The sequence below is a fragment of the Phalacrocorax carbo genome, chromosome 4 (assembly GCF_963921805.1).
Source record: "Phalacrocorax carbo chromosome 4, bPhaCar2.1, whole genome shotgun sequence".
Lineage (NCBI taxonomy): Eukaryota > Metazoa > Chordata > Aves > Suliformes > Phalacrocoracidae > Phalacrocorax > Phalacrocorax carbo.
In genome coordinates, this window is record NC_087516.1 from 42,574,137 (window position 1) to 42,635,084 (window position 60,948).

The window sequence follows — 60,948 nt, forward strand, 5'->3', positions numbered from 1 at the left end:
CCTGAGATAGAATACAACCAGAGCAGAACTCAGAGAAATCATTGGTTCTGCATGTGCAGGTGTTAGAAAACCCTCCAGTTCAGCCGGGCTGTAACCATTCCTCAATTTCCCTAGTGACAGTATGGTGAGAGGAATAAAACAGGTCCAAGAGCAACAGAATTTAATTCCACTGGCTCTTGTTGCACTGTCACGGATCACGCTACTGTGATCTGTCAGTATGCTTCAGTGATTTGAAGAAAATGTAGAATATAGCTCCTTTTTAAATACAGTTTCCTTTTTGCTTGCAAGGTTTGGATTTCCTTACAACAGAAGATGACCCATATTGTATTCTTCAGTAGGAATAGGTAAGTACTTTCTTTTGGTTTTTAGTATTCCTGTCACGAATAATTTTTATTTCACTGGAAGCAAAGTATTTTCATCTGCCCCAGTTAAAACATGCCAACAGTCACACATATTTAAAGAATCCTTTGTTTTAAATGTATTTTGGCGGTTAGAGGCCACCCAAGTGGACAAATTTGGGCCCACAAAACCCACTTATACTATTGCAAGAGCGAAACATATGCAATTGTACATATGCAAACTCAAGAGCTGCTTAAACTCACTGGTGCTTATATTTGGAAAGTACAACTGCTGCATGGACCTGTGCAGACAAAAGTAGGTGGTGGGTGTTGATCCTGTCAGTCCACCTTGACAACTCTGCTGGTTAACACAATATTCAGCTTGAGGGCTCCCTGAAGCCCCAGCAGTGCACTTGACAATGGTGGGGGGGGGTGGGGGTGGTAACACACACTGTAAGGTATGCTGAATGCACCACTCCCTTCTTCAAAGTCCCCAGCAGGTGAACTTGGCCAAGCTAGCTGGAGAAGGAGAATTTCCATAGACTTGTCACTGAACTTGCCCTAAAATTCAGCTTCCCTGGAGCTCTGCTCCCATAGACATTAGCTCAGCACAGTAAGGTTCTTCTAAGCTTCACCTGACCCTCCACAGAGATGCAAAGCCAAAGAGGTTACCTCCTTACACTATCCCAGAAAAGCCATCCAGGCTACTTTTGTGCCATCTAGGCTATTTTTAAATTAATTTTAAAAGTCTTTTCTTTCCATGAACATTGATGGTAAAGTGGTCAGGTTTAATTTTTTTCCAAAATCATCTCTACTGGCCAAGTCCAACTTCAAAATGTTTTCTCATATTACCAACTTCCAGAACATGTTCATGATTTCTGGGCTATTCAAATGAACAAAGAGCCTCAAGTCTTCAATAGTCTTTGCTGAAAAAATCTTTTAAAGCTGGCATGTCATGCGCTGTATAAAGCAAACCTCTAGTTACATAGTTGAGATCAGTGGGGAAGCAGTGCTTCATTACGCAGGTCTAAGAATGTCTTCCTTCTCTCTCTGACACCACGCTCCTGAGCAGTATGCCGTCTGTGGTGCTTCAAAGTAGCGTGACTGATTTTGATAGTCCTTCCCCCTGACAAGTCCTTGAGGAATCAAGTACCGTTCTTTCTTGACTCAACTATGAGTGACCACAGAGCGGTCTCTTACTGATTATACTTTAAAAAGCCAAATCTGTAGATTTATGATTCCTTTGGGGCTCATCCTTGGCAAGCAGGCTTTATATTACTTAGCAAAGGCAAACACTAAATAGGCATCACCCCCTCAGTCTATTAATAGATATATCTTCTATATTTAATTGTTACTTGTAATAACTGATGATAAAGCAAATTAAGGCAGAGCTACTTCACATAATAAGCAATGGGCTTATGACATAATAGAGGACAATAATTTAACGCGCAGATATCCACTCATCTCAAGTGCAGTGACTCATCAGCTTCCCAAAACATGATGACATCTACTGAACAGATTCTAATGAAGCAAAGCCAGAGTCTAATATAAACTGCTGCAGATTATATGCATTTGTTTTAATACTTTTTCTTTTTCTCCATGCACAATATCAGAGCAAAAGTAGGGAAAAAATACCTGTTTTCAGGTAACAAAGTGAACCATCTCATGCCAGGGCTCCCAAGCCCAGATGGGTATAGGCATGCAACATGTTGGCAGACCCAGAAAAAGCATTTTATTTCTAAGGTGCTCTTTACAAAAAATAGTACGTTTACCTCATACTTTAAATACTTTTATTCTGCAGTTTGGAACATTGAGACACAAAAATAACCACTTGTCCAAAGTTCCTGGGGAAGCCTGTGCTAAAGATGGAAACGTAGACCTTTTGACTTTCAGTTCTCTGATTCAGCCACAAGACCTTCCTCACCATGTAATCAGAGTGGTGCAGTATAAACCGAAGTCTACTACAGCTTACACTTACAGAACATGTGTAATGTACAACAGAATTTGACATTGCCTTTTATTTTAGTTTTAGATAATACTATGAGAAACAGCTATTCCCCACTCTCCATTGCCAGATGCCGCCAGGTTGGACAGTTTCACCAGTGATCAGGCAATAGTTAGCTGCATTTTTTTGCCTGGTTGCTTCCTCCCAAAGCCAGGCATTCAATTAACTCATCAGTTGCCACTGGTCAGCCACCAACTTTGTTCTTTTTTTTAAAGCTTGCATGAAGAAAAAAATCAAAGGACTTGGGAAAAATATAGTCAGAAGCAGCTCCATCTAGGATAGCACTTAAAATTGATTTCCGATGAAATGGCTGAACACGACAGGGAGGGTAGTAAGGGATGACATCTCTGTGACTGACTCATGTCTTTGCTGTTCTTTGAAATCAAGAGCATTGATTTTTTTATACTTTTACTTGGGTTTGCTTCCAGCATCCTGGGATTCCCCAGGGCCCAGAAGGATACAATGCTTGACACACAGGCAAACTGCTGAAAGGTCAATGTGCTCAGTGCTCATCGGTAGCATTTGTGCTGCTGCTGTATTTGCCAAGATCCAAGGAAATTCAAAGAAGAAAATTATATTTGAAGAGTGTTTACCTGCAGTTCTAGCTCAGCCTCCTGAAAAATACCCATCATTGCTAACTTTTATTTATACATTTACGTAGGACAGTCCACATCAGTTTAAACAGGCTTGCATCTGAGTTTTTCCATCCTTTCTTTTGCATACTCTAAGTACAAGCCTAGTGTTTCCCCTAACATAGTGGCACCATCCAGTCCCACATGTACAAACATCATGGTGACACAAACCGGCACTGACACCCAACGCAGTTTGGCCACCTCTGTGTAACCAACTTGTCAGCAACACTTACTAGCACTAGCAGAAGCAAACCCCAGCTTGTACCCCAACCCTGATACTAATATTTTACCCGACCTTGCATTTAAGCCCCAGAGCAAAAGGTGACTCAGAAACCAAATTTGGCATAATTCCTTAAGTCAGTCTGAAACAAGACATCACTTTAGCCTTGACTCAACATATATCCCAATCTCACCTCCATCCTTTTGCAGTGGAATTTCCTAGCCTGCCACTGACCCGCCACCCGAAACACAGAACAGCAGCTCTGTTTCCCCTTGCAGACACTCTCCTTTACCCTGGAGCTCTGTGAACTTCAGCCCCAACTCTAGCTCCAGCCTTTGCACCCCACTTCTTTTCCCCAGATATGGTTTTGCCCCATACCTCTTTTAGGCCAGCTAGAAACTACAACTAGGATTATGGTGGTTCTTAGGATTACTTTTTAGGTTTGCATAAATCATGGTTTTACTCAGTCTGACTCCTCACCTTCATCCCAGCCAAAACTAACCATAGCCAAAAAACTCCTTTAGGATCCCAACATAAACACAGCTCAGTGCTTTCTGCCTGAACTCCAAAAAGCTTCCCTGGTAACCTGCTATGAACTCAAGCTTTTCCTTTTTTCTTTTATCTCTGGAGGTCAAAGCCTCCTTTACCCCACCACGTCACCCAGGGACCCAACCTCCCATCTCAGAGCTCATTTCACAATGACACTGGATCACACCACCTCTCAGTTTAGTTTAGCAGGCCCTGTTAATTACTGCTAATTATTACATGACTTTATAAATTTACATAAACAACCTCTAATTCTATGCAAAATCTGTTTACTCTCACCAGGATATGTAACCTTAATTTGGAAGGAAATATACAGCCAGGAGTACCGGCCTTTTAGATCTGCCTATTTTGCAGAAAACTTTTATTAAGGCAGAAGCCGTGCCAAGAGAACTTCAAACATATTAAAACGCTCAAAGCTTGACAAGAATCAGAGAGTTTCTTTGAGTTTGTGTTAAAATTAATTTTTCTTGCAGTAAGGATACAGTGATGTTTCAGAGATGAGACAATGTCTGCTGTGCATGTGTACTGTCTCATATTACTCTGGATGCCACATTTCCACTTACATTATAGCATCAGAACACATTATTGACTAACTTAAAGGTAATAATCGGAAAGGTTTTATGAGCCAAGAGTATTATGATCTGATAACAAATTGCCTTTTTTTGTTTTGTTTTCCACCTACATCATGGCAAGCATCTAACAAAACTAAATTATAACTAAGACCAGCTGGTAATAGCTGCAAATGTAATCCGTTACCAGCAGTGGTGAGCCACATAATCAAATGAAGGAAAGAGGTGATGCAGCCTCAGCCTGTCTGTGGAAGTGAGCCTGCATATGTGCTGTTACGTGTACAGCCAAACTGCGTAGAAAAGGTTTAAATTAGCATAATCATCTCTGACTTTGAACTTACAGGTCACACTCACTGTAACAGCTCGCTGGGCTACCAGAGATGACCCTGGCAGAGAAGCCCCTCTTCACCTGGAGCACAAAGCCACTTCCACACAGAAGTGCAGGCAGACACTAAGGAACAGGCAGACACTAAGGACTACATGCAGATGAACTCCAAGACCATTTTCACAGCTTTCTGAACATGAAAGTTAGGGAGATTTCAGCTGGGAGCCCATCCTGAAAGGGACACCCTTCCACGCATCTTCAGTGAGCTCCTTGCACAAAAAAAGTGGGATAGACAGAGGCAAAGAACAGAGAGCCTAAATCACCCAGGTCATCACAGATTAAAAGTGATACCTGCAGTTTTACCAGAAACTATCAGAGAGCAGTGTGCAGGCAGGAGCTAGGCATGTAAGCCCGTCAGACTGCAGCACTTGCAAAGCAGGCAACTCATCTGCTGCAGGAACGTCAAGGGGATCCAAAGGCAAATCACCCTCTGCCAAGGGTTGTCCTGCTGTCTGTCAAAGGCCAGCACCTAGAGGCAGTTCCAGTGAAATCTTCTGCCTAGTGAGGATATAAAAGATATTCTGAGCACTGCCAAGAGCAGGAGCCTTGCAGAGAAAGAAGCACCTGGAGAGACCTACTTTGGAGTCACTCTGGTGATCGAAGTGGCTGCACTGTGCTACATTCATCTCTCCCTAGGTAAGTCATGACTTCCAGGCAAAGCATAAAACATAAACTAATTAGATTTTTTTTTTAATCCAAACTACTGCTTTTGGCAGAGGAAATGGTCAGTAACTCACAAACGCCTGCAGCTTGTGCTCAGAACAGGAAAGGAAAGTTTTGTGCCTGTCCTGCTGCCTTGGGGCCACGAGCTGTTTGCCTCGGAGTTGATCTGTGTGATGAGCAGTGTCTGAAATTCACTGCTAAGGCAACTGAATGCTGGTTTGCAGACTGTGAGCTTGTATACAAGCTGCATAGTACAGAGTACCATGGGTTCATTTCCTTCAGGGAAATATTTTTTTCATCTGATAAACTGTAACGGTGGTCACGGTCTGTGGGGTAAATAAGCTATACAAGGCACGTCTAGCTAAAACTGCTGGACTTTACTTTTTAAGAATTGCTATAAATATTAAAACTATTTAGAAAGATTTCTAACTGCATCAAACAACCCTGCAGTTCAGATTTACATTCAGAGTGTAAGTTTTCTCAGAGGTAATTATTACTCAGAGCAAATAATTATTATTCAAACAGCTGCATATGCTGATAATCAGAAGGCATTGCCTATATAAACTTGCTAGGAAAAAAAAACTTGGAGCCTAAAATTCTCCCTAAAATTGACACTGTCACTGAGCCTACAGCCCACCACTTGTGTAAAAGCACATAGGAGCAAAAGAAGTTAGCATGCCTCTCACTGAAAGGTGCCAGCTGCAAACAGGCTGTCTGGAAGGAGTATTTTTCAGGAGGGTGCAGAATTTTAAAGGTACAGCTTTCACAGTGAATTGCAAGGCCAACTGGTAGCATGATGCGCTGCAAGTATAATGATGTAGCAGCAGGCACAGATCATGTAATGAAATGGTGGAAAGAAGTGATGAACCAAGCTGCCAGGCTCTGAATACATGTCCAGAGGGTCTGCACCTTTGCATACACACACATATGCTGCACAGGAAAGGATCAAATGAGCGTGACCATTACCAGTGCAAAGGAAGACAGCATTCCTGCATTTCTTTACCTTTTGTGCCAGTACACATCCAGTAGTAATGGAGGATAATTATGCTTTTTAAATTATTTCTGAAAAATACTTAATTTAAAATAAGCATTAATTAAGTTATGCTGAACTGCGTACATCACTGCTTTGGAATGATCCTTGATTGACAAAGGGGAACGTAGCCCTGGCTCCACAAAGAGAGAGAATTGCTTGGTTATAGCATAAAACAAGGCTGTAAAAAAAATGTGTAGTAAATTACCCACAGTATTGTAGATGAACTCTTGCCCATCTTGAAGCTACTTTCAGTATGACAGTGTTGGAGAGCTGCAGGATCAATAACACATTTATTTTACATCTTGTCTTTTGCCAGGCTTGGCAGAATAGAACTGTCCTTCTGCTGGAATGGTTTTCTGGATTACAGTTAAGGAAACCTCCAAAACACACCACCTGATCATGGAAGAAGCCACGGCAAGAGGGGTAAGTAAACACTATCCACTCGGGGGGGCGGAAATATTCCAGAAGTAGTTTTGCCTGTATTTTGAAATTTTGTTGTTCTGAATATGCTGTGAGCCAAGTGATGTTTTCTTTCAGAAGACAATAAAACTTCAAGCAGTGGGAAGGGGGAATCACATGGTTAGTATAATGATTTGGATCTGATCCATTATTTGCATGTTGTTTCCTCTGGGAATGTAATATAATAAAATTCCATTAAATGAGATGGTCACAGAGAATGTCCACGAAGAAGAATGCTTGCCTCCCCAGGCATGTATAAAAGCCAGGGTGGGTGAACCTTTGTAGCAATCTCCCTCACGTACTGACGAAAACAGTTCTACCAATTATTTTCACAGATTCTTTGCAGAGGTAACACAATTAGCAAGTAGCAAGAAGTATCACCACAGAGATAACTAGAATAGCGAGACTAGGGTGTGAACTTTTAGCAGTTTTACAGGTTTTGCACTAAAAAAATGCAAAACAACAGAAGAAGTATGAATATAATATTATAAGGACACCATCAGCCTGGAAGGTCTTCTGAGTGACCACACTCACGTATTCAAAAATGCTGTCTCCAATAAGAGCATTTCCACTGGCTTCTTTCAGCCCCAGGGAAACCTGGCCTGCATCTTAGATATAAGTATGGAAAATGTGTTTACACAAACTAAAGAGAATTTTAAATGGTGTGAGCTTGTTGGTTCTTGGAAGACCCAAAATTAATTTATGGATTACTTTTTCTATATAAATACTTATGAACATCGTACAATTTACAAAAATTATGCCAGAACCAAAAGGAAACTAGAAAAAAAGCCCTTTAGAGTGGAGGGAAAAAATCCCAACTGTTCTGAAGTCTAAGAAATATCCTGGCAATAGTCTTAGCTTTCTTTCCATCTTCAATTTTTTTGTTCTAACATCAATTATACTTGTAACCAAGCCACTGACTTACTTTCTTCCAGGACAAAACTAGACACACATTCCTAATCCTACAGTCAATGTGGATCACTTTTCAATTAGTGGAAAGGACTTCTCACGAGTTTTCTAGGTCTGCAATACATCGTCCTTCACTATTATATTGGGAAGAGACATTCATACAATAACCAAAGCAGCACCTAACTCTTCCTCCACTATGGAACAGGAACGATACTTCCACAAAATAGAAAAAACCTCAGTTATTTCTGTAAATACTTGTATGTGTTATTTGTCAGAATCTAGCCCCACACCCTTGCAATTACTTATCTGAAGCTCTGTAAGGCTCAGATTACGCTTCTGGCACAAGGAGGCATAATCTCCATAGATGGCAGTGAAGGGATAGCCTTTATATCTAAGCTTGTTGGAAAAAAATATGAGAGTACTGTGGGGAAAACTAAAACTGATGACTGAGATGCTTAATTTTCATCCTGCTGAATCCTGTCAAATCCTCCTCACTTTTGTTTGCCTTCACATGCAAATGATTTGTTTTAAACACCTGATGAGTGCCCAAGTCATATAAATTGACACTTCACAGCAGTTGCATTGCACTACTGTCAAATATTTTCATCCATTTTCCAATCATCTGGCAACTGAAATGCAATTAACAACTTTGGTTTTACGTCCCCACTGGAGCTGGCTTGCACATCCATCACAAATGCATTAATTTACTCTAAATTTGCTCTTTGGATTTTACTTATTTAAATGAAGAAATTATATTCTTTCCCAGCTCCTGTTAGCTATGATCCCTTCTGTCCATCAGCCTAGAGGGTCTGCGATAAGCCTTTAGTTAGTTATTTATAGCCTATAATGACATCTGACATGTCACATTGTCATGACATTACAGCCAATTCTGTTCACTTTTGAGCTTGGATCAGTGTAATTCCAGGAGAGGGGAAGGAGATGCCAGGTTGTGGTGAGATTAGCTATTAAAAACTCTCTTAAAAGCCAAAAGCTGGTATGTGATCCTGCATGTCAGTACTTGAAGTCACAAAGACCTAAGAAGTGGTAATCTGAACAAAACCAGAAGCAGCATTGCTTCTGCTTGTTGGAGGCTACCATAGTATTGGAATGCTGGATAATATGCAATGTAGGTATTCTCATGCATACTATGTAGATTAAATCTTCATTTTACAGTTGGGAGCTTAGGAAGTAAAATCCAGAGTGGATCATAATTACTATTCGCTCCTAAAAGCAATGCCTCTTTGCTGCACAAAGGGATCTGCAGCCTCACGCTAGGAACCCTACAACCTGATTGAGCAGATGATGGCTAGAGGGGATGGAGCACAGACCCCAGTTAGCAAAGGTGGACTGCCTTGAAACTGGCAGCAGGGAAGCTACATTAGAGTGGTGACGTGCATAAACGGAAAGAGAAGGCTCGTGAGCTATGGGGTTGTTCCATTCCAGCAAGGCTGGGTGTCTCTGAGGACTGAAACTCTGCTTGGTAGGTCTGAACTCTCAAGACTGCTCAGGCAGCTGACACAGAATGCGTGAACACATGGACTCCTTTCCTCTATCAGAGGAATACTCTGAAAATACCTACTGGCTCCCACCCTGTGGGTCAGAAAGTCCAGGGGATGTTTGGGTGTGAGAATCAAAGTGGTCAGTAGTAGCTGAGCCAAGGCATTGGAGATCTCAGCAGTTCCAGATGTGGCGGTGATGGGCCTGTAGCCATTCACAGTCAGTCAGCCCAGGCAGACAACAGATTTGTCTACACTGACCAACACCAGCTTCAGTACCAAAAAGCAAGAAAATGGCATGTGGTTAGCTTTCTATCTAATGGGCCCATCCAAAAAGCCACCCATCTTTAGCCCCTCATTAATGTGTGGTTATTTTCATTATTTGTAAGCAGTCAAATTCATTATTACAATACTGGCAAATTCATAATTGTTAATGCCTGGTGACTCTGAACTATCAGATTATTATTGCAAGGTTCTCTGAGCTGTTTTGATGCAAAGCATACAGTGCAGGTGAGATGAGCAGGACAGAGTCAGCACTGGGTGTCGGCAGTGCCAAGCTCCGTTGCTCAGGAGGTGCAGAGGAAGATCACCCATCTGCCCAAGGGAAGGGAGCAAATGCAACGTGACAAATCAGTGCACTTTTCCTGATATACTTCACTGCTTCCATATGCTTTTCTCCAGAGCTTAACCATCTATCTCTAGCTCATATATGATTTGTGCATCTCACCAGACAGCTTTCAGAGACACTGTTGTGTTTGCTGATTCCAGATGTTGAAGATTGTCCTAAGCAAGTAGAAGTGCTTCCCATTTCTACTCCCCTCCCTCAGACTGATTATTCAGTTCATTTCAGAGCAGAGTCACTTCAGACAGTGACAAATTGCTGCATTAAAGAATAAATTCTGAAGTGTAAGACATCAGCCTATATGCCATCCTGAACAAGTGAGCCAAGTCATTTGGAACTTGAGAGAATGAAGGCTCAAAGTGCCATCAAATGGAATGGCATGGAGGCGAGCAAGATGGAAAGTTTGCTTGGGTTCTTTAACATGTGAAATGACACTACTGCCTAAGGTTCTTTACAAGCATAATATTATGATTTGATATTAGTAGTCATTATGTTAGTCGCTGGTTAACTCCAGCTTCTCATCTTTCACAACACTTGTTTTATCTGCTTTTTCCTATATTTTCAGCTGCAGGATTTTAGGACACTATCAGAAAGTGTAAGAGAAATTGCATTAAGAGATCAAAACAAAATTCTCCTGTGAACTGGCACTTTTTGAAACCTGCAATTATTCATGTATAGAAAGTGTGGCTCTAATTTCACTGAGACATTGAAAAAAATTAAGAATCTTGCCTTCGGTAACTATCTAGAACCAGACAACAATGCCAAATAATAATACTTTACACAGTATATGCAAATAACAGAAAATCCAGCACTGACCTCCTGAAATATCTCTGTAACCTAACTATGAATCTACTACCCCCATTTTGCTGGTGTATAAACTGTAGCTCCGGGCAAAGAGTTTAAGCAATTTGCTCAAGGATACACCCCACTTTACTGAGAGCCCAGGGGTTCTGAGCATCCAGTCCCCTGGATGCATGACTTAAGACTATTGTAGCCTCTCTGTGTGACCAAAGTGCACAATGATTTTGTTTCCTTTTTAATAAGTCTGTGCTCATCAACAAGCAGCCCAAGAACCCCAATGACAAAGAAACACTGGATGCTCAGCAGTGTCGCTACTGTGTCTGCCGTGAGGTTTATAATACTGAAGAAAGTGGCTGCATACATGCAGCGGCTTCATATACTTTTTCTAGCACTCTGAGATCCTAAAATATGAAAGAGCAGACCCAAAAGGATGAATTCTGTATCCCCCACATAAAATCTGAGCATTTACAATCCTCCTTGCATGGCATGTGAGGGAGAACCACAAAAGCAGCCCGCAACCACCCAGCAGCACCTCTACGTACCTCCACGCAGGACCTAAGGAAGTCTGATGCACTTGGCTTTACATTCCATACAGAAATGTCACCAAAGTTAAGTCTCTTCTGCAGCACAGAGTCCCTTTTCTTAATGTCTTGGTAATTTTTAATAATAACGTTCTTTCAAAAGAAAAAGTTTAGTTTTGAAAATGTCTTCATAAACTATTTCCAAAAAAACAAATAATAGGAAATCCCCACTCAGATGAACTGACAGTTGCTTTATCTTTATGAGAATGAATGACATTTGAGTGAATAACCATTTAATTTTTACATTTAAGAAGTCTCAGGTGACTTCAAAATCAATAGATATTACAGCTAATTCATTTTGCCAGCAATTTATATTTTCCAAATAAAATAAGGAAGTTTTTTCTACTACATCTTCATTTCCTATCTAAATTTATTTAAATAATAGAAATACTACCAAATAACTTTCTCAATTTTTATGCTTATATACTGTTTGATTTTATGAGCCATGCTGTACACATGTTAAGTCACTCTGTGGACTGTGATATTTTCCAGCAGTTTCATAAATTAGCCTTCTAAAGTGATTAAGTTCTCTGGACTCCAGCAATAAACTCCTCAAGCAAAATGATGCATCTTTTATCAAACAATAAACACCAAGAGTGGAAGTGCTTTATTTTTCCAGAGCTGCAAATACTTTAAAAAACTACTTGTCATCAATACATGGGCTATATATATCATGCAAAGAGAAACCAGTTACCCACGTATCAGTTCACATGCAGTGAAGCGAAAGCCATGTGCTCCTGTTGCTGCGAGGAACCAATTATCCTGAATTATCTGCTTGAAACACACAGCTACATTTCCCACCGAATACCTTATGTGGATAGCCTGAGTATGTTTACCCCACTGCATCCATGAGGTGGCTGGAGATGGCTCACACCGGCGGGATTTATCTAAGATGATTCCTGGCTTGTAAGTGCAGAAAGAAGGGGGGAAAGAGCATCTTGGGGTGTACTGCCCCTGCCACTGCATTTCTTCCCTCCAGTAAATGAGAACAGACACCACCCTTGTCTTCAGAGTGGAGGGACCACTCACTGCTGCTCAGTGCAAATGCTAAAGGTGATGGGTATTTGGCACAAATGAAAATAATAGAATAAAATTTGACAGAACACAGAAGAAACACCAAATATACCCTGTTCGTTCTGCCAGTTGGGATTACTGTTGTTACCCTTTCCTGACCATGCTCAATTTATCCACAGCAGCCGTTCCCACCTTCAGAGCAGGAAGGTTACTGGTGGGAGGCTGGGCAGATGATTACTCTGCTCTGTTCTTGCTATTTTTCAAAGAAGTTTAGTACATCTGCCTATTCTGAAAAGTACATAGGTAGCTTTCTGCAAGCAAGAATTGCCCTATTTAACTCTGCAACAATGAATATTTTGGCAGCCTATGAGTCTTGGAATTTCTTGCAATTTTATTTATTCTAGTAGATGGTACCACTTTCACCTCCTTAGGCAATCTGCCAGTATCTGTTAGGATTTCTCCTACAGTGTCTCATTAATGCAGGCTTGGAAACATTAAGAGTAGGCAGTAAAATCAACCTGGGTTGTACATAAAAGGAAAGTTTTATACTGCATGAATATCAAAGCTCTGTGAAATGGATTGTGAAAAGGAAGAAGCAGTTTTAATGAGCTTTTAAAAACTATCAGAAGAAAAGAAAAAAGAGGCATGTGTGCAAAAAATTACGTGTTCTGCATAGGGTAGACAGTAGCTGGTCTTTCAGGAGGTGAAATGCAGAGGAGGTGGAAGAGATTTTTCCTACTACTGCCCCACACGCTGTATGATGATGGGACAGGAGAAGGTAAACCAGAATATTTTGTTTCCCTGTAGGATCTAGCCATGACTGAAATTGTCCCACTTCTGTTCAAGAAATACTTCAATGTAATATGCAGAGGTGTACTGCAGCTGGAGAAGGGAAAAGAACCCAACCCACATCAGCTGGCTGGCTGCATGAAAGAGATGTGGCATTCGCAGTACCTTTTCCCACCCCCCTCTCAGCCTAACTACAAGCAGTGCTAGTTCAGTGCTGACACAGAAAATCAGAACCAATTTCACTGGCAATCACCAAAAACATCCTTTTTTGTCTTCTGATCATGAGCAGCTTGAGGAGCTCCTGTGTCCTCTCCCTGCAAAACTACCCCTATTTATACCTAATGCAAAGATTTTTCTGCAAAGCCCAGAGGCTGACCCCACCGGACCCATCCCTGATGCAGAACCTTCTGCAGTTCATCCCATTTCAGTCCTAGATGAATGATATCCTGTATCTGGGGCTTTAAAACCTTGCTATCTAAAACTGCAGTCTATTACGTTGTAGGAGACAATCATCTGTAAGACTAAATAGCCTAAAATGGTTTTGAGCTGAAATTTAAGTAAGCCTATGATTGTGCCAAGCCTCATCCCTTCTAATATATGGTAGGAATAAATTATTTTTTCAGCAAAGGGGAAAGTGAAATATTATTAACATCCAGACAATGTTCTGATACCAATTACTTTTTTCTTTTGATATCTGAAAGTAATACCAACCCTATTCATGCTCTTTCTGTGAGGAGGTGAGCCATAAAATAACAATTTTAACGGAGAGTAGATAACAATTTGGTCTTTTGTGCTAGCGAATAGAAAGTTACATCATTTCCCCCATAACAGAAGTGTCTTCTACCAAGAAGTATAATCTCTTTTGAAAAATACTGGAGGAAACAGAGCTGTAATGAGACTTTGATTACACCTCTGCCATTACATGATAATCCTTAAAATTACTCTCCTGTTGTATCTTGCTTTTTAATCTAGTCTTAAAACCAAAACTGAAGCAGATGCTTAATATGCTTCATTTGCAAAGCTGTTTACACTTCAAAATCATTCTGGAGAAACTTCAGCTTGCTAATGGGAAGGTGTCACAGTTGCTAAGCCAATTGTAGTTAGACATAGTTGCACTGCCAGGTGCTGGCACATCTAACCTAGCTCCTGCAGCGAGCCTCGTACAATGACACCACCCAAGATGTCTGGATGTGAGTCTGGTCAAGCACTATGCATGTCCTGCTAAGCACAACAAAAGTTGCTGTGGATCTTATTTGCTGGGACTGAACATTATGCCACACATAGGGCTGTATCTGAGCTGGTGAAGTTGCCCATATTGTGCTAAGGGGTACAGACCCCCGTATATAGACAGTTTTAGCTAGGTATTGCTGCATGGCCGTTGATTAAACATGGACACAGCCTCCAGTCCTTGCAAACAACTACTAGATGATTTATTAATTCCTTCAACTCCTTTATGTGACAAACTTTGCTTTAGTTTTTTTGGGTCGGGTTTTTTTTCCCTCTCAGATAAGAGAATTCCTTTTTCTGGGCAGAAAGCCAGTCTTGTGGAATAACTAAAGCAAAACTCATCCACAAAGAGTGGGTGTCGGAAGAGCATGACGTGGGGTGGGTCTATGGTCAGCAGAGATGTGAGCTCTGATGCCTTTGAAGCAAGATGTTCCCAGAAGCACAGACATAAAAGTATACGTCTGACCACGTTACATGAACTTTGCAGCTCTCAGCTACACAGATACACAGAGAAAGAAAAACATGAGCTCAGAAAGCCAAGAACAGCCTTCTCCTTTTACGAGACCCAGTATTGCCGGATGCCAGCAGTCCACCAGCTGTAAAGTAACTTACAGATAAGGCGACAAAATTGGACCAGGTAGCCCCAAAGCCTCTTCCACAGCATCACCTGCAAGCAGAGACTGGCAACACAGAAACATGCACAGCTCCCCCAGCACAACTGGTCTATCACAGTTGGCCTATCCAGATGCTTGCTTCTTCTGTCTCTCCAGAGGAATACCTCGTGATCCCCAGGGTCCAGATCCATGCTTGACTGGAAATCAGATTCACACAGGCAATACCTCTGAGCCGTCAAAGGAGCTGTGTGCTCCCAACTGCCCACCGAGCTCCCAACCTTTCTGACCATGCAGAGAACTGGGAGGCCGGGGGACTCCCCAGCCATCCTCCCTAGTCCTGGGAAACCACTCAAAAAGTAGCTAGAAGGAAGGACGAGAGATTTGAAAACCTTTGATGGAGAAGAGGTTGACTGTGCAAGAGGGAAAGGAAAAGCTCTTGTTTACTACATATTTGATCCCTTCCCCGGTAACACATGGCCTGTGCATTTCAGATGCATGTTTCCCCTGAACAACAGGAAATCAGTCTGTGCTTTTCAGAATAGGAGTGGCTTCTTTTTTTTTGTAGGTAAAAACTGCAGACATCCCCACCCCAATTTTACAGACCAAAAACCATTACTGAAGACTTCCCAGTAGATGGCAGGGTTACCTTGTGACAAAGCTGAAAGTCTCAAGTTGCAAGGGCTGCTGGATTAACGATCAAGTACTGGTTAAGTAGTTTTCACTAGCAGAATGAACTAATATCTGAAAAGGCATAAACACATGCTGGTTTAACTGATCTAATGGAAGCTGGGAAATGCAGAAGTTCTATTTTAAGGTAGTGAAAAATCTTTAGCGTCCATACAGTATTAAAAATTAGCTTCATTTTGACGACTGTTTGTATCACAAAACTGACAAGACAGAAAACACAGTATTTAATATGATAATCCACTGGAGTTGCTGGCTGTAGAATAAAGTCACTGGGAAAGCAAAAAGCCCTTGCAAATATTACTGAAAGTGGTGAGCAGAAGTGGTTTTCAGGGCCAAAATCAGTTCAGCTGGACAGTGTAGTGTTTGCCTCTTTCTAGGAACCAAGCAAAAGAAGAGTACCCCAAAAAGGGAATTCTGTGCTGCTTTTGTCAATACGAGAAATCCTGCCCTCCGCAGCTGGAGAACACCTTCACAGGTCAGGGCTCCTGTCAGAAACAGCCAGGAGGAAAGCCTGATGCACCCTGAGGATCTCAGAAATGTTTTGTTATGTGCTGGGAGCCGAACCGCTCAGCCCAGTATGACTTAATAACTGGCTGCAAATGGATGAGGCTTCAGCTTCTTAAAACTACAATTCTCTGAACCTGCTTTTCCAGCCAAAGCAGTAAGAAGCACCCCAATGTATTTCAACCGCTTAAAATTACTGTAGTGAGTGAGTTCCCTTGTAAGTGTCCCACAGTTGTATGGGTATCTCCTTGAAGGATAGCTGGATTTCCATGAGGTGGATATAAATGTGGTCATTCTAGTTGTGTCAACACTTTCAGAAATCGTCTGTGGATGTCCACTAATGTCGAACCTCTCTACACTGCAGGGGAACTGAAATGGCTGCAGGAAAAAATACCAGTCCACATTTTATATGGTTTATATGGTTTTATATGGTTTTCTTCAGCAGAGAAGATTCAGACTTTAGAGAGGTGGTAGAGTCACCATCCCTGGAGGTATTTAAAAGATGTGTAGATGCGGCATCTCAGGGCATGGTTTAGGAGACATGGTAGAGTTGGGTTGACAGTTGGACTTGATGATCCTAGAGGTTTTTTCCAACCTTAATGATTCTGTGATTCTATTTGCTATTATTTCCTGCAATAATATACTTAACTTCCTCTGATAAGTGTAGAGTGTCACGAAAGAACATAGCTTCGGACTATGTCACTGAAAATAGTTTTGGGGTTTGTTTTTATTTTATAAAATCCTTAATAGTTTGTTGTCATATTTTTTGGTTCTTACATATTAATGCATGATTAGACTACATTCTTAAAAAGTTTCCCCCGTCCTACAGCTACCTTACTGACAATTCACACTTAACGATTCACCTTGTTTCTGAAAGCGCTTGCTTTATAAAAATAGAAAACGAAAACGGAATAAAGATTGCATTGACTGATACTTTAAAATCCTATTGTCTTCTTGCATTTGGATAATATACACAAAGCTTGACACGTTCCTAAGATTCTGACTCTGGTGAGAGTGTAACAGAAATGGTAATATTCACATGATCATCTTGATTTTTTCCCACAAGTATAACACAATTCTAACTGCTCCAAGATCACATGTATTTGCTCCCCCTTTTAGCCTCATGAATAATTTGGTTCATCTTCCTCACTGACATAAACACTGAATCTTGCTGAAGGTCACGCAGCGTTCCCGGTATCTTCTCATCCATGTGCAATTCAGCACTATATTCTGTGCCTCGTATTATTTTACATTCATGACATGCAGTTGCAGATTGTTTCCATGGTGGTATAATGTCTGATAGTCCGTTCATGCAGTGAATGGTAAACACTGATGTTTCAAAAGCTAATTAGTGGTGTAGATTTGTTTTTTATTGCTCTATCTCCGTTTATTCAGCTGGAGAGCTATTGGCCAGGCGAGGTCAACAAAGGTGATTAGAGAAATTATCATCATTTCATACAATAGAAAGTTGAAATAAATAAGATTATTTGGTGTAGAAAGGAAAAGAATTAAAGAGCTTGAGGCATCTGACATTATTAAGGTAGCTAAACCAATTGTTTTGACCCTCAGGCCTTCAGTTTACCCAGGGTCCCCACTAATCCATTTGTCATCCAATATTTCTGTATCAAGACAAAAGCCCTCTTAGGCTTTGACAGAGAACCAAGATCCTTCTATTCCTGGCTCAGCGACTCTTCATTTCCAGCCTAGAGTTTCATCTCATCAGCGTCCTCTGAAGCAATATCCTGTCTCCAGTTTTCAGTAGCTCAAAGGAAATGTATGGAAATGTAAGGAAATGTAAGGAAATCATGGGGCAGGGAAGCGGTGAGGGGTACAGAAAAAGAAGTGCTCTCAGTTGGCCTCAACCTACACATGGAAAGTTTTTTCTGCAAGTTGCTGGGGGGAGCGATGGGGACAGAGGGGCTTTCACTAGCCCTTCTTTCATTTCTTCATGTCCTAACGAGCTTGGCAACTTTTAAGCAATGGTGCCAAACCCCCTGAACCCTGTTTTCTGTGATTTCATTGTGGAATTTTCCCTTCAGATAACAAGATGTGTGGGTTTCACCCTCTCCTCAACTGCCAATAATTTATGCAGACATATCTGCCCTTGGCTTAGCATATCGGCACGACTGGGCTTTCTGTGGCACACATCACTGAAGAGCCTGAGCAACAACCCTTTCAATGCAACTACAGGCACATGTAGAAACTGTCCACGTACATGCTGTAGGACAGGGAGAGGCCTTTACATCAAGAGAATATACTGCAAAGCCAAAAGAATCTTAAGGAGAAAATGAAACCACAAAAGATATGCTGTTAATTCCAGGAAGAATCATATTTGCGTTTGTTTAAGATAGTATTATAGCGACCGCATAATCAGTGTTTTTGTTTCATTTACCAAGTGTGTCTATGACACAGTTCAGGAAGTAATCTCCCTCAGAAGTGAGTGATGAAAGTGAATCACTGCTGAGGAAATCCTCCTCAACAAGAAGAATTTTTCCTCCTCTGGGAGGAGCAAAGAGAGGCGTCACAGTGAAGGTATAAAAACAAGTTACTTTTGTAAACCCGTGCCTTAAAAGATAAGGCACATGGAGGAATAAAATTTAATTGGACATTCCCATTCATACACTTGTAGATGACAAAAAGGAACCACCAACAAAACTGGAAAGTAACAAATCCAAAAGTGCAAAAGAGAAATAGTTATCACTACATGATATTGAGGTACAAATAAAGAACACCGTAAGATCACGAGCTTCTTGCCTAATGTTTCTTAATTTGAGTTATTTCAAAAGGCGGGGAGGAGAAACAAGAACAAAACAGAAGCCATGATATAAGCCACGATGCTCTGGGCCACAATTCAGAATAAGATATTTCTGAAAGGACCAATACAAAGCAAGCTCTCTCCCTAAACAGGTACCAAAAGAAGTGTGTCCTTTTCACTTGCTGCATGAGCCTATGCTGATTAAAATAAACAAAGTATTTTGAACTAGACCCCAGTTGTCTGGTTCAAGGTGGGAATACCCCTCCCCTCCTGCAACACCTCTTCCCACACCAGTCCAGCTCATTTGGGAGTTCCCAGGACCATAAGATTTCTGCATCTCCCTCCCACCCAAGACAAGTTGCAAGCCAGACCTATGCCTTTCAGGTGTCCACATCCTTCACAGAATCACAGGATCACAGAATGGTAGGGGTTGGAAGGGACCCCTGGAGATCATCTTGTCCAATCCCTCTGCTTGAGCAGGCACACCTAGAGCAGGGGGCACAGGAACCCGTCCAGACAGGGTTTGAATGTCTCCAGGGAAGGAGACACCACAACCTCCCTGGGCAGCCTGTGCCACTGCTCTGGCACCCTCACAGGAAAGGTGGTTTTTCTCATATTGAGGTAGAACTTCCTGTGTTCCAACTTGTGCCCATCGCCCCTTGGCCTGTCATTGGGCACCACTGAAAAGAGCCTAGTCCCGTCGTCCTGACACCCACCCTTTAGATATTTATAAGCATTGATGAGATCCCCCCTCAGTCTTCTCTTCTCCAGGCTGAACAAACCCAAGTCTTTCAGCCTTTCCTCATAAGGGAGATGCTCCAGTCCTCTGATCATCTTGGTAGCTCTCCACTGGACTTGCTTGAGCAGTTCCCTGTCCTTCTTAAACTGGGGGGCCCAAAACTGGACAGAGTACTCCAGATGTGGCCTCATCAGGGCAGGGCAGAAGGGGAGGAAAACCTCCCTCTACCTGCTGGCCACACTCCTTTTAATACACCCCAGGACACCGTTGGCCTTCTGGCCACAAAGGCACATTGCTGTCTCATGGTCAGCTTGCTGTCCACCAGCACTCCCAGGTCCTTCTCAGCAGAGCTGCTTTCCAGTAGTTTAGCCCCCAGCCTGTACTGGGGCATGGGGTTGTTGCCTTTCCCAAGACCCAGGATGCTACTCAACCAAGAAAACTGTGCTGCCCTAGCTTGGAATTGCAGTCTTTCAGATGGGAATAATGCAATTACAGTGACTAATATAAGAACCTTAGGTAACAGATACAAATAAAACTAAAATTCAGCTCATATTTCAGAAAACAAATAAATTGAGTTAATATAGCATGCTGAAGACATACACCATAATAAAGAAAGTCAGTATTTTCTTATTAGTATTCATGCAAGAACTGATTTTCCTTGGGTCTAGAAATTTAAAAAAAAAAGGAAGACTAACATCACCATAGTGAAAAAAGGCATTTCCTGTCATCAAAATTTTCCTTTCTACTTTATGTGAAATATATCAATCTAATTTCTAAATGGAATAACCCCTCATGTATCTATGTCTAGCACGCCAATATGGCTATTTTGCTCAGTAATACTTGAAAAATTCCCTTTTTTCTTTCATTTCTCTGCCATTACCTTATATTGTGTGGCACACAAGCTTGTCTCAGCCATTCCTGTATCCTGCTCTGCCTAGTGGACAGAGGGACTGTAATTACAGAAAATGTACAATTTAATCTTAGCTTAGATTTCTAACAGCATGGTTACAAGGCTTCCCTGATTATGCTCTTCAGGTACAACTATCAGCAATACCAAAGTTATATTTGCTTTAAGGTAGAAGGCTGCCTCTTATTAAACAATGCTATGGTTTTATAGCAGTAAAATGTGCTTACTCTAGTACCAAGTATAAAAAGCCAGTGTTTATCTACAGCAGGCATTATCAAAGAAAATAACAATATTCTCAATTTTGTTCTTTACATGCTTTCATCTGTATGTAACAATTTAACCTTAGGTTAATTAGGGAGATTTTTATAGCCAGTCTAGAGCTAGAGTACACATGGGGAAGACCTGTGTTACAGTCCCTGCTCCACTCAGTACACCAGCACTCTGCGTGCAGCTGGTGCAAGCACTGTTGGAAAGGTGGGTTGGAAAAATGCCTCCAGAAGTCCACACGCTTACTTGACATACTGGGATTTTGGACCTTGTTCCAGGCTGGATAAAGCACAAATTTGAAGCTAGCTCTTCCTCTCTCTCCCAGAAACCTTAGCTGTTTTTCCCTATGCACCAAAGACATCAAGCTTAGCCACCAGGGTGCAGTCAATTCAGAAAGCTTGCCAAACTTATAGCGTTTGAGGCACAAATGATAGACCAGGTGGGTATACCCAATGCTGGAAGCAAGGGACAGGATCAGCCATTTGAAGCCCTGGGCAAGGCAGCCTGACCTGCCAGAGGGCAGCTCCCTGCTGGCCATCAGGAGTTTACGGTCAGATAGCAACTGTGCACCACGGGTGCTGAAAAATGCAACTCCCTTTCACAGCTCAGCTGTCTTTCTCCGGGCTACTGCACATCAGTTGCAGGAGTGGGAGACGGGGAGGGACAAAGGGGACATCAAGGAAGCATTGAACCGAAGGGAACCGTGCACCGCTTTTAACCACTGTCGTGGTGTAAGTCCTTGCATCCTACCCTACTGCAGACCATGAAGAGCAACAGGAGACCTCCCAGGGTAGTCCACACAGCTACATCTCCCTGCAGAGTTATCCCAGACCAGCTACAGTGAATGGGAGGACAAGCACGGGCCACACCAAGCATAGGAGATAGTGATCTCCCAGGAAAGGGCACAGAGCGTTACTGTCAGCAGTGGGGTCATATCAAGATGTGGAAGTGCTGGAAGGAAACAAAAGTCCCAGCAAAACTGCCTCTCCAGCAGGTGTGTAAGCATCCGAATTCCTACGGCTGCCCCCAGCAACACAAGCTTATGTTTGCTGAAACCGAGGAGATTGAAAGGGTAGCCACTTTCAGAGGGTCTAAGGAAAAATGTGCGTGACTTTCCCAAACACAAAAATTCAACCTCATCTCACACAGATCTGGCATGCATTCGAAGAGCAGCAGAGTGCTACCTGACTTAAAGGAGTTTGTGGGATTGGGGACTCAGTTATCTGATTGCTCCATCACTAGCCAACAAATAAAAGCCACTCAACTCTGTTCAAAACCAGTACTTAAACATGAGAAGAAGGAAAAACAAATGCATAGTAAAAGGGGCCAAGCTGGCACAAGTCACACGTCAGTGGTAAACAAGGCCCTATGACCAAAACAGCTCCTCCCATCAAGAAAATGTTTTGCTGGGTGAGTGGATGAGTAAGAAGCACACTCCTTGACCTATTCTCTCAGTTGGCACCTGACTCTGGCCAAGCCTTATAACATCAGGCGCATCTTCCCCACTGTCTTCCAATTTTTCCATGCTGGAGACCCTGAGCACAAGAAGCCCTGGCTGTCAGCAGCCCTAGTCTCGCCAGCACCTGCACCACTCCTGAGCTACATCTGTGTTTGATGGCTAGAGCCACCCCTGCTCATGCTAGCTGGTGGGTCCAGGTGCCCAGGCCCTTGGCATAACCGGTCCAGCTCCCTGGAGTAGGTCTTCCTCTCCGTTTCTGAACCCTCTGTTGCTGTTCCTCTTGTTTTCCCTATGCAGGCTGGAGACCTGCTTTGAGGTGCACCGTACTGCACCTCACATACCTCTCTCCCTGCACATGTTTTTCTGGCAGTTTCAGCAAATGCTTTCTCACCTGATTACTCCTCCCAGGAGCAGAGGAGCTTCAGTTACTACTCTCCTGGAAGCAATCGGAAGAGGGTATTAAGAGCAGGGTCCAAACCTGGCTATAGGAGGATTACAAAAATCTGGAAACACAGACCTCCATGGTTTATCCCACTGGCCTTGACGCTCAGCGGAAGGTGGCCCTTCATCCTCCTCTTCTGATGCCACAAGGTCAGGGAGGAAGTACGCGAGAGTGGCGCAGGACAGCACCGGCACACACCGGGTCCCTGCCAGGCTCCTGCCTGCAGCTGCCGGCACACATCCAAACCCATTTTTAGCAGCGGCACAGCCTGCACAGGTAGCACCAACCACATTGGAGCAGTTTTGCTCAAGCTAAAAGACAGCTTTACCCTCTTGTGACGGAGCACTCGGATACCTACAGAGTCAGTGCAGCTTCCCTCCGGCTGGGACCTCCTCAGACCGGGCTTAAATTGGAGTTGGGTGCTGTAATCCCATTACGAATATAGCCCTGCCGGGAAGCCACGCGTAGCATTTCTCTGAAGCACGGCATTTTGATTTTCAAGATTATCCGAACAGGTTGGGTTTCTCCCCCGTTCCTGCAGCCCTTGCTCCCGCAGACACCTCTGGGAAGGGACGCGAGGGCGGACGGGGGTGCGCATCCCGCCGGCCGCTGCAGGGGAGCGCTCCCGCCGGGCCACAGGCTCCGCGCGGGCAGGGGGGACTCGCGTGGGCGGCGGGGTGACATCCCCCCTCACTCCCGCCTCCCCCCGCAGTGGCCCCGCCGCCTCGCCTCCAGCCGCCGCTTGGCCCTGCAGCGGCGGCCCCGGCCCGGCCCCGGCGGCCCCGGGCGCTGCCGCCCCCGGCCCGCACCCCCCACCCCGGGCCCCGGGGCCGCCCCCCGGCCCGGCCCCGAGCATGCTCAGTGCCGCCCTGACCTACTTTCCCCTGCCGGAGCCGGCAGCGGAGCGGCGGGCAGCGCTGCGGCACGGCTCGGCTCGGCACGGCACGGCACTGCGGCAGCGCCGCGCTCCTCCCGCCCCGGCCCCAGCCCGGGCCCCGGCATGGCGCTGCGCGGGGCGCGCTGAGGGGCGGCGACGGCGACGGCGGCGGCGACGGCGGGGAGGGGGGCGCTGCCGCGGAGCCGCGGCGGCCGCCGGGTGCGAACGGGAGCAGCCGGCGGGCAGGTGAGCGGTACGCGGCGGGGGGCGCGGGCCGGCGTTCCTCCGGCGGGAGGGAGGGCAGGTCCCGGTCCCGGTCCCGGTCCCGGTCCCGGTCCCGGTCCCGGTCCCGGTCCCGGTCCCGGGGAGGTGCTGCCCGCCTCCTCCTCGACCGGCCTCGCCGCGGCGCCGGCACCTGCCGCGCTCTCCGGTCCCTGGCGCGGTGAGCCCCGGAGCGGGCGCGCTCCCCCGCCGCCGGCGGGGGCCCCGGCGGAGCCCGGAGGACAGGAACGGCGGCCGTGCCCGGGGGAGCACGGCGAGCCCGGCAAGCCCGACATCGTCCCTCTCCGGCGCGGCTGTCGCCTGGCCTCTCGCGGGGAGCCTGCCGTGGAGAGCGGTAGCTCCCCGCGCAACGGGAGTGGAGTAACGCCGTGTTCAGCGTGAAAGTTGAAGTGATTAACGCGACTCAGCCCCGGGGCTTGCGGGAAAGTGGGCTTCGGTAGGCAAAAAGCTGCTGATCCCGGGGTGTTACTGGAGCCCGCCAGCTCCTGCGCCCCGGCTGGGACCCGCGGTCGGGGCGCTCCCGGCTGTCCCGCCCGGGAGGGGAAAGGGAGGTGCTGATTCAGTTCAGTGGAGCTGGCTTCTTCAGTTGTGCTGCTTTAAATTTAAAGCAAAGGCTGCCTCCTGATACTTTGCTTTAATTACCCTTTTACTTGTCAGGATGGTCTCGTGAGATAAAACTCCATTTCAGAAGTGCCCTGAGGGAACAACGATCTAAAACTTCAGAGCTGGCTTGCAATAACTGTCAAAGGCTGTTTCCTAACGGGGCAAATCTGAACAGTGTAGGACGAGCGAGCTTAAGAGAACGGAGAGCACTGCTGAGCAGGCACTTTTCTAGTGCATTTATCTGGAGAGTCTTGTAAAAGACTATGCTTCCTAACAATCCTCTTTCAGTTGCTAAATTAAAGCATCTCGGATGGAGCTTCCCTGATCCCCCCCTCTGGAAATACAAGTACCGCCTGTCTAAGCAATGCTAAATACTAAATGCGACCTCATTTGGTATGTATTTGTCTGAAAGACTGTAAAGTTAGTTCAAAGGGAAAAGCACAGAGGAATTAAAAGGGGGGAAAAATGTAGCATTTTAGTTGTTTAGAGCCATTACACCGTGGAAGAGGACAAAATATGGCAGATCTCTTTTCAGTGGAGATGATGATTGCATGGCAGGCATCTTTTGTCTGGCTTAGCTGTAGAGTTAGCAACAGCACCATTGATATCCTTGTGGTTGGTGTAGTAGGAATCCTTTTTTATTAGAACTAGAAAGCCTTCTGATTTAGACTGCAGTATGTCAACAGCAGTTGATGTCGAGTGCAGCTTACGCAGCTGGAGTGCACATTGTACGCTCTTTTTTTCTGAAGAATTTTAAGTTTTCAGAGGCCTAGACAGACAGCAGAACATCCACCACCAACAACAAAAAAAGACTTTCTTCCTTCTTTAATACTGTGATATGTGGTATTTGTCCAAGGCATGTTTCCCATCCTGAAAGCTTAGAGATAAAATCAGTCACTCTTAAAACATTTAACACGTGGTGGGAGCATGGCAGTGAATTCTGAAGTGATATACATTGTACTACTCCAGTTGCCTCCCTGCCCTGTCCCCCTTGCCTCCCTGCAACGAGACAGGTCCTGCTCTAATATGGAGGAGGAGGATGGAGTCGCCACAGGAACCTTGTTAAAGCGTATTCATCACTTTAACCGGGAGGGGGGGAAAACAACCCAAAACCAACTAACATAAATATGCAAAGCCACCCACAAACAGTTTAGGAGAGGGTCATGTTTGTGACACAAAGATCTGGGTGCTGGGGAATGATTTCAATAGAACAAAACCAATCTCTGTTTCAGTTCTTGCCTATAAAGTTTGGAATCTGGGAACTGGCGTTTCTTTTATGGTTTAAACTTCTTGCCACTGTAAGGCACTGCTGAGATACGGGTGGAACTTAGAGAGAGTGAGCTTGCCAGGTGCTTAAAGTAACCTGTACTGAGCTTTGCTAGCAGTGTCTTCTTTCTCTGTTAGCAAGCTGCATCTTTACTGGAAGCATTTGCAGGCACAAACGCCTATGATCCTACTTTGGTATACCCTGGACCACATTAATATGTCACCAGAAGGCTGTGGTGTAAGACCAAGCTCCTGGATAATTCCTGGAATTTCCTCATTCCTGCAGTTCTGAGCTGCTGTCCATCTGTGCAGACCTGGGTGCCTTGGCAAACCTCTCTTTGTAGTCTTAATTTTTTTATTTAGTTCTGTTAACTAAAACAGTGGCATTTTCTATCCACATACAGACCCATCTTAGAAACATCATCTCCAAGACAATGGAGGTGCTATTACTTTTTACCAGTTACTATTATTAAAATAATTCGTAGCAGCATTTTAGAGCATCATATCGTCTATCTGCCGGGAAGGCTGCAAAGGGCAGACAAAATTTGTACCTATTTGTGTCAAGAGGAATTCAAACAAATTTAGTGGTTTTGATTTAGCTATATAAGTAATTTTGGTAGTGGACTCTCTTATTTCAGAGTAAAAGTGATTACCGTGACTAACACCTGTTTATTGGAAATAAGGAACTCTGTGCAGATGTGTATAAGTATCTTACTTTGGAAGAGGGCCAGCACATGCAGAGGAATTACATGAAGACTAACCTATGTAGCCCAAACTTAACAAATTGACATGATTCTGTGACTCTGAGTTTGTTATACCAAGAAAGGATTTCTGCTGATATTTTTAATAAAGACATGCAGGGCCAGGGCACATATCCTGTGCTGCAGGTGCACCACTGTGTGTGCAGTTCCCAGGCATATGTGTGTGACTGCAGTACACAGTCCTGCCAACAGTACTGAGTGCTGACAGCAGTACTGGATGCTGAGAAAGTTATGTTACTTTAATGTTAAATTTTTTAACCCAAAGTAGAAATAACTGGCAAAAAAGTCTGAAATCATAAAGGGTCTTTAGTAAACTCTCGAGGGCTTCCAGCTAAATTATTGCATGTACATGGCCTTATATAGACATTCGTGGAAAGGGCTGAATTGATCACGTTTGTGTACAAGCAAGACTTAAATTATTGTGTGGTGCAGGGCAAACTCCCTTGAATCCCATCTGCTATCCTCTTTGTTGCTTGTGGAGGAAATAGGCACAGGCACTTTTAACCTGAAATGATCATTTTCTACTGCAGTCAGTCATGAATGGTTAGATTCCTTTAAATTCCCCTTCTGACAAGGTTAATCCTGTCCTAATCATGGCATCCACGTGTAACCTCTTTGCCCTTTATCCCGGAAACCAATAAATGTGAAAGCCAGTCATTAAAAATTATATCCACCTTGCAGTTCTGTAGGGATACAAGAGAATTAGTCATACTCAAATCTGTTTGCTCCTCTTTCCCCCCCCCCCCTTCTATATTCCAACTGAAATGGGAGCCTTTTGTTAAAATAGTGTAATGAAAACTGTATCAGTGCATTGAAAGCGTTCACTTATTCAAAGCACATACACAATGTAGAGTTTATATATTAGCAGTCTTTAGCACTGCAAAGCACTTCATATCTTTGTTTAATCAAAACTTAATTTTTAATTTTATGTCTTGTTTGAACATCCTACATCTGGAATTTTTTCTTCTTCATTTGGAAAAATAAACGAATTAGATGTGCTTAAAGGATGGATAGCTTTGGCAAACACAGCTCAAAAGAGGAAGCAGAGGGAACTGAATCAGGCTGCATTCTGCATTGCTGTGTTCTAAGCAGGGTCACATAAGTCATGCCAAGAGCATATGAGGTCTGTTGTATTTGCTGACTTCGGTTATTTAAACTGTTGGCAGAATAATGCTTACAGAGTGCCAGTATAAATAAAAGATAAGAGGTGAGTAAAGAAAATGAAAGATACATAGAACTTTGTATGCAGATGTATGTGCAAGTGTGGGAGAGGTTCTCTGTGCATCTTCTTTGTTCCTCCTGTCTCAACAAAGGGGACTTTTAACCATTGATTCATCTGCAACAGCAAAACAGCAGCTATGCTGAGAGCTCACAAAGAGTTAAGCAAGTGTCTCTTAAAGCCATACAGATGTTTCTGGAATAATATCTTTGTATACAAAACTATATTGAGTGGTAATTGTCCAGCCTCCAAATAGATACAAATGCTAAATAAATCTGGATAATCTACATAAAAGAAGTATTTATTTGTAACACTAAATCTCCTGTAACGAGTGTGCACCTAATCAAACATAGGCTGGCCTTAAAAAGTCTCCACTACCAATAGTGTTGAATCTGCTTTATGATCTGGGTGGCCCACAACTCAGTAGGACATTTCCACCGCAATATCTGTCTTGATTAAAAACAGCAAGCTTCTCCAATAAATATAAAACTTTGCTTTGCTTTTACTGCAGTCATTAAACACCTCCAAGAAAGAACACTTAAATCACTCGGTCCATATCAAAATGCAGATATGAACTAGAACTTATTTAATGAAAAGTTAAGCATCCGAGTTGTCTGAGTGTTTTTGTTACTTTGGTGTATTTCATAAAAGGTTAATTTGATACAGCAGAGATGCTGGGATTATGGGAGCTGTAACATCAAAAGGGAATTTTTCAGAGGTTTGGCATTCTTGATGTACTTATAAATAATCGCTCCAATAATTACCTACCAACAGCCTTCCTCTGTTAATTTTTAGCTTAATGGATTAGGGTCTCCTGAGTGTTAGTTGACATGAGGGGAGTGCACATCAGACCTTTCAAAGACACGGTTAAATCAATGGGTCCATTCAAATATTTCAAGTGAATGGGGTCTTAAAGTCTCTAGGACACCATATGCTCACTAGTTTTGCAATATCGAGATATGAAGTAGGATAAAGAGGGACAAAACTGAGGAGACATTTACAGTAAATATATTCTAAAACTTTTACACGCTCATAAAGGCAACATGAAGAACTCCCTCATTGTACCATTGCTAAATAGAATGGCACGTGCTTCTTTCCCTACACTAAAAGCCTGGATATAGCATTCGTTTTAGATCACACATATAACATGTGAAATCACCTTATTGCCTGGTGATTTCTTGCTGCAGTTTATTGATATACTGTGGAACCCTGAAACTAAGATAACTGAATCTTTACAGTTGTTAACTTTACTCTGTTACCCCCTACAGCACTGGATGTGTTTAGAACAAAATATAAATTCAGAAGAGATTCTTTACAAATTTTACTCTGTTTCTGCCATTAATGGTAGAATAAGCTACGGCCCTTGATTCTTCCGTTTTCTTTTTTTTTTTTGTTATTTATCATTTGTCACCTTACAAAAATTGGCAAATGTTTGCCTGTAATAGCTTACCAGTGCCTACAAAGCACAGAATTAATTTACAGGCTTCTTTAGTATCATTTCTTTTAGACAGCAGTCCTAGAAAAGGCCTCTAAGTTGCCATACTGACAGGTGCTCTTGTTCATTGCCCAGGGCCGTGTACTCAGAGGACAGTGAATACACAGAAGACACTTAAGTCTCCACATTCTGCATAAACCATCATAATCTATGAACCTGTGCAGGTAAATGATATACAGTCTCTCTTGAATCTTCATAAATTCCCAGCCCTTATTTTATCTTGTGTCAAGAAATTGCAGCCTAGTCATTGTTAATCAAAAAACTTCCTTCTCTTTCCTCCCACTTCCCCATCTTCCACCTCAGTTTCACTGAAATTTGTCTCATTTTAGAATTATGAGAAGCAATAAATACACATGCCTCAGCTGTCTTCTTTACACCGTTCAATAGTGTGTATATTTTTAGTAACATCTCTTCTTACTCATCTACCCTCTGAAGTCAGTAGTCTGAAAAGGTTATCTTAGTTTGTCTTTGAGACTCACTTATTTCTGCTTTATTCTATTTCAAGATTAGATTCACCACAATTGAAAGTTCTCTAGCATCAAGAAGCCAGATCTAGCAGCAGGTAATAACCCATGAACTTTAGAGTTTGACTCTACATGTGGGGAAAAAACCCAATGTTCACTGTTGCAGACAACCCAAATAAGTGGTGTTTCATTAGTTACTTTGGCTGGAAATAAGTCCTCTCTATATGGCAAAGGCACCCATTTATCATGTAAGTACAATGAAGAGTGCCAAACACATTTTTTTTTCAGGCTGTAGTCAACACTCTCAGCCTGTCTCATAATTCTAAAATGCTGCTATTAAAACAGAAAAGCATTACAAAGGGGATCACGAAGGCAACTTCCCAGGATCCCATAGAGAAATTTTTAAGACTAGCCATATTTTTTCACAGTGACTTCTCCAAGGCAATTCCTGGATTTGTTTCTTGTGTATTAGAGTTTCTTTAGGTTGGGATGGGCCTCTGGAAGCCATCTGGTCCAACACCCTGCTCAAAGCAGGGCCGCTGTAGACCGGTTTGCTCAGGTTATGTCTAGTCGAGTTCTGGACATCTTAAAGGATGGAGATTCCACAGTCCCTCTGGGCAAATTGTTGCAGGGCTTGACTGATCTCCTGGTTAAAAAATTGTTCATAAATAATCATAATTCCCGTTGTTGCAGCTTTGCCCCTTGTCCATTGTCATTTCACTGCACACCTCTGAGAGGAGCCTGGGTCTGTCTTCTCTATATCCTCCTGACAGGTGGCTGAAGGCAGCAAGTGTGACACCAAGTGGTTGAGCACATGTGGCCGGGGCAGTATCATACAGACCTGATCAGAAGTTTGTAAAAGATTCTCAGGCAGCTGAAAGCAGCTGAAGAGTCTGAAACATGCACGTAATTGGGAGCTGCTGCCCGGTTGGGAAGCCTCTATCCAGCTGTGCAGAAGGAAGCTCTTCTCTTAAAATCACCAGCATGCCGCCTATTCAACATAGCCAGGACAGCAGAAAACCATGAAGTTATGAAGGACTGAAATCCCCCCAAAAAGAATAAACAGAGCAGCTCTTTCAGAAGCAATCCTTAGTATTTTATTGACTAGCAATGACTAGAAAAATAAGTGAGAAAGTTTCTGCTAGCTCTAAATGAGGGACATTTCTCTTCATCTGCCTGTCTGGACCCTAATAGCTTAACCTTTTCAGTAGGTGGTTCTCACCCTTAAGCCTATGAACTGGCAGTGAGCTTCTCACCTTCTGTGTGGCATAAGTTCCTACATTTGCATTCTGTTCCAGTAAAACCTGTTAACTTTTACTTTTGCCCACTCTGTAAAGGCATTGCCCATGGAAACTAGGAAAGGTGATAGGTAGTTTTTAAATAATAATTAGCTTTAATTTTGTTTTGTAGCATTATTCTTGGTACTTATTTATAAACAAATGAAAACTAGAATGAAAATAATTTCATTTTTGTCATCCCTTAAAGCCAAGCCAGATAGCATTGGGATGTTAAAGCTATAGGAACATAATTGATGCTTTATACAATAAGCTGGCTTCTTGTGCTTCACTTCTGAATTGAATAACCTCACAGTTAATAGGATTACACATTATACAAAGAACAAGAACAGGCCAGTCTTACAGAAGTGAGTGAGCCAGGAAAAGGTATGCATCACTGCCCTCCTTTTCTGTTCTTTTGTGCTCTGTCATCATGTTGTTCTGCACAAATGAAGTACCTACAAACGTGGCCCCTCACCCACAGTCATTTTCTTTGGTGGCAGTAGTACTGGTTAGCAAATTCATCTGTGACATGAAAAAATAAATGGTCAATCAGAACATGTCTCTGAGTGATTAATGTTCCCAGCCAGTTCAAGCTGTGTCTTCTGTTTAGACTGATGCTTGATTTTGGACAGAGAAGTTTTAACCTTAGTTTTTGTCCCTGTTTCACACAATTAGGAGTAATACTACCACCCTGCAGCTGTGCTTGTTCTGGAGCACATTCCAGGGAATTTCTCTGGATAGAAATGCATAGAAAGCATGCTACAGCTGGCTATAATGTCACTTAGAAGAAAAGCCTGTCATAGTTCCCTCATGTGGCTCAAGTCTCATGCAATTTGCCTTGAAAGTTAATCCCACGAGCAGTAAATCTCTTACTTTCAGATCTTCAGTTTATACCATTTCGGTTGGGGAAGAAAAAAGCAAAACTATTTAATGTAAGGACCACTGGCAGTCATCTTTCAGTGGTAAATGTTGCTACAGATACAATACAGCAGGGTAAGTTACCTATATGTATGTTCTAGGTGCTGGAGGAGAGTTTGGGGATTCCTCTGATTCCATCTTGGGCTGACTACAGCTCAGAATAGCCAGGGGTGTTCTTTTTCTTTTTTGTGCACTATGGTTTTAACACTGGGGGGGTGAAAGGAAAAAGTGTGTGTAACCACGTTAAATATATTATAAACTTCTAAAAAGTAAAAGTATTTCACAGGTAGCTGATGTGCTTTGGGGATAGGAGAAAGGAACGCTTACATTATTTCCAAAAGCAGAAATTTAACTTTTTGTTTACAGTCACCCTTTTGTGGCAAAAATGCTCTCTGAGACTCAGTTTGTTCCTACAGAGCAATGCTCAATATTGCAGATGTCCTCCTTCATTAGTGCCCTGTGTTAGTCTCTGTCTTGAGGAGTTATTACAGGAATCTTTGTTTTAGTCTAGATCCAGCTTTCTCTGAATTCAGGTCAGATTAAAAGTTTACAATTTTGGCTGCCTTCACCAGGTTTATCATGGGCCACAGCTAATTACTGCCTCTCACGGCCAAGATCCTGGTGACAGCACTGTGCCCACTTCTCTAATATTGTGGATTCTCTTGCTTCTTTGCCAGAAGTGGGCAGACATCACTAGCAGTCCTATTTTGGTCTCCATAGCCTTCTCCCCATTTAGTTGTATGATTGAATCATAACCCATTACATCACTTATGTGCAACAAACCAGCTGGCTCCCAGATTTGGTTCCCTGATCTCCTCAGGCTGCTGCTGTGCCTACGGCAAAGCAGTAGGATGGAAACTCTCAGGAAATCTCCCTTTGCACCAGAGTCTGATGTGAGCACGTTTTCTGCCCTTTCAATTCTCTCTCTGCTTCTTCCTGCCTTCGTAACCTGACTGTAGCATTTTTGGTCCTGCCCAACAGGTTAGCAGAGAGTTCTGGACGTGTAGTTCCCTGCATGGCCACCCTTTAACTTTCTTGTGCTAGGTGAGACTGAGAAGACCTTCTTTGTAGTTTCTTCCACTTTTTTGTTCCCCACTAACAGTGCAGAGGATGCACACCACAGAAGAGATTCCCTATCACTTCCTAGTTGCCCTGGGACCATTTGTCTAAACCTGAATCTTAAAAACACTGCTCTTCAGAGAGATCTTTCCCTGACTCCTCAAACATACTCAGGTGTCCATCAAGAGCACGTCCCTGGATGGCACGTGAAAGCAGCAGCCACCATTTCCAAACATTCTGCTTTAAACCTAATGTGGTTATTCCTCATACTAGCCATCCAACTGTATTTATTTCAAACAAATGCATCTGCAGAGGTATTCAGCATTTTCTTCATATTCTCCATTCCAGAAACATACATGGGAAAGTATATTCCCAGGAGTGACATGAGTAGGCATGAGTCTCCCAGAGCAGACATAAATTATTTGGCTCTATTTCTTAAAATTTACTGCAGCTATTTATGATTCAATTCTGTGCCACTATGAGGGAGTCACTCTTATTTTCAGATGAGTAACTGACCATGTTAAGAGCCAGTCACATTTGCTATTGCTACACAAAGGTATGGTTTTTGCTTTCATATGCTCCGTGTTAAACACAGGTAAATGTACCGAATAGGCATGTCTTACATTCTTACTGCCATCACATGCTTTCCAAACATCCATCCACAGCATCCCTGTGTTGCAGGGATTCAATGGGCCACCAACTGCCTTGAGCTTCCCAATACACTGGGAGTCCTTTCAGGTTTTCTGTTCACCCGGCGGGGTGATGCTGTTTCGTCTCCTTCTGGAATGCAAATTGCTCTCCATGCTAAACACCGTTTTTGATTGCTACTGATTTTTCTGCCATCAAAAAACATGGTAGGCTCAAATACAATAATAACAAGCCACAGCCAGCAATTACTAACACAAAGCTGTATCAATTTATGTTGTTCTTTTGCCCTTTCCCATTGTCTTAATCTGGCCAGTCTTTGTTCCTGCTCCCTTGCCAGGAAGTGTGACGCGGCTTTTGACTTTTCTGTACGGCACAATGCATATCTATAACACTGTATAGAAACATTTTTTAGAGTGAATATCTGTAACCATAAAAAACGGCTGTCTCCAAGGTTAATGGAGTAGTAGAAATGAGATGTAAATAGTTACTGAATAGGCAGAATTGAAGGATTTTTTCTGAAGTGCAGATTCAGACAGGCTGTACCTACAGAGAACTTAAGCGCAGGCTCTATGTCCCCTGCAAAATTGGAAATGGATTTCTGAAGTCATTGTTTATATGGCTTTATATGACAAGTGAGATTTGCATATTAATTTAAAGTTTAAAATTATTCTGGCTGTTCAAGACAAATATTTTCACATTAAATAATTAGAAAAACAGAGGAAAAAATGAGGGCAGGCTTGGAGTTGTGACAGGCATCCACGCCATGCATGCAGCTTATCTAAAAAAACATAGTTCGTTGTTTCTAGAAATGATTCATCCTACAGAATGGAGGAAACTGTTTTGCTCTTTTAATAACAGTTGTATCTATTTATATGAAATCAAATTCATTGCATTACAGAGAACAGGGGATGAAGAAGAAAAAGTCAAATAGTGCCAGTGAAAGACAGTAGTGTTGTTTTCTTTCCTTTTTGAATAGAGAAGAAAAGACGGAAGGGGATTGCTTGTTTGGTTTGTAGTGTTTCCTTTATATACGGAACTGACCTAACCTTGTCAGCAGTCATTTTTCATGATAAGGTAGATGACTTAGAATAGTGTCAACCAGATCTTTAATAAAATGTAAAGTTTTGCAAGTAAAATGTTTATTTGGGGAAGGTTTGTTAGATACTCCCTGTTGCCTTTATTTGGATGCCAGGTAGATTCCTCCTACTAGTAAGTTTCACTAAGTTTCAATTATTTACCTTGCAAACACATGAGTAAAACCAATGTAGTTAGATACTCTGATGTGATTTTAACATAATTTATGGCCCTTAGGCTCTGAGTGAAATTTTCAAAGGTGCTCGTTTTGAGGCCAACATTGTGCCCTCAGTCAGTACTGAATGCCAGTTGTGTTCACTGGGAGCATAATGAGGCCAATAGAGAGCACATTTGTAACCTCCCCTCCCTTCTCGGTCTACAAACTGAACTCACTGTTTAAGAAAGGGCTCATTGTAGATGATTAGTTGAGGGAAAATATTGTATTGAGTGTGCAGAAAGCATACAGGCAAAATGCTTAATGCCACAGAAGGAATGGAAAAGTCCCAACTTCACTTGTATCTCAGAGAAACCTTACCCACAATTATGTCACTAGCAAGTACTTTTTTTTCTAAATCTGTGCTAAAAATGACATTGAAATGACTTTATCAATTACTAAATATCCTCTTTTAAGAATATTCTTCTATGCTATGTTTTATTTCAGAAAACTTAAAAAAAATGCAGTAACTTAAGAAAAGTGAACGGCTGGAAATATTTTGCTCTATGTGCTATTGTATTTGGACAAAATTGTAGATATTAAGGATTCCAGCACCAGCTCCACAAACCTTTGCTGGAGCAGTTGTTTCTTACACCATGTTCCACAATTCACCTAAGACCACGCACGTGACAGAGTTGCAGCACTGAACTGGTAGTGACAGCGCTGTACTTTTGTTTTTCCTGTTGATTTTGCAAATGTTAAAAAAATCTGTAGAACTTTTGGCATAAAATTGTAGCTGCTGCTACTGTAGATAAATTGCTGCTGAGTCTCTAGGTGATAAAAGCCTTCTCCCACGCCTGCCACTCTGAGCAACGCTATTGCCAGGAAAATGTATGCACCTTTTTCCAGTAAGAATAAGGACTGTGATAACATTAGCATTTAGACAAGACACTGAGCTGATGATTGTGAAATGCATTAATGGCTGTGTCACTATTTTAAAAGAGCACATCTAATGGATTGTTTATACATGCCGTCTCATTGTGCTTACTTATTTATTTCATAGGATATTTTAAACCTAAAATTGCACGGATCAAAGTAGACCTCTCCTGTGACCTCCTCACCTCAAGGGCCTGCGTTCAACAGAACCGATCCCAGTTCTCAGCCAGTTGCGTATACCACTGAAGGAAAATGAACATTCTGAATAGCCACCACTTTTTGTACTTTCTGCCTACCACACACCTTGTCATCTTATTAGCAACTTTGACGACTGCTGAGGATGTGACTAATAGCACTTTCAACCGCACTGACGTGAACATGGGATCTGTGCCTGTGGTGATCTCCCGTATTGACCATATTATAGTCAAGGAGGGGAGTAGTGCCTTGATCAACTGCAATGTCCAAGGTAGTCCTAGCCCACATTACAGGTGGTACAATTCCAACAGCCGCCTGCTCCAAGAGGAAGAGAACAAAGGTAAGCTCTTAGTATTCTCGCTGATACAGCCTGTCCAGAGACAGTCCTGATTTCATCAGGTTGAACAATAACCTGAATTTAATGGCCTGACTGTGGTGTTTCCCTCTGTGAAAATATATGAAAGCCCAGTGGCAGCCATAAATTTGTTGTGGACACCTTGGAAGAAAACAATAACGTTTCTATAATGTGTTATTTATAGTAACACATAGCAAGAAGCGGAAGCACTTAACAGGAGGTGTAGACAGACTTCTTTTCATTGGAAGACTTTGGGCTTGATCCTATTTCCCATTCTGTCCTCTTTTGTTCTTCTATGGCACCAAAAAACTCTAAAAAACTATTTTCCAACTCACAGGAGGATTCTCTTGACATTTGGGAATAGTTCATTGGCATGAATTCAACACAGCTAACTCCTTGATACACCTCCTGTCTTTATGCATAGTGCCGTGGGAGTGTGAGAAACAGGAGATGCCCTGAATGACCAACAGAAAAACCTCTATAGGGCAGCGGTCAGAAGGACAAGCCAAGTTTGAGCCTTCCTGGCTTTAGTTAAGACTCTTCAATTGCATTTACCAGAGACCTTAATTACACATTAGCTTGTTTTCCTTAAATGGACGGTTTGAGTGATAATCCTAGTAATACTTCTAGGGAACATTTTGGGGGGGCGGGGGGAGGACTGAAAGGTGTTTTGCTCATGTAATCCTTCCACACTGACTGCTTTGTTCACAGCATGATGAAATAAACTCTTAGTTATTCATACTGAATGCAAGATAGCTTGCCTAACTAACAGCTGACTTGAGGGAGAACTCTGCTACGATGGGAGTAATGATTGGCCCAGCTGGATGTGCAACAGCAAAGTGTATCTGTAAAAGCTTACTGCATAACTGTGTATGTTTTACATTATAGTATTTTATCGTTTTCTGAGTAAAGCTAGAGAAATGAACTACTTGAGCTAGTAAGTGGACTTTCAAATATAATTTGTGTGGTCATGGCAACATATTGTGATTGGGGCGCTAGAGTGTTTTAATAAGGCTCACTAACAGAAATTTTCCTCTTTAGTTAGGCATCTAACTTTAGGTCTTTTTATAGTCACCTGAGATAGCTGGCTACTAACACAAACATTCAGGTAGGTGAGCAAAATCTTTGACCAAATCAGTAAAAATTGCAGACGTAGTATTAAGACAACATCACTTTAACTTAGACTTTCAACAGTTTCCTCCTATAAGAAACTGACTGTCCTCCTGTAAGAAATGCTTCCTAGCACGACCTTTCTTTATGGTGTATATAGTTATGTTGAGTATGGCATTGAACTGTTATCGAAACCCAGCAATGATAACGTTTTGTAATCATTGTTTTCTCATTAGGCTTATACTGTTTGCCAAGGCCCATTGGCACAGAGCCAGTCATTGAGCCACAGTTCAATGCCATTATGTCATTTATAACAGCTGGAGCCAGGATATATCAGCAAGGCATCTTGGCATTTTACAATTAATAAAGACCTACTTTGCCAACATTGTAACACAAAGAAATACTAAGCAGCCAATACTCTGTGTTTTTTTCTTACTCTAGATGTGGAGAAAGAAGTGTCAATTGTTAGAGATGCTGACGTTTCTTCTGTAAGGGAGATTTCCTCTGAATTTGCCTAACTTTAGCAGATCAGTTGATTTTATTTTACATGATGGTCTGCTTTAGACTGAGCTTTTTACTTGTTCTGTAATTTTTTAATTTCAGGCAAAGGGATTCAGCTGTTTTCAAGAATTAAGCTAGGGCAGAAAATAGTGTTTTAGCTAAGTTAAAAATTCGAAGTAAGAGGATAAAAAGATGTAATTAAGAACTGTCTGTACAGGAATTGAGGCAGGGATCTTGTGGGAATACTTTCTACATAGGCTTCTACTGGAGATAATGTTAAAAAAACCAATTTGGATAAGGCATGTTTAATTAGAAAAACTTTCAAAATTGTAAAAGCTCATAAGTACTCTGAATTAAAGGCTATTTTGACTAACGAATTTCAGAATTGTCCACAGATTCTTCCTTGAAAGAAATAAAGTAAAAAAACATAATAATCTTTTTAACTTCCATGAAAATGATAAAATAAATGCAGAAGCAAGGTATATACCAATCTGTGGTAGGGCTGCAATTGTTGCCTTGTGACTTACATGCATTGCACAGGGGGTTTGTACCGGTTTAGTCCTCTAATGACAGATTCTGTGTCTTTGCACAGCTGCCTTAATAGACTTAAATTGCAGCTGGTTAGGTCAGGTTTAAGGTCAGGTTTTCTGATAGTAAAAATAGGTAAACACCTGAAATTCCTTGCTGTAGAACGTTACTGACTGCCTTCAACAGACACCTGTCAGGAATGGCTTGGGATTATGTTACAGAGATTGAAAACAGTTGAGTCTACCTCTGAACAGCGGTATGTATTAGATGATTGTGTTGGCTTACACTGGCCTATGTCATTGTGTTACAAGGAAATCTTCTGTATGACACCTCCCTGTATGAACTGTTCAGAAGGCACAGAGGTACTCCTACATTTTCTGGCTGTTCTCTCCACCGTGTGAACGCTTCCAGGGACAGGTTTACAAGAAGAAAAGAATTGACACCAGGCTCTCCTATTGGAGTTGAATTGTGGTTTTATAGTGAAGTTGCAGTTTAATAAGGTGATTCACACTGAAAAAGGCAAAAAATACACATCCCTAGCTCTTAAATGGTAGTGATATTTGAATAAAATGAAGCTTACATGGGGAACTAAAAATCTAATTCAGTATCAATATATGATGATATGATGGTGAACACAATAACTAGCTGAATCTTGAATCACTTCAGCAGCGATAGGAACATTGGGTTTTAATATGTTGTTTCAAACTCAGTTTAATAGCTAAATTGTTCTGCCGTGCCAGATTCAAAGGGTATGAAATATACATGTACAATTACACATACTACCAAAGACATTGATTATTTTACACTGATAGAAAAGTAAAAGTAAAAGAAGGTCCGCCAAGGTGCATAAAAGTTCATACTGGCAAACAAGGTGTTCTTTTAGTTGGTCATGGCTCTTCTCTTTACCATCCATCTTATGCCTCCCATCCTATTTCCCTTTTTTAAAATCATAATTCAAAATTAAATTCTGAACACCTCAGAGGGCAGGCAGCATAGTATATGATGTCTGAAATTTTGCCTTTTTTAAAGTTTACATTAACAGAATTATATGAGATACTGTAACGAAACACCAAAAATAACCCAATTGTAAGAAAATGCATTGTCCAGGAACAAAACAAGGAGGGACTTAGTAGGTTTTTCTGCCTCACAATCCCATTGTAACAGTTCTTTGAGGAAGTGTGGCACGTGTTTGGGAGGCTGTCTGGGGTAAGTGGTAATATCTTTGTAACTTCACTGACCATAAGATTGTGATAGATGTCATGCATATTAACTAATCTTTTTATGAGACTTTTAGGGCATGATCCGATTAGTCACAGTTGATGTCAGGGATTTGATAGCAACACAGCTAGGGTCTCAGGGACAGAGGGACCTTTGTGATGGTAAATACTTTGCCTTCTTGTGAACATTATTTCCTTCTTCCAAAACCTGAAGCCAGTTTGACAAAGCTGATGTTTAAGACTATACTGAGCACATGAACAAAATACTGCTAACTAAGTTATTCTGTCTCCTCTCCAGCAGGAAAATGGTGGTTTCTTGACAATGGGCTACTAAACATTACCAGCGTGTCTTTTGAAGACAGAGGTAAATACACGTGTGTCGCATCTAATATGTATGGCAGTGTTAACAATACTGTGACGCTGAGGGTTGTTTTTACCTCCGGAGATATGGGAATCTATTACATGATTGTCTGCCTTGTAGCTTTTACCATTGTTATGATACTCAACATTACTCGGTTATGTATGATGAGCAGTCATCTGAAGAAAACAGAGAAAGCAATCAATGAATTCTTCAGAACAGAAGGGGCAGAGAAACTCCAGAAAGCCTTTGAGATTGCAAAACGTATCCCAATTATCACTTCAGCCAAAACGCTCGAGCTTGCCAAAGTAACCCAGTTCAAGACCATGGAATTTGCTCGCTATATTGAAGAGCTTGCTCGGAGCGTACCTTTGCCACCTCTTATCATGAACTGCAGGACTATAATGGAAGAAATTATGGAGGTTGTGGGTCTGGAGGAGCAAGGACAGAATTTTGTACGACAGACAGCAGAAGGCCAGGAAAATGCTGAAACAGATGAGCTGTATATGATCCCAAATGCTCTGAAGCGCAGTGACTCTCCCACAGCGGACTCTGATGCATCATCACTGCACGAACCACCTCAACAGATTGCAATAAAAGTGTCAGTTCACCCATTGTCCAAAAAGGACTGCATGGACGGTCAGTCACAAGAAAGCGTGCAGTTGGACACCAAGGAAGAAGACACTCCTCAAACACCAGCACTTCCTGCAGAGCCCCCTCCTGAGCTTTCTGCCGAACTCAGTTCTGATGACACAGCATTGGCAAATGACAAAAATACATGCGTTATATATGAAAGCCATGTATGATAGTTACTCCTGAATCTATGCATAGCAGGAAAATCAGGTGGAGCTCTTTTTAAAAATACATATTGTACTTGCCGCTAAGCCTTACCTGGAGACTATCATAGCAAAAGCATGTATGAGAATTATTTGGCACTTTCTTCTCAGTTTGACTTTAGTTTACCATGATGTATGGCAGAGTAATTGCTATTACATTAATATTAATTGCTCTTTTTGATTAGGGGAATTTCCAAGAAACATTTACCTCAGCATTTTCTAGGCTGGAGTCACTTGTAGTGGCCTCCTAGAAGTCATTGGTAGTCTTTGATGTTGGACTCTTGAACTTACTGAACATAAAACTGGTTTTCATTTTCCTCCTTCACTCTCATTATTCCCATCTATTGCGTTTTTGCAAATATTGTCTTGTGAATTTGAAATACTGCCCAAGAGGCAGCACTCCAGTAGCCAAATAAAGTCCTAATAGATCCCATTTACAAAGCCCGTTTGCTTAGCTGCATTGTGATTTAGAGGACTTTAAAGAACGTTAAAATGTTTCCATTTCATTTGAGACCACACTGCTTAGGCACAAGGGAAATAGTTTTCCCTTTTCCATGGAATGAAGATGCCAACAATTGTTTTTTTCACATAGAGAAAGAAATTTGAGGTGTATTTTACAGGTGGGAAAGCCTGTAGGCTTCTTACAGAAAGTTGCAGTCACAACAGCTCTGCAGGGATTTTTGCATATATTTGACCATTTTTTACTTTGAAGTTTATATGGAAGACAGCTGCAAATATGCAAGATGTCTTGTTTTGTGGTAATTTGGTAGGAGTAAGTATGCACTACCTTACCAGAAGATATGCAGGTTCCTTAACAGACCTGCAAACAGCAGTAATTAGCTGATGACAAGGCTGAAAATGCAGAAGATCCTTTTATTGGGATTCTCAGTTTTGTGCAGATTCATATTCTGAAGACTAAGCCTAAATTCATCTAGAAGTGTAAGTTTGAGAGTGTTTTATGGAAACTAAAAAAATAAAAAGAATTATAATAAAGTGTCCTGTGACATTACAATGACGATCACACACATTATAATTGCTTTGGTATTTTAAGAACCTCCTCCCTATGTAGGATGTTCATTGCTTGAGTACACGTGATTCTACCCCAGTAAAGCTTTAATGATCACAGCGACTGTGGCATTAAAAAGGATCAACATTTATGCCAGGAAATGCCAGGAGTGGAAGGGAGGTGATAGTTTCTATTGCAGATAGACAATAAAAAGGACCTTCTCTGGAGTGAGTGTGGAAAGCAAGCACTTAAAAGGAGGAGTTTGTGTAGGATTAATAGCATATTACATAATTACCTGACACACATTTAATTTGGAACTAATGAACAAACTATCACGTTACAGTTTTTAAGAAGAACTGTAGTGCAAGTATAGATACTCAAAATAAATCTGGAAGCAAGTATATTGCAGAAAAAGAAGACACTTAGGTCCATGGGGAGATGATGCATGGATGGCGCTCTGGACATTTTATTGAAGTAGCCACATCTGCATAAGGTGTCCGTTGGAGGCAACCACGTATATTAACTGCACACGTAATTGAGACCAAACAAAGTCAATGTTGCAGCTGCCTAAAAAAACCCTTGATAAGGGACTGAGGTTTTATGTCAACTTCCTCATATTAAAGTGCTTCACTAGCTTCGCCAGCAGTGCAATACAGAAACACCCCGTGACTTACGTAGGTGATGCAGAGAAGGCTCAATATTTGCCTTTCTATGGTTATTTTAAAACTATATGTTTAATAATGGACTTCAGTTTTTGTGACCAACTTGTGAAAATGACGGCATTTAGTTGCCTAACATTTGTTCGTGTCCACCACAGTGGCAGGCATCTATATAAAATGCATTTGCACATGCCCAAAAGGAAACAAGCAAGGGCAAAGTCCCTATAGGAATGTGGCTGGAAGTATTTTAGTTCCAGTGAAGCAATATAAATCTAGAACACAGGGTAGATTAAGAGAATACCATAAAGAACCTCACTTCTGACCAGTGTGATTGAGAGTACTACTGATGCAAACTGTTGACTTCTTGTCTGAGTCCAAAGTACGTATCTGTTTGGTGTTCACAATAATTTTTCAAATCACTTAATTTGCTTCTGGTTATGAAAAAGGATGAGGGCAGAAACAAAAGCAGGAATTTGCACTAAATTCTTTTCATTCACCTTAACCTCATGAAAAGAGTTATCTTGATTTTTCTGCCTGTCTAGCACTTACAAACAATGCTCATGCATTTTAAGGTTACCTGCCTGGTGCCAAACTAAGATTGCACAGAGCAGCAAGGATGTTCTCCTTGAAAGCATAAAAATAACTTTTAAATTACACTTTAAGATGTAAAAAAATTAATGTTTCAAAATTATTTATGGCAATGCAGTATTTTAATTGTTTTTTAATTATGAACTTTTTGCAGTAGAGACCAGGCCCCTTCATGTATTCATATGGTTATTGGTACCAGGCAGTTCTGATCCTAACTACTGCCCTCAGCCTGTCCTCCAGCCTATTTATTATTTATTTATTGAGGAATATTTGAGAGCAAACGATCCCCATGGTTTTCTTCAGTATCTCTTTGTAAACTTGCTTGAAGGTACAGATTGTGTTTTTTCCCAGTGGTTGCCCACAAAGAGCATGTATTTGAGGTACCACATATGAGCAACAGTTATTTGGACTAGATGCACGTAATAGGTGCAGTGCTGAATTCCTGATGTCGCAAAGTCAAAGGGAACCTTGACTTTGCTGGAGCTGGACTCACTCGGAGCTGAGAGTTCATAGGTAGGACTGGTCCGGCCAGTCTACTCTAAAGACTTTGGACATTTAGTTTTCTAGTTTTGTTGGAATAAGAACAGCACTGTATCTGAAGAAAACACAGACTGTAATGGTTCTGCTTTATGTATTTTTTCTGTTTTCATGTATGCTGCACAGTATCTTTATGTATCCATTATATAACACCTGTTAAGCATAAAGCTTTTCACATGCTTTCAGACACTTCCTTTGTGGGAGGCAGATGGGAAGGAAGATCCAAACCCACCTTTCCTGTTCCAAACTTTCTGGCTGTGCTATTATAAAGTAAACAATTCTTGCAGTATGTCTTAGGGAATGGCTATTTTATGGTATAAGAACACAATTAGCAAACATAAAATTAATGATGGCTCTAAGGAAACATTAACATTTGCCTTGTTATGTATTTTCATGCACCTTAAGCACTTCAGGGATGTTACAGTGATCTGTTCCCAACATTGGACTATGCACACCTTTTGTTACATTGTTTTATTTATTATATCACCAAGCAGTAACGGTTCTTAAAACACTTATAATCTGGAAAATCCAGTCCAACTGAATTTGCGTTCTAAAAGCATAAGGAACACCAAGCCAGGCTTAGAAAGGAAAAGAGATTTGCAGGATAGATATATTTACCCTGTTTAAACATATTTTTGTCAAAATTTCATAAAATGTGACTAGATTTCTGCAGCACAAGAAATCAGTGCTGGATTTGAATTTTACACTTTTCTTTTTGCACTAAATGTAAGACCATATTAATCAGACCATTTGCACATAGTGCTCACTCTCTACTTGCTCAACATTTTCTTTTTGAGCAGCATTTGCTTACTGTTGATCCTTTTTTGTTCTCTGATTTGAGTATGCTTGTAATGAAACCTCCCCTTCAGTCATTTTTTGAGATTGTCATTTGAAAAACTTATAAGAACCCATAGATCAGCATTTTTATGCAACTTTATTAATATTGGGTGAGGCATAGTAGTTCACTTCTGTCCTTAAAAATTACTGTATAATCATAAGACTTGCAGAATGTCATATACAGGCAGATGTTGATTTTTTTAAGTCAGTGCCTGTTTTATTCTAATGTACATATTATGTCAGTTCCTCAGTTTGCATTTACCTTTTGACAAAAGTACTGTAACATATAACCAGGGCTTTCTGACACTCACTTTGGTTCAGATCAACTGATTCTGTAAAGTTCTGTGTTGAATTTTAAAAGTTCTCATGGAATATCTTGGCAGCATGCTATTTTAGGAGTTGGCCTCCTAAGTATGCCATACTTAGTGGGACAACTGAAAGCTTCTTAGGTGCAAAGGAAATGCTGGCACTAAAGTATCTTAAGTTATATTTCATTTATTATGAAATCCTTTTTGATTTTACAAGAAATGTAAGACAAATATGAATGTGTTCTTTTGAGAAGCAATTACTGTATTTTAATTTAAATAACTGTTATGATTTTATAGTTCACGGCCGTAAACCACAAAGACCAGTTCACGCTGAAGTGGCAAAATGAAATGTGATCCAGCTTGTAAATTGATCATTGTTTCAATAAAGAATTTGCACTGAGCATGCCGGGTTTGTACACACTCAGCAAGATGATGGTTTCCTAGTAAGGCTATGCCATGGCTCCAGTTCAAGTGGAAGTGAGCTGTCTTTCATTGTACATCTGCTAATATTCCAGAGACACTGATGAGGAGAAACAGTTATTTACCTAGAAAGGAAGTTTTAATAAAGGTCTGAAAGGGAACTGTTGTAATTATTCAGAATATAGACCCAATTGTTAATCAGTGCTGTTATCAATACCCTAGATTGCTCATGTATGTAGCATCTTGTCTTTGGAAGCATGTCAGCACTTCCACATGTAATCCAAAGGACTTTTTTGTTAGCTGTTTCCTCTCTGACCTGTCATGGGGCCTTGCAAAAAGTCTTGCTGCTGTTTCAGAGTTGAGACCAACAAAGTAAGCGTCTCTTCTACCAGAGGCACCCTAGTACCAAGACAAAACAGAACTGTGGGTTGCCATACCCACCTGCATTCTTTCATCCACCCTTAAAGGATAAGGTGAGATGGCTTTCCTGTCCCACAGCAGCTGGACTATTATCACTCCCTAACAGCCTTAAGCAGGACTTAGTTGAAGCAGACACTGTAATACCTTGTCCTGGCTCTGCTGGTGCTACACAACTTGCAGCCAGTGGCAGTCACTGACAGAGACAGAGTGGGGGGACTTGCCCTTTCACACATGAAAGATTTGCTCTTGCCAGCTGCCTGTTCTAGGCTGAAAAACATATCCAGGAAAACAATGGCTATTTATTTCATGTTTTAACTCTGCTGTTTCAAAGAATGCTCCAATTTTTGAAAATATTTTCAGAAGCATTTTTATTCAACAGTTTCAGTTGAGTTAAATGGGGCTGAGAGATCCACAATTTATCTAAAAATATCTATGAAAAATAGTGAAGGGGTCACAAACTGATCATAAAAACAGAATGCGTATGGCTAAAGCCATATGCTATTTTATTGTCTCAGCATGGGACCCTGTCTTGCAACTGGGGTAGTTTGCTATGTTGTGACTTTTTTTTTTATATAGTACAGCACCACTTCAGGATGCTCCCCTCCAGCATGCTGAACTCCTCCAGCAGCTTTGTTGGGGCATTTTTCAGGAAGGCAGGGTATCGTCAAGCAGTTGGTTCCAGTCAGCTATGCTCCTGAACACTGTGAAATACGCTCTCCCCAGCCCCAGTGCTTCTTACAAAGAAGGTATTTTCATGTGGAGGAGACTGCCTTACATCACTACTACAGAGGCACTCCAAAACTAAAAGCTGCTGGTGGGTAGTATCTCCACAGAGACAAAGATGGGGACAGCAGAGAGGTCTCAGCTCTTCTACTAAGACTGGAGGCAGGGAAAGCTGCTGCATAGCTCAGGGCTGGTACCCCCGATATTTGCAGTGCTGTAACACCACTTCCCCACAGGACTGGATGTTTTCTAGTCCACATCCTGCACCAGTGCCAGGAATATCCAGCGAAGAGACTTGAGAATCAATTCCCTTTCAGTGTCCATTTCTTCCATCTCTTCCTCTCCCCATCTTACCTTCCTGCACTTTTCTTTGTCCCTACCAGTTCCATAGTGCTACTTCTCAAATAAGAACAGGGTGAAGTTAGTGGCTGGGGCAAGTGTTTCTGCACTTCAGACACCTCTGTTCCAAACAAACCTTTCGTAAGTCCCAAAATGGATTATTTTTTTTTGCCCAGCTGTACCAGTGCCGGGCAATGCTATGTGCTATATTTAGCTCTCTGGCTCCCAGGCCCAAACTGAGTCATTATACTTTTACAGTAAGGGCTGACTCAGGAATCCATGGCATCATGTATAAGTCTGTAAATTGGTCACAGACAGTAACAAACTGAAGCTAAGTTATCAATTCCTTTTTCAAAATCAGAATGTATGGCAGCAAACAGATGTGACAGACTTGGGACACCCAAGTTATGTAATGAGAAACTATTTCATAACACAAGCAGACGAGGCAAGGATGAGAAAAATTAACAGCCAGCCTTGTATAGCATGGAGAATACATGTAAAACCTTGCTTATGACTGAGTAGAAATGTAGCGTAAGTATCAAATAAATTTTACCATTCTATAGCCACTTTATATTTTGAGAAGAGATTCTTTTAACTCTAGACCTTTCCTATGTGGGCAAGCATCATAGGCATGGAAATACTACCAGAGTTATCAGAAAGAGCCTTGTCTCTTTCATCTACCATTTTTGAAATTATTTTCAGGACTATTTAGCTATGCATCAAAGACCAACCACAGACTGCCACGCTGTTGTGAAGCCATGGAGTCTGGGAGCTCCCATCTGAGATGCACAAGCTGATCTTTCTGAATTATCTCTGTCTTCTCTTGCATAGGTTTTGATTGTACCACCCAATAAACCACTCATATTTATTAATGGTTGAGGCCCAGGCATTCTCAACTGATAATTACAGAGAAACAAAATAAATGTCGCCACCACTTCCCTCTTTCTGAAGCCTCTTATTGCTTCTACCTCAAGATTAGCCCTGATGGACAGATAGCCCTTGAGTTGTTTGGGTATCCTTAACTCCTTCCTGCTGGTGAAAGCTACCTTATTCAGAAAGTAGGATTCAAAAAGACAAAAAAACAAACCAAAACCAGCCAGAATAAGAAGCTCCCTTCTAAGGAGACAAGCATGGATCCTGCTAGTTTAAAATGCTTCATTATCCTTCTGTCTAATATGTGCAGAATAAACAGCCTCAGGAAAAGATGGTAAAAAATAGAAAGAAATTTAAGAAGATTTAAATGGAAAACTTTTTTCCTCACTCAGAACATCCAGAGGTGATTTATCGTCAAAGTATATTAAATTTTAACTCATCTAATCATGTGTTCCTTTGTTTTTAAACATACCCAAGTGGAGAAAAGGGAGATTCCTAAAAACAGTGACATTTTCATCTCCAACCCCAACATCATTAAAAAAATATGAAAAATATTGCCCAGCCTTCTCTCAGGACACCTTTTGCCAGGGAAGATGTTTCTAGCCCTTTTTATGGTTCTGCTTAGGTGACTGCAGCTTCCTTAAGGGATTGGTAAAAGTGCATTTCTTTTCTGCTGTCTTCTTCTTGGTTAAATATTCTCTAACTTTTATGATCTCTGTGTATAAAAATCAATATTCCACTGAGGATTTATCTTCTTGCTTCCTTTCTCCATGGTAGCATTCCATTTTGATACCTTTTTTGTGTTATGTTTTACTGTGTGGATTTTTTTTGTTTGCCCACATTTTAAAATAAATCCAACAATTTTAATGTTTTTTCAGTTGCCTGTTTTGGTACAGGATCACTCATGCTTATCTGTATAATTCAATTTTAATTATGCGGATGTACAATTAACTGCTCCCAGATTGGTGCAGGATGAACTAATCAATAGGCTGAAGCAAATTTCTGTTGCAGAACAGCATGAACAGAACAGATAAAGGCGTAATTCCCAAGATACAAGTGGAATAAGTGTTCTCAGTCATATATGACTCTGTGATTATGTTACATACTTTTGTTTGTTCACTTCAAAAAAGTTGCATATGATACATCTCTGCCTTAAATAACATGTTTCTTTTTGCTTAGCCTCACATCATGGATGGACTTGCACATTTGCACGTGTCCTACACTTGTACATCAGCTATCCATTATCTGGAATGGTTTATCTTATTCATTGGATAGCTTCCCAAGTGCAGGAGCTTCTCTAAATGCGATATTTTTTAAGAGACTGCAGACGGCTTGGTGACACTATGTAAATGATATTCATTTCAAATGCATTGAAAAATGCTTTTTCACATTTTTTAAACTGAAATGCTGTATTTCTATATAGGCTGATATCTATGTTAATAGAGTCTGTTTTTCTGTATTCTTTTAACTAGAAACTCCAGTTTTTCATAAGTGTGCAGTAAAATGACAGTAATATGCTGCTGAATAAAACTGCTTTTTGCAACTACAGTTTCTACATTTCGTAATCCCTGTGTAATCTCTGTTAAACACAGAGCTCATTCTTTAATATATATGCCACAAATGAGGTGAAGGGCTCCAAATCTGTTATTCATGTAGCCTGCATCAGACTACTAGTTATTTTATTAGAACATATAATAGACCTACCCTGACACTGTAACTCCTATTGCAGTTACCAGAAATAGCCCCAGAGCATTAGCCAAATGTTATATGATACAGCACTGTTATATACCACTGAAAACTATGCTCCTACTCTACACGAATTTCAGAAAAAAACTCCAGAGAAAACCCATCCCTTCTCAGCAGGGAAGCAGGGACTGAAAGCCTCTGAAGTACCTAACATTTCACTTTTTTTCAGGAAAAAAACCAACACCTCTGTAGTTATTGGGGATCTTGCTTGTAAAATTGATGCAGGAGTTAAAATATCATCAAAGATGGAGCTCACTGCAGCAAGTTCATCACTCCCAGTCAGTAGCTGCCAGTTGTCAGGCAGTAGCTAAAGGCACTTCTCAGGGTAACCCATGATACTGTAAGGAAGCAAATGTTACTCCATATCATGTAAACTGGCAATGCACAGGAGACTATGGATGGTGTTGTAGGATGCAGACCCCAAACTGTTCAGGTGATGGCACTGCATCTGAAACTCAAGCCTGTGTCCTGACTAGAGAGGGGCACTGGGAGCATCACCAAAGGCTCTGTACTGGGGTGGTGGAGTCAGACCCTTTCACAGGAACCCCATCCCTTCCTTTTGGCTTGCTATTGTGACCAAAGGACCCCTCTTCTTTATTTGCACTAGCACTACCACATTGTTCTTCTTCAAGGGAGACTAAAGGGAAACCCTTCAGTCAGGCAACTGCGGAAAAGCATGCAAATGTGTAGAGGAATGGGCAGCTCAGCTGTACTGGCAGATGTGAGCTTGCCTTTGTACCACACCAGATAAAGGCTCTCCCAGAGGCCAGCATTCAAGTGGAAACGGGCTGTGATGCTGTGAATCTGGACAAGCCAGGAGCAGACGAGAACAGGCAGGCGGGAGTGAGCTGGAGGCAGACTGGGACAGTCCAATAGACATGGAGTTAAGATGACAGTCTGTCGTGGTTTAACCCTACCTGGCAACTAAGCACCACACAGCCACTTGCTCACTCCCCTCCCCGGCAGTGTGATAGGGGAAGAGAATTGGAAGGGTAAAAGTGAATAAAAACTCACGGGTTGAAAAATGAACAGTTTAATAATTGGAATAAAATAAGAATAATAGGAAAAAAAAACAGACAGAAATAAAACCCAAGAAAGACAAGTGATGCAAATGAAAGCAATTGCTTACCATCAAGTGACCAATGCCCATCCACTCCCTGAGCAGCAGCCCCCTTCTCCCCACCCCTTCCCCCTAGTTTTATTGATGAGCATGATGTCATATGGTGTGAAATATCCCTTTGGTCAGTTGGGGTCAGCTGTCCCAGCTGTGTCCCCTCCCAGCTTCTTGTGCACCCCACTCGCTGGTGGGGGGGGTGAGGAGCAGAAAAGGCCTTGACCAAGTGTGAGCACTGCTCAGCAGTAACGAAAACCTCCCTGTATTACCAAGGCTGTTTTCAGCACAAATCCAAAACATAGCCCTTTAGTAGCCACTATGAAGAAAATTAACTCTACCCCAGCCAAAACCAGCATACAGTCCCACACTTACTACTGAAAAACATCTCCAGCAAAATCAGCTCCCTGCCCCTACCCGTCTTTCCCAAAGAATTATGTTGCCCACCATCAGCTCACAACAGCTCCTCGTCCTTCTGCCCATTCAGGCTCTGAGCAGCCAGTTTTTGCTTCTTATTGAGCAGCTACAAGGTTGTCTCATCCTAATGGAGATTTGATCTGGCTCTTCTTGCCCTGTCTCTCCCTATTACTAACTTAAAAGAAGGCATGGGATTCGCTTGCCAGCACACAAGCAAAAAGCTAGTCCTCAGAGACCTAACAGACCAACTATTCTGTTCTAAAGGAGGATGCGCGGAAGCTAGGCACATCAAAACGAATTAATAGATTTAAAGGGTCTGGCTGGTTAAGCCCTGTATGGTTATTCATCTTCTCATTCTATAACAGCAGGATGCTGGCCAAATTTAACAAAGAGCAACTTAACCTATTGCTGTGTTTTAAAGGAGAGTTTTACGTGATTTTTTTTTAACCTGTGAAAATTGAGCAATGAAGGGTTAAGAGAACACAGATTCAAGACTCAATCACACCACTTTTTTTCTCTTTTCTCACAATGGTATAAATTGTGTTCTGTGTCTCTTTGCAATTTGCAGACAAACACAGCATATCCTAGAAAAATCAATATTTTCTCAGCGATGGTGGTTGTCCTCACCTTGCCTCCAGGTAACAGAATAAAAGGTTTTAAGGCACGGTCAATTAGCAAAACTGATAGCAAATACTTTTGATCGGGTACCCCGTTTGGAAAGCAACTACACTGGGAATTCCAAGTTTGCAAATGAGGATTGTTGCCTTTACATTGACTTACCATATAATGGATTGTAAAAGGCCAGTTTTACTGGAGCAGAGCTACACAATCTTTCACAAGTCTGGCCTACTGCTGCACATTTTTTCTTTTCTTTTAAGAGTCTGCTGTAGGATATAATATATACTAGAAAACTTTAATGCTCTACCCATGCAACTAGAGAGATTTTATCCAAATACAGAATCAGAAAAAAAAAATCTTCATTTTTTTTTGTTCAAAAGCTATTATTGATAACTCTACTGTTTGCACTGTGTTGTAGCCACAAACACTGAGAAAGATGCTGGTAACATTTCTGCCCACTTCAGCCTAGACCACACCACTTCATTAGAGTGCTGAGAATTTGCTGGCTTCGGAGAGGCCAAAGCATGTATTCTCAAGGGACTGAAAGGAAAATGTTCCACAAATGCCAAGCTGGAACTTGGCACCGTGGTCACTTGGCAAATGAACGGCGCTGTACATAATAAACAAGCAGAGAGAGGGCGCTTAAATTCTAAATACCCTCTTGAGAAAAGATAGAAAACAGTTCCTAGGAACAGTGAACAAAAGCTGTCAGAAAACTAAGATCATTGATTTTTGTCATGAGTGACTTATGATTATGGCTATGTGGTTGGAATGGGAATGGAAGATTCTGCAGTACAAAGCACTGCATTCTCTAATCTCGTGTGAGATTTCATTTATACTTATTAGATAAAGCACAGTGTCCCATTTGTTAGATCTGTTGGGCTCAAATATTGTATTTTACACATTAATCCAATTATCCTCCTGTTTCAGTACATGTTTAGATTACATTAATGTATCACCAATTAATAAATGCTTTTTCTATTTCTATGTATATCTGTGTAAAGGAAAATATGGTTTAGAATAGCCATTAATTTTCCATTCAAATGAATGACCTGCTTCAAAATGAAACTGATCATGCTGCAATTTTATTTCCACACCTCTCATATTTTTATTATGCAACACACAAACATTAAAAATAAGAAAATATACAGCACAGAGCTTAGGCTGCCATCTGGCTACCTGGCAAAAGAACAGATTAAGCAAGGTAGCAGGATCTCTGATCCAGCAAATGAACAAGCTGTATTCTGCCTTCTGCATATTAACACCATTCAGATCTGAAGGGAATATGCTGTGACCCAAATGCACTTTAGTTCTATGCTGCACAGCACTGCACACCCCATACCCTGGTACCTTTCACAGTCACCATCCATTACCAATTCAGGGTTTCATAATGCACTTTTACAAAAGCTTTTAAAACCTTATTCTGCACTGAAACAGGAGTCAGCCTCCTCAGAGACCAAAATACAGCCTTGTTCTTTACACCAGAAGGGCTTTAGAAGGACTGCACCCAGTCCCATTGTCTTAAAAGACAACCAAAGATTAATAGAAGGTAGAAAATGAACCTTCAAGCTCACCAAATAAGCATCTCCAATTTTAAATACTAACACTAAACCACCACTTTGCAAAGTCATATTCTATTCTCTTCTCTTTTCCAGGGCTTTTGCAGCTTTCCTTTACAGTCCTTGACTTTCTGATTTGTGGGCCTGAACAACACCCTCCACCAGAGGAATCTGAGTCTGTCTTCTGCTTTTTCTTGCACTTACTTGCCACTTGAAAGAAATCCAGTTGTGCAGTTAGGCCTGGATCCAGAAAAGCACATAAGTACGTTGTTTATATATATGAATAGTACCATTGTGAAGGGTGCAGGCTTTTTCCCAATATTTGCCATCAGCCTTTTCTCTCCTATTGCTTCTTTGTTCTACATTTCTACATTACTGCATGTGGCCTATCTGTTTATTCCAAGATTTTCCTGTAAATTCAAAATGTGGTACAGGCTGTGTATATGATCATCCCCAGGACTGACAGGAGAGGGCTCTCAGAAGAACCGAGACATAAAACACTCATACAACTGTGTTTAAAATGAGATGCCAGAAAGTTCTCAGCACTGCCTTTTATCTCAACCAATTAACGTGTATCAGAACAACTGTTGGCTAGCTTGCTTGTTCAGCTTGAACTCTTAAGAACATCCTGGTAGCTCATTTAGTTAGGGAAATACCACTGCAGAATAAGTAGTGAAGGTTTATGAGTTACAATATAGTTGGGACGTTAAGTGCTAAAACCTCTAAACTACTTTAAAATAAATAGCGTGGATTCTATGACATTGTGAACCTATCAATATTCTTTCACCTGCGAGCAGTGGTATATATTCAGAGGAGAGGTAACATGTTTCAGACAGTCCCATAAGCAAAATAAACATTTAGAGATAAGTATTAACTGAGACTGATCATCAACATGAATTGTGCTGGAAACAATTTCATATAATCAAGTTATTTCAATTATCCTACTTTAGGCTTAGGAATTCCTGTTGGAGATTCCCACATATTGAACCAGACATTTAAAAGTGCTGATGGGATATTTACTCTAAAATGCAGACATGAACTCTTTACAGATGTGTCTGACAGGGTGCAGCTTCACACTGACTGATGAGTCCTATGGTCAGTATTGCAGAAATACTGATGCTGGTAAAACACACTTCATCATTAACTTTCATAAACTCTAATGGGAGTTAACAGCATGTCTCAGGGAGGTGCTGCAGAGTCAACGTCCTGATAGACCTATCACATAGAAGATACCTCAGCTTTCTTAGATTAAAATCAGAAAAGAAAGTTGGAAGAGCAATTTTAAAAAAATCTGTATTGAATTAGCGACATGTAGCGCATACAACATCATCAATCCGGTTCTCAGAGAAAGTGATAATGGTTTGGGTGAGAAATTTTGCCTCAGCAGTGCATACAGGGTCAAGGACAAGAAGTTGATCGTACTGTGAAAGTATATTCAAGGCTGTTGTCTTAGTAAAATTAATTCCTAGTTACTCAAAACCTGACAAAGCAAAACCACTTTTAATTCAGTATTCTTGGGGTGTTTTTAAAAAAGCATACTATAAGCTTTTGTGTTAAAGCTCATTCTAGTTGAATACTAAATCAGCCGATGTTATAGTGCTGACAACTTACTAAGTGTTTCCAGGCAACAGAAAGAAAATTGCAAAAAGTAAACAATTCAAATATGCTAAAGAAGAACAAACCGATGCAAAAATAAAATCTACTCCTTTATGGAGCTCCTCACTTCTAAGCAATGTTAAGTCCTTTTATGTTTTATGCATAAAGAAGTACAGAGTCTCACCAAACAAGGGGCAGTGTTTTTCAGAGTTTTTGGCTGTGTTATTTTCACAAAGGATCCTTTTGTTTCTTTTCAACACTTCAGCAGACAATTGCTTCCCCTTTCAGCCAACCCATGAGTTGCCAAAGATTTCATAAAGTCACTCAGGCAGATTCTGAAAGTCCCCCTGTGCTATACATACCTTTGCCACGTGTGTTGGGGGTTAAGTGTTTCCATATAACCACTCTTGTGTGGCCTGCATACTGGGGCATGGAGTCTGTATTTTGTGCCTTGTGACACTTATATTTTTTACTGCTCTAGCAAACTCGAGGTGCTGAAATTGCAGTTTGTGCCAACCAAGAGCCGTTGCTGACTGTAGTGAACTCCTCTTGGGCCAGCCAGAGTCCAAGAGTGCTCTCCAGTATTTTTCTGATTGTCAGTGAGCTGTGCCATCAGGTCTAACCCATCACCAGAAAACCCTTCTGCTCTAGACCCCAGTAATACATGCTCCCTACCTGGATGGGGCAACTGCTGCCCTTTGGATACACTGCAGAACACACAGGCACTTGCTCCAATGCCCCTGATGCCCTGATGATTTTTAGGTGTGATGGCTTTAGAGACACTACGGTTCTGGGTGTGGAATGTCACCTTATTACCCAGCTAGTTCAAAATTACTCTTACCACAAAACAAGTTAATGATGCATAGAAGAGCAGCTTTCTACCTAGACCTCTCCTTCATGGTACAGTTGCATAGTTGCAGGTTCTCCTGAGAAAAGGTTCCTTCTTTCAGTAACATACACATCTCAGACAATAATCATTAAAGAGTATCTTATCATGCTGGAGAATGATACTCTCTATAAGCCACCTCCCATTTAAAACCCTGCCAGGGGTCATAAAATATGGGGCTTTTCCTCCTTATCCACTATGTCAGTTGACCATTTCCACTTTGTTAATCTAAGCACTGTTTCACTCAATTGGAGTTGAAAAATATGTCTTTGCCACACAGGTATCAGGTCCTGTGCTTCACTGGCTACTTATTATTTTGTATTGGGTTTGCACGGCAAGATTTTGGTAGCGGGGGGAGCTACAGGGGTGGCTTCTGTGAACAGCTGCTAGAAGCTTCCCCTATGTCCGACAGAGCCAATGCCAGCCAGCTCCAAGACAGACGCACTGCTGGCCAAGGCCAAGCCCAACAGTGATGGTAATAGCACCTCCAGGATAACATATGTAGGAAAGGGAAAAAAAAAAACCTGCTGCGCAGCAGCAGCCAGGAGAGAGCAAGAATATGTGAGAGAAACAACTCAGCAGACACCAAGGTCAGTGAAGAAGGAGGGGGAGGAGGTGCTCCAGGCACAGGAGCAGAGATTCCCCTGCAGCCTCTGGAGAAGACCCTGGTGAGGCAGGCTGTCCCCCTGCAGCCCAGGGAGGCTAACAGTGCAGCAGGTATCCATCCACCTGCAGCCCATGGAGGACCCCACACCGGAGAAGGTGGATGACCAAAGGAGGTTGTGACCCCATGGGAAGCCCACACTGGAGCAGGGTCCTGGCAGGACCCATGGACGCGTGGAGAGGAGCCCACGCTGGAGCAGGTTTGCTGGCAGCACTTGTGACTCCATGGGGGACCCACGCTGGAGCAGTCTGTTCCTGAAGGACTGCACCCCGCGAAAGGGACCCACGCTGGAGCAGTTTGTGAAGAACTGCAGCCTGTGGGAAGTACCCACATTGGAGAAGTTTGTGGAGGACTGTCTCCCACGGGAGGGACCCTTCGCTGAAGCAGGGGAAGAGTGTGGGGAGTCCTTCCCCTGAGGGGGAGGGAGCAGCAGAGACAATGTGCGATGAACTGACCACAACCTCCATTCCCCAACCCCCTGTGCTGCTGTGGGGAGGAGGTAGAGAAAATCAGGAGTGAAGTTGAGCCTGGGAAGTAGTGTGGGGGGAAGGTGTTTGTAATATCTGGTTTTATTTCTCATTACCCTACTCTGATTTGACTGGTAATAAATTAAGCTAATTTCCCCAAGTCAAGGCTGTTTTGGCTGTGACAGTAACTGCTGAGCGATCTCTCCCTGTCCTTATCTCAATCCATGAGCCTTTTGTTGTATTTTCTCTCCCGTGTCCAGCTGAGGAGGGGAGTGATAGAGCAGCTTTGGTGGGCACCTGGTGTCCAGTCAGGGTCAACCCACCACACAGCTCCTTCCATCAACGAAGGGTAAAATTACCCCCTTTTCCCTGTTGATGACTAGCTGCATGTGCTTCACTTTATATTTCTTGCCTGAACTTTTTAGTCCATATTGCATATTTGTAAATTTATATTTAAATAAAAAAGTGGCTCATTACTATCTCTATACTGCAACCATGATAATAATGTCACCGCTTTGGGCTGACAGTTGGTTTCGTATGATCTTCCCCACCCTCCTTCTTCAAAGCAACCTGTAAACTGACTACACTACTAAGACAGGAAGGCAACCTTCAGGAGGCTGGTTTAAAATGTCACTTCCTTTCCCAAACTGCTATGCTCTTTCTCAAATTAATGCATTTTGAAAAGGAGTTAAGCTAAAAATGACAGTCATACTAATTATGGAATAAGAATACCCACGTATGGAGTTACTCAGGAATAGCTGTTCTTGAACAACATCATATAACCAAGCCTGGGACATATTTTTAAGGTTTTCTTTACAATCATGAAAAATAGGGCTTTGGAATTTTTAAAATTTTTCTTTGCTTTTCTTTCCAATTTTTTAAGATCTGAACAAAAACTCTGTGGCAAAAAATCTTGCTTCAGAAAAATTGTTCAGAGAGCGCATGAGTATTTATATCTCCGAATTCTATCCTAAATTTCAGTAAAAGATACCATTACAATGCAACTAGGAACCTAGAATAATTTTCCACATTCCTAAGAGCAGAGAAAGTGATATAATTTTAATTATATCAGGAAGTATCAATTCAGCACACAATGGGAACAAGATGCTGGTCCCTGGTGTTAGCTTAGTGACTCAGGCACCATGGCAGGATTTCCTTCCCTCTAAAAATTCTTTAATTGGAGTGGATGACAAGGCATCTTGTTCCCTCTCCTTTGGACTCAGTACAGCCCTCTACGGAAAGACACAACTGTTTTTGAAAACAGACAATGGAAAATCTTTTTTGACAAAACAGAAAAGGCCAACAAACAGTGGAGCCAAATCCATTCCTGACATCCCCGACAAATTTCAGTGGCACCACGGCAGAGATTATTATACCCTACGTGCTAGATGCTCTGCTACAAATTAGAAGCATTGGAGTAACTTTGCAGACCTGAGTCACAGAAACAGCTAGCAGTTAGGACATCTGGCTGTGTGTGTTAACGTTCCACTTCCAGGAAAAAGTTGCTAAGTTTTTTCTTAGGAAGAACAGCTGGCTCTTGAGCCATGATCCCTCCTTCCCTGACCCTTCAGAAAATCTGGGTGCATATTTAAGGAACAGAATTGCATTGTTGCAGCAATATTGCAATATTGGTTCTGGAAAAATAGGAAAGATGTTTAAAGACAGATCACTTAAATTGTGTATCCCTGTATGTGCACAGAGAGTAGGATAGGGTAGAGAGCAGAACAGGCATCTTAGAAAGCAGTAAGGAGCACTGAAACAGTTTGAACATACGTTTAGAATCTGCTTATTAGAATTTTTTATTAAAGGTACAAAGTCTTTTAACTTCACACATGCATAATCCAGTGATGAAATAACTAAACCTAAGGAGGAAAAGCCACACATGCAAGCACACACACACCGCCCCACCACCCCCCGCCATATATACAAGCACCAAGAGGGGAATAGTTCTGACGGAGGATGATACACACTTGCTGTAAGAGCTGCGTTCCATTACCTACAACATGCTGCAGTGCTGACCTTGCCAGGAACTGATGCAGCAGACAGCTTATCAGCTCGGGAATCACTGGACTTATTTTGCCAAGGAGTCTGAAGCGTTTTAAGGACGGGTGAAATTCTGCTGTTCTCTTGGGTTCAGAAGAGTCACGAATTCACACACACATTAAGAGGCCACCCAAAAGAGACTACGAAATCATCTTCCTTAGATGATATGGGCTGTTTGTACTAAAGACACCTTGTAGCTTAGTGTACTAAATTATGGAAATGTATGCATTCCAGTGAAATCTTGCATTAAAACTTGACAATAAGAAAGGGGTGCTGAGTCTTGTAAGACACATTTACAGACCAATTTGCTCCACATTGGTTTTGTTCTGAAGTTAGCAATACTGTCTGGAAACAGTAGCAAGCTTATTTCAGTAAGAAATTATATAGTACTCTCCAAGATTTATTGGAAGCTGCTATAACCACAACGTACAGCAGAAATATACTCAATATTCAGAGTCCCGAATTCATAATCCTAACGAGAAATCTTTCTGCAAATTCCTCAGAAAGCCTAATTTTAGCCAGCTTTCCAATAAAAAGAGATAGAGGGCAAAGCAGAAGACAATAACAGATCCATGTATACTTTTACATCACTACTATTACAAGTACACAGAGGGATTAGTCTGCATGGGATTTCAAGCAGGAGAGGATCTTCACAATATTGTTCTCCTCAAGCCCCATTAGGAATTACTGATGCCTCAAGCAGTATTAACTCTTGCAAATTTCTTTCTACTGCTGCTGCTACACAACTATGGCAACAGAGTGGCTTCTGCCCAGCCTGTGCTATTAGGGGAAGGGATCTGCAATAGAAACAGAGGCACCAATTCCTCGGGGACATCTTACTGATCTGCACATCACTCGACTCCATTAACCACAGATCTGGGATTCCCAGACTTTAGCATTCCCACGGAGTGCTCGATCTTCCCTAAAGCTCTGAGAGGACAGCAAATGCCAGCTGAGCCTCCCAAAAATTCCTGCTTTGTCTCCCTTCCTGCAGGATGTTGTTTCTGGAGTACAATGGTACATGTCTTTGCGTACACCTTTAACTGAACCTAGATTCATTCTGTCAGCAAAATATTAGATTTATCAGAATAAGTGGGTGAGAAAACTGTAGAATTAATGGAAGCACTCAACCTTTTCTAATTATACATTGCATTACACTTTTATGAGAGAAACCATACAAAAATGCTTTGCTTTGAGCATATTGTCAGAGCAGCTAATTTAGTTTGGTTAGTTAAACTGATCAGGGAACAGTTGTTAACCCAAAAAAGTAAAAATATTCCTGCAAGGGTGGAATGCCACATTAATCTCTGAGCAGAACAAAAACAAAGACAAAAGCTCATTGCTGTCTCTAAGAGGTAATAAAGAACATGCTGCTGTGTCATAAAAAAACCACCCTAATTCTAAAGCAAAAGGTTGTTCTAAGGCACTACTTCCAAGCATACATGTTTGTCTTTTGCTCATTTTATTTATCTGCCTTTGATACATCAGCTGATGCCAATTTTTATTTATATTACTCTATTTCTGCAGCTCCAACTCAGATGCATGTCCCTGCTGTGCAGTACAAACATGTACATAATAAAACATCAGCTCTGTTTCAGAAAGCAAAGAACTTGAGGGCTAAACAGACAAGGCAAGAAAATGGGCAGGAAAAAGAAGACTCAGAACACCCATTTCACATCGTGCCATTGAGGCACAAGACTATGATCTTACACTTGTAAATGGCAGCAATGTTTTGCCACTGAGACACATAGGGATAGGGTTGCATTTTACACAGTGTGCCCAGGGGGACATGGAACATCCACAGCAGAAGGGAGGACTGAGCCCCAGTCTGCTGCACACCATTCAGGGATGCTGACACTCTTTCTTTGGCTGTTTACCAGTGCACAGCATAAACACACACATTACATATACATTCTATACATAGTATAGAATATAGCATACTATTTATAACATAGTGCATATATAATTTATACAGTACAATATACATTATATTTACCTCAAAAACAGCCCAGCAACCTCAGAGCCAGTGGTTTTGATGCCTGCTTGGTATTTATTAGAAAAACAGTATGTGGCTTTGCCTAGTAATTTGTAAGTGCCAATACCTGCTGCTTGACTTTTGAGAAAGAGACAATTTGCTGTTGCTGATTTGTGACAGATGCTGGTAGGTGGGCAGCCACTCCTCCAGATCTGTGATTTCACCTTTTGAGAAATAGAAGGTGTGTGCACTAAAAGAGAATGTGCGCTAAGCTGACCTGACCTCTACCCTCAAATCAGGTACTCAGAGAAGTGGCTTTGGAGTCAAGGCGTGTGCTGCTTTACCAGCAGCCATGGTCAT

General features: G+C 41.7%; 1 protein-coding gene across 2 annotated transcripts; it reads left to right on the forward strand.

The window, feature by feature from the left end:
- Nucleotides 1–23,543: 23,543 nt before the first annotated feature.
- MFAP3L (microfibril associated protein 3 like) lies at nucleotides 23,544–49,018 on the forward strand. 2 transcript variants are annotated; one of them, XM_064449724.1, is made up of 4 exons: nucleotides 23,544–23,786; nucleotides 29,242–29,330; nucleotides 35,824–36,231; nucleotides 39,901–49,018. In XM_064449724.1, the coding sequence occupies exons 3-4, from the start codon at nucleotides 35,949–35,951 to the stop codon at nucleotides 40,764–40,766; spliced, it is 1,149 nt and encodes a 382-aa protein (XP_064305794.1). In that variant the 5' UTR covers nucleotides 23,544–23,786; nucleotides 29,242–29,330; nucleotides 35,824–35,948; the 3' UTR covers nucleotides 40,767–49,018. The 2 variants fall into 2 exon arrangements, with proteins under 2 accessions (XP_064305794.1, XP_064305795.1); XM_064449725.1 differs by lacking the exon at nucleotides 29,242–29,330.
- Nucleotides 49,019–60,948: the final 11,930 nt, after the last annotated feature.

Excerpts from the sequence above, each read along its gene's own strand:
- MFAP3L (XM_064449724.1), top strand. The coding sequence starts at position 35,949 with ATGAACATTCTGAATAGCCACCACTTTTTGTACTTTCTGCCTACCACA. Across the intron at positions 36,232-39,900 it reads CCAAGAGGAAGAGAACAAAG|CAGGAAAATGGTGGTTTCTT; the intron begins GTAAGCTCTTAG and ends TCTCCTCTCCAG.